Source organism: Bidens hawaiensis, unplaced genomic scaffold (genome assembly GCF_021521415.1).
Source record: "Bidens hawaiensis isolate Kalapana, Puna unplaced genomic scaffold, B.hawaiensis_p1.1 tig00003469_1, whole genome shotgun sequence".
NCBI lineage: Eukaryota > Viridiplantae > Streptophyta > Magnoliopsida > Asterales > Asteraceae > Bidens > Bidens hawaiensis.
In genome coordinates, this window is record NW_027491193.1 from 672,257 (window position 1) to 740,484 (window position 68,228).

A 68,228-nucleotide genomic window follows, 5' to 3' on the forward strand; every position below is an offset into this window, starting at 1 on the left:
CGGTTTTCTAACTTGGAATAACAGGTATGTTTTCATTATCTTCCAACAAAACAGTTAGTAACATATATGTGAATAGAATAAACATACAAACAAGCGTACCCAGTAGTATCCCAGTATGGTCTAGGGCGGGTACTTAATTACTCCTTACCAGTTGCACACTCCTAAGACTACATCTTGTGGATTAGCTATCCAAAGGGTTCACTTTGGTTGATGCATCTTATTTTACAACCAATGAGACTCTTAAGGGAAAATTGGCCACATCAATGAAGAAACCGTAGATAGCTATTACATGCCTAATGGCCTTAATCATTTTTTCTGCTCCTCGTTTTTCATTTGTTACAGGATTCCAGAAGGTAATATTCCCGATCATAAAATTATAAATTCGGATAGAGAAGAATGAGGATCGACCAATTTCAAGGAACTTGAACCAACTCTATACTTAAAATGAACACTTGGATACTTCAAAAAGATTGTTCATGGATTGTAATAAGAATTTATTTGCATGAATTTTTATTTTAAATACTGATTTATTGGTGTCTATTCATATGAAAATAAATTACTACCCTTGTAAAAACTATGAAAAAGCTTTCTTTTTATTGATTTGAAAACTTCAAATACATGAATCAAATATCAATCACAATGATTTGTAGAGCAAAACCCTTACATTTTAAAGATTGTTGCAGATATTTAGATCCACAACTATAAGCAAGAAGAGATTGTAGACAACTCTAGCCAATTTGTTAAGAGATGGTCACACCGAACAAATAGCGATTGCTAGATTGTAATTACAAGAAAACCCTATCACCCTAGCAGCCCATGAGAGACTTTAACAAAAACAAAAAAAACAGTTATAGCGTAAACTTAAAAAAAACAGCATTTTAAATTTAAATGAGAATGAACTGACTTGCTAAAACTGAAATCTTCTTCCATTTCAATTCCCAAATAAATCTAACATATGTTGGGTCAATTGTTGTTTGGCCCAAGTGTAAGGCCCAACCCAATAATTAGGTTTTAATATATCTGGTAATGTCTTGGCTAACAAGTTAGGGTTAGTCTATATAAACCGAGTTATGGTTAGACATTAGATGTGGTGAGTTTGGTGTAACCGAGTTAGGGTTCATCAAGAGTCAAACCGAGTTAGGGTTTGAGGTATTGTAATCAGTTTTTTGAGTGAGATTTTCTTATTAATATAAACGAGAGTTATTCGTTTAATATTCGTGTGTTGATTATCGATACGGGACTTGAATTGGTATCAGAGCCAAGTTCAAGAAATCGATAATCGGTAGGCGGAGAACGGTAGCTTGAGGAGAAGCTATCAGTCGACACATATCGGAACCGAGTTGGGTTTCCGAATCGGTGTCTACGGGCGACTGCAGGTCAGGGGACTTGTAGGCTGTGACGGTGTCTTACCTATCACGTGGCCACTATAGGAACAAGAAGGCATCCGTCGATTGGGTTTTGTTGCAAGAAATCAGATTTGAGTGTGTCCAATTCTGATTTTTGTTGTTGGCGTAAAAGAGACAAGACAAAAGTGAAAGAAAAAATCAATATAGGATTTGGATCTTTTGCACAGATTAAGAAAAAGGAAGAATCTAATTTGAACAAAATTGATGATTTTGATCCAAGTTTATTTATGATAAAAGGTGACCAGAAAGCGATTTTTCTGAATGAAGATGGTGTGATTCCAAAGCGTTTCGAAACCGAGCCAATGGAGAAAAATGTTTGGTATCTCGACAACGGAGCATCAAATCACATGACGGTAATAAAGCGTATTTTTATGAGTTGAATGAATGTGTTACGGGAAAGGTGAAGTTCGGAGATGAATCTTGTATTGATATTTGGGGGTCGGTATTAATTGAAGGAAAAACGGGGGAGCAACGTTTGTTGACTGATGTCTACTACATCCCGAGCTTACAGTGCAATATCATAAGTCTTGGTCAAGCAACGGAAGGTGGATGCGAGATTAACATGAAGCATAATTTGCTAACCATTAAAGATGATACAGGTAAGCTTTTGATGAAGGTGACAAGGACCAAGAATCGATTGTACAAGATCAGTCTCAAGATAACAAGTCCCGGTAAACGAGCTATCATTGGAATGAAGAATTTTGCAGGTAGGGATCTTCAAAGAATTGGACTGAAAGAAGACAAGCCGGTTACGAGTCAGATTCCAATAAAAGATCCAAGTTCCAAAATTCAAAGTCCAAAGAAGAGTGTTCAAGAAACTAGCGTGTGGTCAAGAAAGTGATTCAAGCCCAAGGGAAGGCGTCTAATGATCAAACGAAGCAAGTGTGTCTTCTAGCCAAGTGGAGCCGAAAGGACATTGCAAGAGATCATGAAAAGCCTCGGGAGAATCAAGAAAATATTGACAAGCGTGAAGTTGAAGACCTGCCAATTTCGAGTAGGAAATTAGGGGGTGAGTCGGGTGACTCGGGTACAACAATTGCGAGGGTGATTGTTGGGTCAATTGTTGTTTGGCCCAAGTGTAAGGCCCAACCCAATAATTAGGTTTTAATTTATCTGGTAATGTCTTGGCTAATAAGTTAGGGTTAGTGTATATAAACCGAGTTATGGTTAGACATTAGATGTGGTGAGTTTGGTGTAACCGAGTTAGGGTTCATCAAGAGTCAAACCGAGTTAGGGTTTGAGGTATTGTAATCAGTTTTTTGAGTGAGATTTTTTTATTAATATAAACGAGAGTTATTCGTTTAATATTCATGTGTTGATTATCGATACGGGACTTGAACATACGCATAACCTTTTACACAAAAAAGTTGTGTTGTGTTATATTCAACCCTTAATTCTTAAAAGCGTTAGCAAGTATTTTCCTTCTCTCTTTCAAAGTACAAAGGTATATCAAAAGGTTTTGTAATGTCATGAAAGACACGATTAACAACTATTTGAGAAGCTGCAATGTTATCAAGAAATGTTTTAACCGGAAGTGATGGGTTAGCCATATTCATATTTGGAAACTCAACCACACCCAATGGTCGATCAAGAAACAATGTTTTGGTTCTTGCTTTTTCTAAGAAACAAGTCGACTGAATAAAGCAGACAAATAAGCAAGGAAACAAACAAACTAGCTGAAAGTATCAGATTGAGAAACCTTATCACCTATGTTTCGAATAATCATCGTAACTTATCTGGGCTGTCTTAGTTGACTACGTATGATAATTATGAAGATTGTCAAACAGTCGATCATTCTCATTCCTCCAATAGCTAGGTGTAAATATACAAGGTATAACAATTAATTAGGAGATAATAAAAGGAAATGCAATCAATACAAATCCAAAGAATTAATAAATACAAAATATATTACAAATACTTATTAGATGACTTGTTTGTTGTAAGTAATTTCCGGTCATAGTTGGTTGTGTTTCCTAATTATGTTATGTGATCTAATTGTATTGTAATTATAATAGGTAATATCTAGGCTAGCAAGTTAGGTTAGTCTATATAAACCAATATATGGTTTGACATTATAGATTGTGTGGTGTGAGGTGTAACCGAGTTAGGGTTCATCTAGAGACACACATCAGATTTAACCGAGTTTGGGTTCATCTAGAGACACAAATCAGATGTAACCGAGTTTGGCTTCATCTAGATGCAACTGAGATATGGTTCATCAAGAGTCAAACCGAGTTAGGTTTGATAGTTTGTAATCAGTTTTTTAAGTTAGATTTTCTGATTAATAAACAAGAGTTATTTGTTTAGTTCGTGTTTGATTATTGATCCGGGACTTGATTGTTGTGGGACATCTTTTCATAATGGTGGTTCCTTTTTTCCCCTTCTCGCCCATGCTATAGTGGCGACATGTTATCGGCACATATTGTGGCTGGGCAAAACACCAGAACCATCCTATGCCGAGGATATGTCGTCGGGAAACCTCGTACTATATCAATGACGTTCTATCTTCACAATAGCCCTCATCGTTATAGGGGGTGTTTGGGTGAGCTTCTAAAACTTACTTATTTGCTTGTTTGATTGTTGAAAAGTAAAAAGTGCTTGGCAAAGCTCTTCCAAAAGTTTCCAATTGAAGCTTTTCAAAAGTGGCTTTCGCTTTTCAAAAAGGAAATAAGCAAATCTAAAAGCTCATCCAAACACCCCATAAATGTGATTTCGTGTAGTGCGTTGAGAATGCCTTGAATGTTATTGTATGACTTGACGACACACATTGCGCCTTAATATCATTCTTGAAGACAAGGACGCTTTCAAGTAGTGGTCCACAAAAAACTGGTTTCTCGAACCGGAAGGGGTTGTGAATAACCGAAGGTTCCTAATCGGTTTTGGGTTCTAAAATCCTGATTTGGCACGATTGTTTTCTTTAGGTTAAAAATAAAAATTGGAACCGGTTCCTGCCGTTGGAATAAAAAATACGATTTAGCCGTTGGGAATTGCCATAAGACTAGTAAAAAAATACCCTTTTTTTCCTTTTTTTTAATACAATTTAATCCCTGCTAGTATAAGTAAGTATTGGATGTGTTGGGTTGATTACACCACTTCTCGAGTTCTAAAAAAACGCACAAGATTCAAAAACCACTTACAAATTCTCTACTCTCAAAACCTTTCGGATGACCTTCTCAAGTGTTTAAACTAATAATGTTGGTGTTGGTGTTGGTGCATCCTCAAGTCGGCCAACCGTTTTTAAGATTCATCCAACAAATAGAAATCGTGTAGTTTGGGTGTTTTTTTTTTGACAAGTGTGAAATGTGGAATGGGTATTTTTAGGTTTGATTCAAGAATTATAATTCTTTTTTAAAACTGTACTTGAACTCCACTTGAAAAAATGTAACTTACAAAAGCGTTGTAAGGTGGTGAAAACCAATTTCGGCCAGTGATTAAGCGCAAGTTGCAAATAGGGTAGACGTTTGAAATTTTACGTCAAAATGGTTCGTGAGAGGATGGCACAAACCGACCGGTATAGTGGAACCATATTTTATTCACGATTAAAGAGGAGGGGGGGGGGGGGTCCCAATTCCCCATGCTTGCCGTCATGGCCCATGATTCACTAACCATTCAAGCTTATACAATAACTTCAAATGTTTTTTTTTTCTGAGTGGTAGTGCTTTATCTATACGAAGAACGAGGCTCACTCCAACACAACATCCTTGGAATCATGCATTTGTTTAAAGGGCCACTTGGATGCAGTGGAACGTATACAATTGAAGGATATCTCAAAATTGAAAAGTAACTAAACAAGGAAGAAGTAGCAAAGGGAAATGTGTTACTATTACCCAATGAAAAACAAATGTATGATGAATCCATAAAATCAAGTAGTACCGAACCAAAACCCGAAGAAGTAGTTGATGCCGTAATCAAGAACAAATAAGAAACATTTAATGAAGAAGTTGAAGCACAACCTAAAAAATTAACATTTAAACGAACAAATACGACGTCTTGGCGATTATGTATATAAAACAAATAATGTTGAAAGTTATTTATGTTCATTTTTTAAGCAATTATGTTAAGATTTATTAAAAATACCAAAAGAAAACAAAGCAAACAAGTACTTTTAGTTACATTTGATTTTTCAAGATTTATTTTTTGGTTATTATTTAATCTTTTAAAAACTATTTATAATTTAATTTTCTGGGTAATAAGCTAACCGGTTCTAATGGTTCTGGGTTTTCAACGTTGAAAGCTGGGTTATTAACCCGAACCGGTTATGGGCCAAACAGTTTTGACCGTGTTGATCAATAACTTGTTCGTCACTGAGAGCACAAACCCCAAGGCAAGAAAATTATACGGATAATAGTGCTTACATAAAATTATTTGTGTCTATAATCAATAATATTTTTCACAAGAAAAAAAATAGTAATTTTGTGTACATGATTTAGGGAAGGGCGACAAACTAAAGTTTAAGACCAAATGGAAAATATTAAATAAAGTATCATAAACATAAATAACATAAACAAAAACAAAATAAAAAACTCCTATCTATATTCTATCAACGTATAGAGATTAAAAGATATAGTTATTACATATACTTGGAGAGATGCGCAGGTATATTTGAGGAGCTCTTGCCATCAGAATGATTATTCTCGTTCTTCGCCTGTCCTCCATTATCGTCCGATGCGAGTTTAGCGTCATGTTGGGCAGCTTTTTCGACCGCCTTATTAACATGATTATTCATTGAAGCTTCGGCTTCTCGTGCTAGCCTTATCTCATGCGCTACCTCAGCTCTTGATTTTGCGAGATCTTTCTCGGCCTGAAATTAACAACATTTAACACTTAAATCAGGCGGTAGAAGTGACTGATATGCGTTATTTTGCTAAACACTCATACTATTTGTAATATGAATAGACTGGAATTCATGTGGATATATTACATGATTATGTTTTGTGTATATACATACATACATGTATACTCCCATATACACACACACACAAATGTTATATCATTATATGCGCATGTGAATGCCAACTAAATGCATATTTGCACATTGTTCATACTTTTAAAAAACAAATTCACAAGAGATAAAGATATATCAAAGAAAAAGTACCGGCCAGGAAGACAAATAAACCAATATTAATCAATTTCTCTTTTAATTGACAAAATGCGTACATTTGCTTAGCGCTTCTCAAGTTTCTCAACATCGACATAATATTGATTATGAAATAAACACGTTCCAATTAACATATTCTAGAGATTTTATTGTCAATATACAAACGAATGAAAAGGTTTACATTTAACGGTGCGCAAAAGGTAACTCATCAAAACATTGGTGACATTACATGATTGAGTTGGTTTATACCTTCTCCTCTTGTTTAGCTTCAGACCTGGCCTTACTGGTCTCATTTAAATCGGTTATTTTATCCTTGATGGCCTGCATATTTATCAACTTTTTTTGTTTTATGAAGAAAATGTTCATAGAGGTTGGCGGATGAATGCGCACAAATATATACAAAATCTTTCCGAGATAAAAGATTTTGGTTTCCTATTAATTTAATGGCTTACAATGGTGACAACTGTTTGGAATTACATACATATAGTGTTTTCATATTGACCACATAATTATGTGACAATTATAGAATGCCGTATCTGGCACCCTAGAATGATATACTGAAACAAATATTTTCTGAAGATACCATTAAAATATATTTAGTGCCCTGATATCATACCCCATCATGTATTACTAAACACAGCATCTATACGAGTTGTATAGATGTATATGGATATTTTTTCAATTATCAGATTTCATATTGTTTTTACAATTATCTTCTTTGATAAAAGTAAACAACAGAGTAACTGCCTTTCGATTCAATCGACTTTGATACATTATTACATTTTTCTGACACAACTCTAAAGCTAGTGGGAATATAATACAAAATAAGGCCACTTTTAGTGTTTAATATCAATTAAAGCATGGTTTATACTTAATATGTTAATGATAATGACAATGACATAAAGTTTAGTTTACGTTGTATTTTGTCAAAGAAAGTAGAAGTCTAATCGAAACATCAAACATAATATTTTTTCATATCCAGTTCTTTTTCTTATATATATTTTGTAAGATGATTTGGACTTCGGGGTTGTTTGGTAGCCAATGGTTACTGGACTTCGGTTACATCTTAACTGTTAAGAGGTTATGAACCATTAAGAGGTAGTCTGGATGCTATTGGGCTTAAATGCTACTGAGATTCGGGTTGTGCATAGTGTTCTTATTGATCTGTCTGGAGCATTGTACTGGGCCAGCTTTGGAATGGGCTAGTGTTAGAATGGGCCGTTGGATGTAAGAATTGAAGAGAAGACTCAAGGAGTCAAGGTCCATGGCTCCATGTCATCCGATATTTTGCATAAAAATCATCAAGTTTACGAGATTATTATTTTCGGTCAATCGGCCTAATACTTTGTTTCACCCTCTTCCCAAATAGGTTTCTTCCCTGGTCATGAGATTTCAGTTTTGTGAGAGTTCTTGAGTGAATAAATCGTCATGCATGTTAAGTGTATTTATCATTTATGTATTAGTGACTGGTTTTTGTACTTAAAAACAGAATTATGGTTTTTCGACATCAACGGGTTATTGTGCACGGATCGATGAACTCTTTTAAAAAACCGCATTAGCTTTAGGGCAAGAAACTCATTGAACAAAAGTATATTATATGAAGCTTATATAGTTCCTATAGATACCGCAAAAATTGTAAATTCAAAAAATCATGAGCTGATGACAAGACCCGAAGTTACTTAGAAACCCCCTTGTAACATAACCTCCAAGAAGCTTGGTTTTTTCGTAAACCATGTTTACATATAAAAGAAAACACCATTAAGACTCACTAGTAATAGGGGAAGGTTAACGTACAAATAAAATTAACGTGTTAAACTTGAAAATCAAGTTGAGTTATTTGATTGTCACGTTTAGCACGTTAATTTCATTTGTATTTGATCCAAACCATATATTAAAAGACATATTGTAGTACCTTACAATAAGTAACTATTCATAAAACAATAAATATATTAAGTGGGTGTTTGGGATTGCTTATTTTCACCAACTTATAACTTATAAACTTTTTGAAAAGTAATAAGGTGTTTGGGATTGCTTATATTGTGAGAGGAAAAGTTTCATTAGTTACAATATTATAACTTATTAACTTAATGAAAAGTGATAAGGAGGTAAAATAAGGAATCCCAAACACCCCCTAATTATTTACTTCTTTGCATGTCACTTACTTTTTTTTTCTATAACTAACTTTTGATTTTTTCATACAAATTATAATATACTATGATTTCTTAAATTCTGAATATACCATCGTGAACGCTTATTTTTATTTACTTCTTAATATAAGTTTCGTTCAAAACCGACCTAAGTCAAATATTATATAATTTTAACTTTTTTCGCAACTTAATGTTACTCTTAATTTGAATACAAACGGCAATGTTTCTACCTACGATTTGATATAAATTTGATTCAATATCGAGCTCATGCAATGCACGACCAAAACACGCGTGTCAAATATAATATATTTGTGTTTCTCCACAACAACTTAGTTTTGTACAAAGACAACCTTATTTCTACGTATGTTTCGATATAGATTTATTAAAATCAAGCCACTATGATGAGTGGACAAACTTTTATCATCTTTACTTTTTATCAACGTTCTCATTACGACGCGTGGACTAATGTGTATCAACGCTCCCACCGCAACAAATTAATGAGATCATTTACTAGTTTTCTTTGTCGGATTACTTACACACTAATATATCTACATCATTACCCATTATAAGACTTCAAATTTCATCACTCAGACACTTATTTTGGGATAAAGGGTAGCACTTAATTTAACAAAGTGCCTTTGATATTCTTATAATGTATTTATAAATACTTTCATTTACTCAAATAAACAAGTTTCTTTGTTATTTTGATTGATTTGCATTCTCAAGTTTGTGTTAATGATATAATGTTTTTATTTCTCTTCTTTATGAAGGAACTTGCAAGAATCAGTCCATATACATTTAACAAGTTAAAGGACTTTAATACATTTTCACACTTGACAAGTTAAATAAAAATGCTTATGCCTCATTATATACTTTTGACTCCACTTGACTAAATTGGTAGCAAAAACCTATAGCAAATTTCTGTTGCTAAGCTTTTGATGAAATCGGTAGTCGAATTCGTAGCTGAAACTCTATAGCAAATAACTATGCAGTTAAAACATCCGTAGCTAAAAGAAAAATGTAATAAAGTTATGTAGCTCAAAGTCAGTAGCTAAAATGGGTACCAAGCGTATTTGTAGCAAAATCCATAGCTAACAAGGCTAAAAGTGCAACGTTCCTTTTTGTAGCTTGGGTGTTTTATATCGTAACAAATGCCTGTTTTTAAAAAATAGTGTCACCCAGGTTAAGTGGCTCTACTTTATCAACTGCATATTTTTTTATATTTTCTTAAATGATATAATATATTTATATTAAACTAATCAGTTTGAATAGATAGATTGAATTTGGACAGAATAAATGATAACTGGGTTGGTCAAAACCACCATTTTTCTTATTTACTAAAGACTAGATCTACTTTTATATATTAGAAAAGTACAGGCATTGGTAAGTCAAAGGAAGTAAAGGATGAGCTAGGGTTGTAACTTGATAAAAATTACAACATCAAAGGGCGGTTTGATTGATCTCGAAGGGGTGGTTTGGAGGAGATCTAATACTCAAGGGTTAAGTTTGTTTAATTAGTTTTATTTTATTGTTTAAAATAAAGATAATGTTTAATTTGAAATTTGAGTCGGTAGATGTGTTTGAAAAGGATTAGGACTTGGGGTATTATATAAACCCATTTAGTTGTTTCTTTGTTTTATGTATGTAATCTTTCTGTCCTTTTCTTCTTAATAAGAAAGAGTAGAACAAAGTTGTTCAACGATCGGTGTGTTTTGGTTCTTGATGTTGCTTGTCAATTTAACATAACTTGCCATCATCATTTATAACAAATGATTTTATTTGTTAGTATTTCATATCTGTTTGAGCTTCGTTTAACCTATTGACAAATAATCCCACTAATTTCACAACCGATTTTTTTCTTTTTTTTTCGAAATGTAACTTTTAGGGGTTTTTAAGCGGTGATTTTTTTTTCCGAAAACGGAGAGGATTTACACCATTCTACCCAATCTAGCGATTTCCAATTAAATTTGTTTTTCAACCACAAAAACCCAGGGACTTGATGTCTTCAATGATATTACGGATGTTAACTTCTTTCTAAACATATAATTATTAATAATGAAAATAATAACCAGGTTTCTTATCATGATCATATGAATGCATATGATCTTTATACCATTTTCAGTCATAATTCAGCTGCCCTTGCAGCTGGGATCTATGGCTTCTCACAATCATTTTAGGGTCTGTGGAAAGTTTTCTTTCCATTTATTTTTATCAAAGTAGTTTACCTATTATTTTATGTACCAACTCTTCATTTTTTGCAGGATCTAACAGAAGTAAATTGACACCCTATATACACATAGAATTTTTCTTGCATCCACTAGAATTACTAGTTCATTTCTATCTTGTTAATTGGAAATATTTATCTCTAGAAGATCATGCTGGTTTAGTCACTTAGCAAATAGTAAATCAATGTTTTTGCACGCTAAATTACTCGGTGACTGTCATCGGAGAATATTTATATCACTTGTTGTAATTGTATATATGGCAGGATCATAGTAAGCTAAAAACGTTGTTACGAACATCATACACACATAATTGTATTGTTTAAACATAATGTGGCAATGCATAGCACAACTAAATCACTATCTTAATTGGTTAATTATTAATTTAGTTGTAGAATACAAGATCAAGTACTTCCCTAACAATTGTGAGATGATTACTTAATTCCTTCTACACTATATGGTAAACAATAATTTCTACACTGTAATCCAACAAAGAAAATACCATGGAAATTTGAGTTCTTTGGATTTCTAGGTGGTTTGGAGAATGACTGATTTTCTAGGCATTCTCTGAAGGTTGGTTGTACAAATAGGTGGTTTGCTACCAAAGATATGGTGAAGTCATGTAAAAGACAACATTGAAGAGTTGGACGTTCGTTGGTGTGAGAACCAAACCGAACGAGTTCGCTATTGGGATGCATACTTGTAAGTTATGTGACAAGGCAGACTTGCTTTGTATAATGTAGGAGTTCGCTCGTATTAACAAGCAAACTCAAAATCTTTGTCAGCTTTGATTTACATGAGTTGGTTGCTTTATGAACTACGATTTGTAAAATTCGTTTTAGAAACAGTTATTCTTCAAACCAAAAATTAAGTTCCAAAGGTAAATGAAAAACAAAAACTAGTTTATGTAACAACAAACTATAACATATTAGACCAGATATGTATTTGTATTCTAGCACAGTGGGTAAGAAACGTGAACATCATTTGTAACCCTGATTACAACAATCTAATACAATACACAATATTTCTTGGTTTGATTTAATTGACAGCTGGCACTGGACTCAATTTAAACCTTTATATGTTGTTAGTTGATGGGAAACTAGAAGATATCTTTCTCTGATTAACACGATGAAAAGACCGAAAGCAAAAATATTAACAGTTTCTTTAAGTTCAAATATTAACTACGGAAAGTAACACACATAATTACTGCACTAAAAGCACAGAACTGGGTAATTGTGATGGAGCTAGTGATTCTTTAAATCTTTTGAATAGACATATTATTACTCTTGTAATAATTACTAAGTTCCAGAGAGGACCATCTAAGTCCTAACTAACATTGATTTTAGTAACGTTGTCCTGGTCATTAACCAAAGAATAAATCTCTTATTTTTTAAATAAATAAAATAATTAGAAGATCTAGGCGAACATGAGATTGCAAGAAAATACATAGAGAAAAACTGTTTAATTTATGCATTGAATATAGTGTCCAACTTGAGCTTTACATATAGTAATTACAATAATAAAATGTAATCACATGATGCTAATTAAAATTATAACACTAATATAACTAGTAAATGACACACTTTTTCCACAAATTAGATTTGCTTCTCATGAAAATAAGCAAATTAAGATTGGTTATGTTAGCTACATAACTAATAAACGATAACGATAACGATAATGATAACGTTGGACCAACATACAATAACATCATCTAATTTCATCCAAATTCAAATCCTTAAATAGCTAATAATAAATACATTGTACATGATTAATTAACTACTAATTATCTGACCTCACCTCTTCCTTTGTGAAGCATACTTTAACTCGTTCAGTCAGAACGGCCCCGGCTCGCCATGTTTCCGGACCAACCACCACCATCCACGGGTAACTGAACATTAGCCATGTTAACCGGCAAGTTAAAAAAAGGTAAACCCGGTCCGGAAACTGGTGAGCCGCATTCCCATCAGCACCGCCAGCAGCCGCCTCTTCTTGATCATCCAGTGGCAGCCTCTCATAGGCCACATTTGTGAAAGAGGCTGCTATCACAATCACTGGCCCACAAGCAATCAAAGCCCCTACAACATTACCACCTATAACCTGCCCCTGCCCGCCCGCCAGATAAATAGTTAAACTAGTAGCCCCCGGCGGTGCGGGCGGGGGCAGGAACGAGCCAGACAACGAAAGTATTTCGAACCGCCCGTGAAGTGTTAGCACAGATCCAGCTGCTGCTGGCTGTCTAACACTCACGTTGTTCACGGTGCCGCTACCGCTAACTATGCATATCCCACGTTGGCGTTTTCGGGCGTAATTCGCTATCGACTCGAACACATCGCAGCCGTTGCTGATTTCAAGGATGTGGGCGCGGAGAGTGTTCGCGCTTTCCCTAGTAATTATTACTGGTGGTTTTGGTTTGTTTTTAGAGCCTGGAGGACGGCCGCGTGGGCGACGGCATGATGTCAGGCCATCGCTCACTCCTTCTGAACCAGGAGTGTGTTGGTTATTGTCGTCTTGTGAGTCAGGTGGGATTTGAAGGTGGAGGTCAGGACGGTTTTGTAGGGTTTGAAGGGAGAAATGGGAAGTGGAGCTTAAGTCTAAATTGTTTAACATTCAACCATACCGCTAAAATTGCTTGCTTTAAAAAAAATAATAATATTATTAATATTGATATAGATATAGATCAAGAGGAAAAATTAGAGAAACAAGAAGAAAGAGATGAATGGAGAATAATAAAGTAAGATGGTAATGGAGGAAATATGTGTTTAAAAAAGTTATAGAGAGAGAGACATGTTGTATTTTATGATATCTAGAGAGAGAGAGAGAGAGAGTGAAAATGAGAGAACAAATGGAAATCTAAGGGGTAAGCTAATGAGTGGAGAAAAGGAAAGAAAGGAAGTACTTTTTGTGATGAATAGAGATGGAATAGTAACATCAACACCTGACCCAATTTTTGTTTTTAGGGTTCAAACATATTTCTTAGTAAATGGGGATTAAATTATCTTCATCCATAAAGGTAAATACCTATATTTTTCTATTATTATTGATTCTCACTTTTAGTTTATCTACATAAATGAATTATAATTTATATAAATGGAAGCATGTATAAGAATATATGTTTTAAAAACAAAAATATTGTACAATTAACTCACTCAGCTTTCATGTTTTATTTAAATTATAAGTTTTAACGTGTTTTAGCGTTATTCTTTTTCATTTCGTAGAATAATAACAAAGTTTTAAAACTTTTCTAGTTAAGTCACTAAAGTTTTGAAAATATTCTAAATAAATCACTAAGTTTTCATGTTTGTTTCAAATTATAGGTTTTAACATGTTTCTTTAATATTTGTCTTTTGTTTCAATTAGGAAACTTTTTTTTTCTTTTTTTTTTCTTTTTTTTATGTTGATATGGACTACTAACTTGGATTTTAAGTATTTTTTTAACTTTTTAATATAATAGAAAATAATAGAAAACTCGACCCCCGCATCTTCTCCATTTTATTTTTACACAAAAACATTCCGACGATGGCTCGATTTAAAGGTTTAGTGACTCAATTTGGACTCAAAAAACTTAATTGAACTAGTTTTAAAACTTGGTTACTATTTTGTGACATTTTCTTAGAAGTTGAGTTATTTTACAAAGGGTCACAAAAATGATACTGGTGAGAAAGCTTTGTTGCTATCCATTTAATTTTATAGTGCACATTTTGCGTTGTTTGATTTTCTATCTCACATGAACTTATAAAACAAAGAAAAATAAAAAAAACCAAAATCCTAAACACCCCCCCCCCTCGGGAAACAACAAAACAAAGAAACTAAACGTAAAAGCTAAACCCGAAAACATAGTCCTAAAAGCTAAACCCGCATTTATCGTTATGAGGGGGGGATTTATGTTTTTCTTTTATTTTTTTAGCTTTTAAGTTATGATTTTTTTTATTATTTTTTTGTTATTATATTTGATTTTTCTAAGGTGATTTCAACCATCTAAAGCGCCAAATTCTTGTCGCCTTTCTCAATTTTGTCACCTTTATATTTCAACCTTTTACTAATTCCCAAAATATAAAATATTTGTTGTGAAACAAACCTAATAGCCAAATATGTGAGAAAGAGATGTAGGAAGAAAGATGGAGATTTCATTAATATGGTGCCTCTTACAATAAGAATGATATGTATATATAGGAAAAATATAACTTGGAGAATAAGCATAATCTATATTAGGTATTGATAACCATAATAATATATATTTATAACACTCCCCCTTGATTATTAACTCAATGCGCTTGGATATGCTGCCTCATTAAAAACCTTGCTAGGAAAACCCAGTGGGACAAAACCATAGCTAAGGGTAAAAGAGTGCAGCGCGTATTGTCTCCCCCTGATTTATATATCCTTTAAAATGGTAAATATCGATCTTATGTGAAAGTTACCCAAAACTTTTGTAGTCAATCATTTGCGTCTTCGTCCCTTGACATTTGAATCTTTAAGTTGAATAATGTTGTATGATCTTCAAGTGAAAACTTCTTTTGCTTCATCTAGTAAACACTATGATTCTGTTGTGTTTCTCTGCATCAACAAGACTAACCAAACTTGTTTTGATGGGTTAGTAAATTATAAACACATACCTTTACATACCTGAAATATATGTTTTAACCCATTCCAATTTGTCTCCTAGCAGGGCACAAGCCGATAAATATAAATAAAGAAAATAATAATCATATATAGCTAACAATACGACATAATGCACATATGCATTTAATTATTGTATTTTCGAACCAATAATATTCATATTCAGATAGGAAATTATATAGAGTCATTGTGTGACATCCTTTAACATGCTAAAAGAATTAAATTTGTCCATGGTAAAATGTCTCAACATTTCATAAATCTTTGGTGGATTTATAAACATATAAATATATAATTACAGATATACTCGAACTATAAGTCGAGTAATAATCACACCTTGTCAAGGTCTTTCGAAAACAATTATCTCTTTAAAAGCTCATAATTTTCTCTCGGTGATATATCGTCATTGTAAACTGTGATTATAATGAACTTTTAAGAGTGAAATTTTGATAAAAATATGGCTAATTATACCCAACTTATCTCCATCTTTATCAAAATTTCTCTTGATTTGTGCCAAGCTCAATTCAAATAGTTTAGTTCATACGTAATAAGCATAAATCCATGCATTTACCAATTCATCATGGACTTCTTTTCTACTTGACAAATTATGCATACGCATTCACTTTATCAGGATATTTGCTGCATAAACTTGCTCATTAGCACATCACTTTGTATCACATATCAAAATCCATATTGTACAGTTTCTTTGTTTATTGAGATATTGTACTCATAACGTGTATTCTCTTCTATGTGTATGCTTATTGATGCACAAAATCAATTAATCTTTCAAGCATTCAATTACCTTAGAAAACTTTTCAGGAGTTCCATTTATGTTCAACATATTCAATAATCGTAAAGTATCAAATATGACTCTATACACAACAATCATTATGTTCTCGAGAACTTACTTTACATGATTTGATAATTCAAATCCTTCATAGATTTTCTTGTAAACTCTCAGTATCAACTGAATAACAATATTTATTGGCGCATATCAATTCTCTCTTTATATTACCAGACTTTTTAGTTATCGGAAAGTCATTGCTTCCACCATTGGAGAATGTGTCTCCTCAATCCTCATAATTAATCATGGGTCTTTGCAAAAATATTTGTGCCATCAATTTTGCTTTATATCACATGATGAATTTTCATAACTCATATACAAGACCCGTTTTTATCTAACACATTTTGCAACTTTAGTTGTACGGACTGCTGGTCCAACAAACTTTTCGTTATTTAGAGAATTCAACTCTGCCCTGTTTGCGTTTTTTCCACTTTGGCCAATCATTTTTTATAGGCAGATTTAGATCTTGATCCTCATCATCATTTCAAGCGCTGATTATATTATATAAATAAAATTATAACGACGTCGACTTTATTTCGATTCCATATATCTTTGTAGACATGATACAATATAATTTATTGAGAGCTCTTTGTTTTCAGGTACCTAAGGTTCTTCAAGAACCATCATGTTTAATCTCTTTCAAGAGACCTTTTACTGCACCTCGACTTGACCATCTTTATTACTTGCTCCAATTCTTGAGGAAATTTAAACTTTGGAACCGATCAATCTACCACGCTACAAGCGTGCATTAGAATTATTATCAATTTGCGTTTGTCCTTCCGGGACATTTATTAATTGGAACATTAGCAGTTCATATAGGTGTCTTAGCTAGACACTCTCTTTTGGTCAGTGAATCGTCTGATAATTTATTCGTTGATCTTTATTCATGAATTATCTTTTGAACTTTTAGTTCATATAATTTAGTTTGAGGATCAATGATAATTCATTCCAACTAAATTTGTTTTCCAACTGTTTTAAATCTCCCTCTAATGTTGGGAATGTTGATTCACTAAAGTGAAAACTAATGAGCCATAAGCAAATATCTCATTAATGGCTCTAAGTATTTAATCATATATAATATTTAATACCGACATATATTCCCAACTTCCTTTGTGTTCTCATCTTTTTGTCTTGTGGTGGATTAATTTCAGTATATAACACATACGAAAAATTAGATGAGAAATATTTGGTTACTGACAAAAAACCAATTGCAATGGGGAGGAAGTATCATAACTTGTTGGCTTGATGTGAATTATTTTAAAGACAATAAAATCATATGTACTCAAATACAAACATGAACCTTTGCTTTCATGATGATTGCCTTTGCAACGAATTATAGACGTTGAGTAATCGTCTTTAACAATACAATTTATGCAAGAACATAATCTGTTATGAAGTTCAACACTTATTCCAATGACCATTATTAACTTCGGAATCAAATTCATTATTATAATCGAATGTAAATATACCAATATGGAATAATATGCTTGCTATCTTATTAGCTAAGCAATAGATCATGCAAACATGAAGTTGCTATCTTTATAACCATTTAGACGATGCATCGATTTTGAAAATACTAAATGGTATCATATTCGATTCCATAATATTTAGGGATTCACACCCTATTCTATTTAATAAATAGGTAATTTTCATTGAGAGCAAACTTTGCATGTTTAATCATCATGAAGAATCTCATGGTTTTTCAATATATTTCACATCATTGACTCGGTGTGGTCTAACCGGTCATGCCATTAGATAATCATGATTCATAAACTTCAGGTTTATGATCGTATATGTATCATGCTTCTTTAGTACAAGATTGTAAATATGAGTGAACATTGTATTATCGTTTCAAACGATCATGTAATTTCACTTTTGTATTTCTAGATTTTGTTCTCATATATGATCAATCTCTTTGCCACATGTGGTGGTCGATCTCATTATTAATATAATCATTATTACAAATTTTCTATTATGTCCATGATCGCAACAATCAGTGCGTATTCACATTCACTTCGGGGAATGATATCAAACCAAACACTTTTCATGGTTTATTCATAATTTTCTCGGATATAGATACAAAATCACTTCAAACATTTAATACGCTTTAATGATATGCTACTTCAGAAGCATACTTGAGGTTTGACTAATGAAAAATTGTCGTTTCCGATTTTTCCTCATAATTAATCTTCTCTTAATCATCTTTTCATATAACAAGTATTGAGAAGTAACTACATGAATGAGTCATATAAGATTTATCGTGCTAATATTTTATAACCTTTGATAATGAGATCTTAGAGAGAATGACACTTCAGGTGCCATATATAAGCACATCTCTTTCATGAGAGTATAATAAAATACAACTTTGGTTAGTTGTTTGATTGTATACTATCTATATTAATAAGATATAGAATACAAAGCATTCACAAAGCTAAATAATAAATAAATGACTTTATAACATGATATCATATAAAATGAGTTATAATATAACTCTACAATATAAGAGTTTTCAACACTTACAACCAAATACATATAATTTGTGTGTCAACCACCTATATAACAATATAACAAACAACAAATATATCTTATATGCGAGAATTTTCATTGTAGATTATCATCACAAAATATATCCATATAGTTCCAACTTGTCACCTTTTTTTTATAACAAATGGTATAAATTCAAATTCTATTGAAAAGAAATCTATTTCTTGAGCTAAGGCTCAAATGAGATTCAATAGCAAAATTTGTTGAAAACTAGCTGTCATAATGCAAAACCTTAAAAATCATTCATGTTTATATAAATATTAAATACTTTTTAATGATTTTAAAATCAACTAATTATCAAGAAAACGTTCTCGTCACTTTTTGAAAGGAATAGATCTTTATAGACAAACCAATGAGATCTAATAAAATTTTGTGTAACAGTTATTTTTTAATATTATTCTTCAATAATAAACATATTGAATCAGTAGTTTAGTATATCACAATATTACTTCTCTAAGATAAAAACCAAAAACAAACAAATGTGTACCATCATTTTTCTTTTCATAATGTATAGTCAAAGAAAACAAATTTACTTAAAAATTTGTTACGCATATAAATATATTTATCAATACAAATATGAAACAATTTAAACAATATGATTATTTATTAACAGTAGTTGTTTGAAAACAAATCATACTAGTTATAATAAAAGAATTTAATATTTGTGTAAATATTTCATCAATTCGAGAAATGTGTTTTAGTCTAATTATTTTTTATTGAAATTATAAGTTAAATGCTTAAACGTGAGGTTGGAATTTATATAAATTATCATATTTATAAAGGATATTCAAACAATCACCCATGTCCATATCAAACACCTGTTTGAGTTTATCTCACCCATTGGAAAATCAATAACCGAAACAATTTAAACAAAGAGCAACTCACAAATTCTCAATAAAAAAATTAGATAAATTATAATACTAGATCAATCTTAGTTCATAATTCAGTTATTAGAATAATAAATATAAATCTTGACTTAACCAAGATTGCATAAATTATAATACGAATTAGTTAATCGAAGAGATTTAATAAAAAGAACAGGATGAGTCTCAAACAAAACCAAAATTGTATTACTTATAATATGGTTCATACTTAAGAGAATAGAAAACAATAATATAAGCTACTTGCCTTATGATTTGCGATCCAACTCCAAAAACAATTCGTGCTGATAACGTGTTGTTAAACAAACCTAATAGCCAAACATGTGAGAAAGAGATGTAAGGAGAAAGATGGAGATTTCATTAATATGGTGTCTCTTACGATAAGATACAATGATATGTGTATACAGGAAAAGATAACTTGGAGAATAAGCCTAATCTATATTAGGTATTGATAACCATAATAATATATATTTATAACAATATTTTGTTATTTACTCAATTACTATACATTTATGATATTTTAAAGTTAAAATAAATGTGTTATAGAACTGGTGAAATACTTTAGAGAGGATTGAAAAAAAAAAAGAAGAGTATTTTATTTAGGTCCATAATCTCATTATTGGAATAATACTTAGAATGTGATATTCTATCAAATTCAAATATAGTGAGAGGTAACAGAAGTAGTATTTTTATGATATGTAAAGAGAGAAACATTGAATATATGAAGAACAAAAAAGAACATTAAGGGATGAGCAAATGAGGGGAGAAAAGGGAAGTACTTTTGCAATGAACATGGATGGAATAGTACTAATCTTTTGTTTTTAGGGTTCAAACTGATCACTTCTACAATCCCGTATTATTTTAAGAGATTTATATTCGCATTTAAGATATTCAATAAGCAAATAATTTAAAATGTAAGATTTTGAATTATATGAAACAAAAAAGAATTTTTTTTTTATATTTATTACTAAAATTTTAATATTGATGACTAAGATAACCTTTCTTTGGTAAAAAGAGAAATAAATTATTTGCTTGTAAATATTACCAGTATAATTATTAAATAATGCATATGTGACTTTGTGAGCTCCATGAATAAAAGCTTCACAAGAAGTCGAAAATGTTCAAAATTAATTTAAAAAACATTGTATGATTCTTAAGGTGATGTGTTTGATGTGAATAAATTGGACTGAACTTGTTTCATTTAAAACGATCATAGAACCTTTTAACGGTATATAAGCTAGAGTTTCCTTGGTCAAAAGGGTGTGTCATTGACATCTTTACTCACACATATACGTAAGCAATATTGGACAAAATGTAACGTATTATTAACATAGTGTACGTGCAGTGTGCACTTTGTACAAATTCGACAATGCAGTATACACTTGCTCATTACTATGTCAAATATTGTGCATACCAAATGTGCTAACCTTTTTTAGTTAATTAATCCAGTTTTCAATAAACTATATAACATTGTGCAAGATAATTCAATCTGAAAAATAAATTATAACTAAAGATTTTATCATAGGCTAATATATAAAGTCTCATTATAAACACGACACTTTTGTTTTTTTATTTTTTTTAACAGCAACTCTTTTAATTAACTATATACACCAATTAATGGCTGCATTTTTATGTATTCATGGGTATGAATTTGTATTATAGTTTAATTTATGAATAAAAAATGTAAGGGATTGTGTCCTTCACTTACCCATATGGTATACGTTTCCATGTTCTTGTAGTATCTATTTGTAATGAAGATGGCCCCATTAGAGCATTATTAACTCATTCTCTAAAGTTGTTAAACCCATATAATTTAGGGTAAATTTTAAAAAAACCATCAAAATCACCTCTTCAATCCATTCCCTATTATATGGATGAGTTATATGGCAACTAAAGTAAATCCCTAAATATAGGGACTCATTTTTTATCCATACCATATAATATATCACATATCTCCCAATCACCATTTACTATATAATAAGACAAAAGAGAAAAAAATAATAAATAATTAATTTATGGATATGAATAGAGAATAAAATGTGAAAGAATTTTAAACAATGATAAATAAATTTATAGAATGGTGTTTTTTAGCTAAATTATAGGGAAAATATATGGAATGAGATGTGAATGAGATGTGAATGCTCTTGTCTCTTTATTTTAAGTTGCTTTAGGGAATTTTTATTTTTTATTTGGAGGGGAGTAGGTTGTTAATAAAACGTAAAGTGACATCTATTTTAAAAGAGACCTTTTTTTTATTGTCCATGTTTTAGCTTCTTGATAAATTAATATGTGAATGTCGCCATTGTTATAATCTCTCTCTCTCTCTCTCTCAATATTGACATACACACATACATATATATACATATATGATATATGTATGTATATATACACACATGAAATGATCAAATAAATTAAAATACTAAAAAATTTCATGAAAATCAGTTGTAAACAATATTTTTTTTTCATTCTTTATATATGTTAGATGAAAATCCGAGACACAACCTAGTCACATCAACATGGCCTTTTCACAAGTGGGGAGAGTGCATTGTAGGACCGTTACTCGAAAGTAATTAGGCAATGTTAATTAAGTTTCCTGTTGACAACTTTACAAAGTGGCTAGAGGTAAAGCCCTTTGCCTATACTAACAATGGGCTACAGGATTGCAGAAAATCCATTTAGTAACTGGTGCTCAGAAGTTTACATTATGCGAATTAAAATCAGTTACTTACCCGCAATCTAACGGATATGTAAGCAAATGAACATAAGCATTTTAATGGATCAAAATGGCAAAGACTAGCTAGAGAGGCTACTAAACGATTTGTTGGTCATCTAAACAATAGAACAGACCGGCCATAACATAACACCTAACAACTTAGTCTATAGACCAAAAGCGGTTATACCGATCAAAATCCAAGTTGCAACGCATCCCATAAGTATTTTGTGTAAGGTTTCATGCATGGTTTCTAAAATTCAAATAAAACAGAATAATCTTTTTACGAACTGTTCTTGACTGAGTCAAGAATGCCCCTCAAGAGTTAATATGCAAATACGGTAAAACTCAAACACGCAAACATACGATAGCTTAAGGACTTATACCTTTGGGGTTGAAGAAGATGTACCAAACCCCTAAACTGTATTGGTACGAACCTAACTGATACTGACCGCATTTGCCCCGCTTTAATCATAAGTTGTATGTGTGTCATTACTGTTTCAGGCGTTCATATATTTATTCTTTTGATTTAGTGTTGGTGTCATGAAGAACTTAAAAGGTACCGATCGTGTCACGCCGCCTCCCCAACGTGGCAGGTTTTGTTAGTAGTTTTCTTATAATTAAGGAACAACTTTTTAAATTGATACGAGTCCTAAAAATGCTATGTATTATTGTATTAATGTATAAACTAGGTTAGAGCCCGTGCTTACCATATGTAAAAAATATAATAAAAATAAAAATTATTATATGTAATACGGAAATTCAATTGTTTCATATAATATTTTTTAATGACAATGGTGTATTTGTTGTTCAATAAAAAGTAAATTTTTTTCTATTTGACTTAATTAAACAATTATGAAACCATGTTAATTTATTAAAAAAATAATTAATAAATACAATCCATGTAGATTCTGTTTAGATAACTAATACTTAACCTTAATAAAGGGTGTTTAGGATTTCTTATTTTACCTTCTTATACCTTATTTAAGGCATAAGGTATAAGTAGCAAATTGTAACTTATACCTTATAAACTCACAAAACCTAACTTTCTCAAACAACTTATAACTTATAATTCATAAGTTATAAGCTATAAGAAGCTAAAATAAAGAATCCCGAACACCCCATAAGAAAATTTATAATGTTGAAAACATGTAATGAAAGGTTAATGACTTTTAAAAGAAGAAGAACGCATTGACTAAAGTAAACCCATGCTTGAAAACTTGATTGTTGTAATAGTTGTTTCTTATGTTCAAATCACAGTAACTAAATGGACTTGATTTAAAAATAGAATACTAGATGTAAAAAGTTTGGAAATTAAGTTTATAAAATCACTTTACATGGCGGTTGGTCACTTGTCATTGGTATATATGTTTAAGCAGGTCTTAGGCTAAGTGAAGTGGGCGAAATTGAGGGGCGAAATGGGGCGAATTTGGTCCCCTCCCTCCCCCCCCCCCCCCCCCCCGGCGATTTTGGGGCGAAATGGGGCGGAGGCGGGAGGGTTTTGTCGCCTGAAGAAGGAAAAGAATATTATTATTTTATTAATATGTGTGTGTATGTATATATATATATTATTTGTAGCCCCTACATCATTACACCTCAAAACAAATTTCCACCCCTTGTTGACTGGACGTCGCGTTTCGCAATTCGTAGCCCATTTAGTACGCATACCCTTATCAGGTATTAGGTAGAAGATGAAAGTCAGGTCTGCAAAGTAATCAGAACACCAATTAGAAAAGAAGAGATTTAGAGATGAACTGTAAATTGATCTGACCCACCATTTCCAATTCTTTATTTTTTTACACTAGCTTGCTAGCTAGCTAGGTTCTAGGTTGAAACAAGAGAAGACAAGAGGCCGGAAGGAAGCCCCCACATATTTAGGGCAACAGCCAATGAAGAGATGACAGACAAGGCCTGACTAGATTAACACACACACAACAAAGAATACCAGAAATCAATGAGACACTCAAGTTACGCCAATCGAGTGATCTATATTAGCCTACAAGATCTCGGGTCGCCCTTAAATTCACGTTCTCATCAAATTTACCAAACAACTTCGCCAACCTCTTTTCGTTTATGAAGGTAAATGTGTTTAGGCCAACGCACTTTCAAATTAAATAGTCATGTTTTGTTACAGTATTGCTTAATTAGACTTACGCTGAATTCAGAGTTTGGCTTGGACGTTCTTTAGAAAAACCATACTACTCGCTGTCACTTGGCAGTCGTTGTTCCACCACAAAAAGCGAAACTTTCTGACGTAATACACGTGGAGACGAAAACATGGATGGACTCAGGATTTGAACTGGCACACAAGGTATAGATCAAATCATTCATTGTTATGATCCACCAAAAATAAAACAAGTATGGATCAAACTTATACCACAAGTGGTGGATTATCAACTTGGCCTACCTAGCCATCAAAATATTTTTTTCTTTAACAACAATTTTTTCATCAAAATTAATACAATAAAGTGTATGCGTACCCATAACTTAATGTTCTAGTGTTATGGTGTCCTATTTGACAAAAGTGAGTTGATGAGTTCAAATCATTACAAAAGATTTGAAGAATTTTAGATGAACAAATTCATATTCAAAACAAATGTATACAATCAAACAAATATAAATATACACACACATATATAGAGACATGTTCGAAAGGGATCTCAAAAATAATGAAGAACTGGGAACATCATTCTCATCTCTTAAATGAATGATCAAGATTTAGATCCCTACTTTTTTTAGCTCACTTTTTATACGGCTACACCTACTTTCTTACATAGACCACTTCATAAACTAGGAGTGTTTATCGATTTGGTTTTCAATTTACTTGAGTTAAAAGAAAACATTAGGGTATAATTAGCTAAACTGATTTTATGTCTCTTAGTTTCTCTCTTTATAATTAAGTCATTGTATGGATAAACTGGACTAAATAACCCGATGAACCTTAACCCAGGGTGTCTCAAAAGGTTGTGTTCAATCATACATCATAGTTTTTAAAATTTGAATAGACAGTATTTTACAACGGAAAACATACATAAATACCATAGCCAAAGGTGACAAATCCATACACCAATAGTGTAAATTTCCTCAATTAATTTCACCGATTGAAGGAGTTTTGATGGTCAATTTGATCCCGACCCGTTTAATGGCAATAAAGTCACTTTTTTATGATAATTCATTTATTTTATCTTATGGTCAAAACTAGCTTTCGGGCCAGAAGAAATTTTCGTTGGGCATGAGATTTTGAATGTACATGTCAGATGCTGACTCCAGAAAATGTTTGTGTTTCTTGTTCTTATGAATTAGTTTGATAAATTCATTGAGCTCACTTAAAACTTAACTAAAACCTTGAAAGACATTAAAATCACTTCTCAGATGTTTATTTATCATATATTTATATATGTGTACGGAGAAGGCAAGTTCAATACAAAATGAATTTTAAATAGAGAATTATATTAAAAAGACGTTTAAGATATGTAGTTATTTAAATTTAGTATCTAAGACTAACCTCATACTTTACTCACTCTCATTGTCCCTCTAGCTAAATAACAATACATTATTATATTGTTATCATAATTATTATTAACCAAAAAGTTTGTAGTGTACACCTTATTTTATTTTGTCCACTTGTTAAAGGTCGACTCAACATTTTAGTAGGCCTACCCAGAAACAAGAATTCATAACTTTTTTCAAACTTTATTGTTAAAAAGCAAAATAGCTAACATGAATATGTTTATCTTTTCAAATAATTTAAGAATTAAATTTGTCATTTACTATATTTTTTTTTTGTTAAACTTTAATCTAAACTAGAGGCTCTATTTAAATAAGGGGTTAAAGTTATAGTCTGAGTTTACTCCTAAAGTCGTCAGCCTGCCACTCTTTTTTTTTCTCCATCCAAATACTTTTAACTTGTTTTAAATAAATATAATAATGAATGCATCCTTAATTTAATAGAAAACAGAAGTCTTTATCTATGAACGCAATTAACTTAATAAATAATTGCAATTGGTTGTATCATCAATCAAGGCATCAAACTTTCTACGGGAACAAGATTAACATTTAATTGTCCTTTAAATTATCCTCAAATCCGATGGTCCCATTTAATAGGTACCTATCAAATAATTTATATTAAATATTGTAATAAAACAATATTAGTGTGTTGAAGCAAGGAATTATTCTTTTTTTAACAGATAATTTGGATAACTAGCGGGCCAATAACCTATTTGTTCATCTCTATTTCTCGAGTATTGGAGGCAACCTCTAAGAGAGGATGAGACACCAGTGTGTGTATGGTGCATGACTTTCAAACCATATGGCAACACTGTCGCCACCCTATTAGGGTATGATACATGGCTTCATTCAATGACAAAAGGGTTGCCAAATAAAATTGATTTATTTGTGACATTTATTGTAATTGGAGGACTATAAAACAAATAAGAAGTTCTAGAGTACTTGAGGGTAGATGTTGTTAGTGATTTTGTGGTTTGTTAGTGATTGGGTAGAAATGAGGTGGCAATACAGGATTAGGTGATATATGGATAGCACCCATGAGTGTCCCTCCCCCTTAAGAAAAAACTCATCATAGGTGAAAAAACTTCATAGCCCAACTTAAATTCCCTTATTTTTTTTTTATCATGTGATACTTGAACCAAAAATCTCTTCTTTTTAAATTAAAGTTTTTGGATGTCTCATTTCAACCACTTGACATAAACATCATTGACGAAACAATGATTATCGGTCATCTCTTTATTTATTGTTTATTTAATAATCTTAAACGATTAAATGTTACCATTTATAAGAATTAAATAATTGATCTCTTATTTTACATCCCACAAAAGTAGGAATAACATGGGCCATCTATGAAAAAAAATAAGACTAAAATTCTATACCATCAAACTTTATGCCATAAAAACATTTTTATCAACTGTAATTATATCAAAACAAATGGTATGGCCCCCTATTATATTAAAAGAATGGCTTTTTAATTATTTTATTAAAAGTAAGTTAGAGACTCGACCCTATCCACTAACTTTTATGGAACTACATTAAATAGAATCCAATTCAACAAGTTCCAATACCTAATATAAGGTTAGATGATGAGACTGCTCTAGGGATTTTTTAAATAAATATACTCTAGGATTACATAAAAAAGCATATGCGCATTCAATATTAAGTACTTTATATTTATGTAAATGGATTTTTTAGATAGTACAGGGCACTCATATAAGTATGGTGTATGGTTTTTAAATCACATAACAATATTACCTTATCTTATGTGGGTAACTAAGGGGTATACACTAATATATAGCTCCCACTGATCCTATGCGACAGTCACTTGGCAACCCATTCCTTACTGGCCTCACGCAAACACCGCCCTACCTATATATGGTCACGCGTGACCAGACCTTACTGAGCAAGTGAGCATGGTCACTCGCGTCAGTGAAAAATTAATGCGGGCCTCATATGACCGTTGCCAGCGGCTAAATAAAAATAAAATTTATTGTATTTTAAATACCATTTAAACCATTCCAACCAATCTCAAACCATTTCAACCATTCTCCAACTATTTCTACATATTATAACCAAAACCATATCAAAATGAATGATTCTTCTTCGTTCGACAATACGAATTTTTTTTCTACATGCAATGGAGTTTACGATCAAACATATTTTATTTGGTGACGACAAAACATCGCCTCGTCTCACAAGAAAAGCTCGGTTGAATCGAGATCGTAAAGGTGCACACGACCGTTTGGTAGCCGACTACTTTCCCGAAACGCAACTTACACATGCGAAGGTTTTATGAGGGGCTTCCGAATGAGTAAACTGTCCATTTCAAAAAATAGTTGACGATATAGTGAGAACGGATCCATGGTTTGAGTTACCTTCGGATGTGAGAGGGAGAAGAGGTTTTACTCCACTACAAAAGTGCAATGCAGCGATCCGGCATATGGCATACGACACAGTTCATGATGCTTTGGACGAGTATCTTCAAATGTCTGAAAGAACGGTACTCGATAGTGTTTACCAAAAATATTATTAAGTGATATAGCAAAAAATATTTACGTAGCCCTACTTGGAGTGATATTCAAAAATTATATGAATGCCATGAAACAAAATATGGATTTCCCGGGATGCTTGATATATTGATTGTACGCACTGGGAGTAGGCAACTGCACAAATGCTTGGTGTAGTCAATACGTGCGAGGTGATCATGCACACTCGACTATATCCTTGCAAGCAGTTGATTCACAAGATTTATGGATTGGTCATGTCTTATTTGGTGTTTGCGGTATAAATAATGATTTAACGGTCCTCCATCAGTCGGGGTTTTACAAAAACATACTTGAATGTACGATGCCGGATTCAAGTTTTTTATGTTTCAGGAATCGAATACAAGCACAGGTATTATCTTGGTGACGGGATATATTCGTCGTGGTCCATGTTTGTGAAGTCCTTCACGCACCCATAAGATCAAAAATGAAAGAAATTTAAGGGAGCTTAAGAGGCGGCAAGAAAAGCTATTGAAAGATATTTCGGTGTCATAAAAAAAAGTGGCACGTAGTGGCCAACCCGACACGAGCATGGACGCCAAAAAAATATAGACGGGTGATGTATGAAATATGCATATTTCATAACATGATTATTGAAGACGAGGGGCATGCGATTTGCGAGTACAATGAGGATGAAGACGTCTAATATCAACAGGTTGACGAAACACAAATAGAATATAATCGATTGGCTTTGGAAAATCAAGATACACATGACGCGTTACGTTCGGACTTGGTCGAACATATATGGTCTCTTCAGAACGATGAAAACTAGATATTTTTTTAGTTTTAAGTTTAGTTGATAATGTTATTTGTAATGTTTTAAGTATACATTTAATTATTAATGTTTGAATATTATATAAACTAAAAAAATGAAGGATGGTCTAGAATGATGGAGAGTGAGGTATTTCCTTGGTTGAAGGGTGTTGAAGGATGATGTTGAATAATAGGGAAAGCTGACGCGACGAATGAGAGAAATGGTGTTGAGGGGTGTATACCTCTTAGCCTAAGGTGTATGGCTTCATTTCATGGCAAATGTTTGCCACGCATAATTGATTCATTGTTGATCATTGAAGATTTAAAATGAATTAATAAAGTTTTAGGGTGCTTGTGGGTAGGTGATGCATGTTATTTTATGGTTTGTGGGTAATTGATGGTAGAAATGAGGTGGTAATGTATGATTAACCGAGCATTGATAATACCCATGAGTACCCATTCCCTCTTATATATTATAAAGTAATTGTGAGTAGATGAGTGAAAACATTAATGTTTATCAGTAAATTTAGTAAGACATTGCTCATGCTATATAATATTTATAATATATTTTTAAAGTGGCTGTGAGCTTATGAGTAACATGTATGTTGCACCCGGACATATTCCGTTTAAAGCCGGGGTGTTACACATTTTTAGCCCATACTCTTTAAATTTGATTGTTTTGATTTTGTTCCTGTGATACATGTACAATGGAGGAGGTGCAATGTGTCAATGTACGATTAATGGGGGTGCACGATCAACACGGGATGTCTGACTACAACACAATGACGCAAACGGTATGAATGGTTAGGGTTTTTAAAGAAAGCGTGAAATGACGTAAATGCCCCTATTCCGTTAATAATTTAACAGAATAAAATTTGTCTTTAGCAGATTTAGGGATGATTTTTAGGATTGCTTATTTTATTTTATCTCCTTATCATTTACAACTTTGTAACTTATTACTTATCAAATTACCATAAATTATAAAATCCTCCCCAATTTGTTTGTTAAAAATAAAAATAAAAATAAAAATAAAAATGTGGTGTTGCGTATCACACGAATTCTACAAATCTGCTTCCAAAAGCCCTGACAAAATCGCAGTGATTCAGGCAGAAGATGACACGCGCTTCACATATTCACAGATTCTACAAGCCGTTGACTCCCTCAGTCATCGTCTACGCTTCATCCTTGACGGTATGAGGAGGTTTTATTAATGTTTTAGGCTTGATAGGTTGATGTTTATGTTTACTTTTAATTTTAATAAATTAATATTAACCCAGTTATGTTTATTCATCTATGTTCACTTACACGAACCACCGTTTGTTTATACTTTTTAACAAACGGGCAACAAACACAAAAAAAAAACATAGACATAGGTTGTTTAATTGCTCGTGTTTGATCGTTTGTGATGCTACATGCAAACGAACGAACACGAACATGTCCTGTTCTCGTTCGTTCGGTTTGTTTACAAGATTGCCAAAGTTACGTTTTTTTTCAGGATCTATTTATGCTCGTGAACCGTTTGCTTGTAATTATTGAAAAACGAGCCTGAACGAATAAGGGCACGTGCATTTTCTTAACGAACGAGAAAACCCCCTTCGTTTGATTGCTCGTGTTTGATTGTTTGTTCTGTTAAAGGTAAACAAACGAACACGAACATGTCCAACTCTCGCTCGCTCGGTTCATTTACAAGAAAGATTGCATCTTTTTCAGGATCTACGTATAGTTATGTTCGTGGACCGTTCGCTTATACTTGTTAACAAATGAGCCTAAATGAATGCGAACACGGATATTTTCTTTATGAACTAGAAAACCCCCTTAGTTTAATTGTTTATGTTCGTTTGTTTGTTCTGCTAAAGTTAAACGAATGAACACGGACATGCCCTATTCGCATTTGTTCGGTGAAGCGTTCGATTATACTTTATAACAAATGTGGACCGTTTGTTTGTTATGTTAAAGTTACGTTTGTGAACCGTTCGTTTATACCTTATAACAAATGTGCCTAAATGAATCACGGTCATTTTCATTACGAACTAGAAAACCCCGTTCTTTTAATTGTTCGTGTTCAATCGTTTGTTCTGTTAAAGCTAAACAAATGAACACGAACATGTCCTATACACGTTCGTTCGTTAGGTTCAGTTACAAGATTATCAAAGTTTCGCTTGTTTCAGGACTTCGCTCTACTGACGAGTCGGCAAATGCTCCAAGAATTGTGGGGATATATATGATTCCTTCTGTGGAGTATATAATATCTGTTCTTTCGGTTTTGAGATGTGGGGAGGCGTTTATGCCACTCGACTCTTCATGGCCCAAAGAAAGAATAGAATCCGTTGTTTCTTCTTCAACTGCCAATCTTATTATTTGTGATTCTATATTGTCTGATGGAAATAACAATGGCCACATCAGCAAAAATCATTGGCTCATTGATAGAGGTGGTTGTTCTGTTTTCGTATATTCCATGGAAGACAACGATAACAAACATTTTGGTCACTCTTCTTTACTTTGGCCGTGTGGAAATAAGAGCCCGAGATCATTTTGTTACTTAATGTACACGTCTGGATCGACTGGTAAACCAAAAGGTGTTTGTGGTACCGAACAAGGTAAGCAATATGTTCACTCGTTTCATTAAAAGCAATTTAGATTATGACCGTTCTACCCTTATTTTTCCAAAACATTAAAATTTCATATTTGTTCATTTTAACTTTATATATAAGTATCATTTCAGAATTTCAAAATAGTTTAAGAAACTTTTAAGAACTCTTATTAACCGATCATATTCTATATATGTAAATTGGTTACTGCGTATTTTTCTATTGCACATTTATGTAACTTGGTTACTACGCATATGTAAACTTTTGATTACATATAATAAGTGATAAGACTACCTAAAACTAAAACTACCCTCAGATAATTTTAAATATAAAATATAAATATATATAAAACAATCGGACTCCAAATTTTTATAAACGAATCTCAAAATATTGGTTTAAAAGTAGTATATATGAGAGGGGTAGAATTGTCATAAACTAAAAACATTTAAAAGGGTATATATAACAGTTTATGTTTGGATGGGATATATATGCATGATATTGGTTTAAAAGTAGTATATATGAGAGGGGTAGAATTGTCATAAACTAAAAACATTTAAAAGGGTATATATAACAGTTTATGTTTGGATGGGATATATATGCATGATATTTTTATAGGTTTGTAGCTAAGTTTATATATCTTAACATGAAACCGCTATTACAGAAGGGTATAATTTATCATATGTTGCTTTTTCTTAAAAATCTTTTTAGGTCTTGTGAACCGGTTTTTATGGATGCAAGACATGTATCCTTTATGTGGTGAGGAAACTTTGCTGTTCAAAACATCCATAGGCTTTATTGATCATCTGCAAGAAATTCTTGGAGCTTTACTTACAAGTTGTACTTTAGTTATTCCTTCTTTCAATGTGCTAAAACAAAATGTACTTTCAATAGTCGATTATTTACAGGTAAGCTTGTTTTGTTAATCAATTTCTATCTGTGTAGGATTTATTAAATAAGTAAATTTTGAAAAGAAAATCTCAGCAAATAGTTACATGAAGATGTTGCAATATAAATTCTCCTGTTTAGAAATGTGCATCTACTCATACTGATAAATCTCTTTTATCGATAAACACTAAACAAAAAATGATAACCCAGGGGTGTTAATTGTGTCGTGTTTGCGGGTCCAACTCGACACAACCCCTAAAATCATGTCAGACACGTGAACCCGTACACAACCCAAGTTTTTATTGTTTTTACATATTAATAATTTAAATTTACATTTTTACATAATAATAATAATAATAATAATAATAATAATAATAATAATCATAATAAAGAAATTTATATAAAACAATTACATTTTAAGTATGAAATCTTATGTCAATTTTCTGGTTATTTTTAACTTTGGTGTAAGATAACCAATCAATTTAATTTATAATGTAATAAATATTTACACAAAAATAATAAGTGGTTTGAATGGGTCAACCAGTGAACCTGCCCGGTTGAACCAAACACGACCCGCTTATTTAACGGGTTTGCAGGTTTAAACTGAAACTGGCATGAACCTGTTTTTACCAGACCTAAGCCCGCGAATTTCGTGTTGGGTTTGTGTCGTGATTTTAGTTGGTGTCAGAAATTGACATCCCTGATTTCTTTTATTAGAAACCATCTTTATGAAAAAAAAACAAAGTTTGAATATCGTACTGATACTTGGAGCTCTATTTTTTAGCATGTTTTGTGCTTGAAGAAGCTGGTTTTAGTATATTAAGTTTCATATTTTTTAAATTATTGGCAGGATTACTCTATTAATAGGCTTGTTGCTGTACCCTCGCTAATGAGGATACTTCTTCCAACTCTTCAAGGTTCACATTTTTTGTCAGTTCAGAGTTCGTTAAAGCTGTTAATACTAAGTGGAGAAATCTTGCATTTATCTTTATGGAAGTCTCTTACAAAACTATTGCCTCATACTGATATCTTGAATCTCTATGGTAGTACAGAGGTGAGTAGAAGATTCGGGATTTTATATAGGGTGTGCAAACGAGCCGAGCCGAGCTCGACTAGTCTCGTTTAACTTACACAGAACTCGAGCTCGGTCCGTTTAACTTACATAGAGTTCGAGCTCGGCTCGTTTCGATCTCATTTGCTAGTATTTTTTGCTCATTTAAGCTCCGCCGATCTAGCCTTTTCTTGACTAAAATACCCTTTAGATTAAAAAATTAGATAACTATATTTCACTATAAATGATTATATTTTACTATTAGATAACTTAATTTATGTTATTAAATATATTTTTTGACTATAATGATTTATTTAAATTCTAATATTTTTAAATTTCAATGTAAGGTTTCAGGTGATTGTACATATTTTGACTGCAAAAAACTATCATCAATTTTGAAAAGTGAGTCACTCAGTAGTGTTCCAATAGGAATACCTATTCCTAACTGTGAGGTTATACTTGTTGGAGAAAACACACCTGATATTGGAGAACTATATGTTTCTGGACTTTGTATTGCAGCCGGATACTTAAATCATGACATCATGCCTCTCAACACTGTAAAGAAGCTTCTAGAATCTTCCTTTTGCCATTCTATTAACGACAATTAAACTCGTCATTACTTTAAAACAGGTGACTTTGCTAAACAGCTTCCCGGTGGCGACTTAGTTTTTATCGGGAGAAACGATCGTACTGTTAAAGTAAATGGTAACCGAATCGCGTTAGAGGAGGTTGAAAATACAATAAAAACACATGAAGATGTGGATGATGCTGCTTTAATATTTAAACATGGTGAAGGTGAAGTTGAACATCTTGAAGCGTTTATAGCTATGAAATCGGCTCATGGTTTTGATGATAACTGGAGTTCGTGTTTTCGTGGTTGGCTGGTTGATAGGCTTCCACTGCCAATGATTCCTAATCGGCTTGTTTTCGTTGATTCTTTACCGATGACTGCGTCTCAGAAGGTGGATTACAAATTATTGGCCAGTTCAACGTGCTCCGTGTCGGATAACGTTACGGAAAGTGAGCAAACTCCTAATGGAAATCTACTGCAAACGATAAAAGAGGTTTTAGTCTATATACTTTCAACAACTTAAATCGAACCGAGCGAAGATGAACAAAGCATGTTCGTGTTTGATCGTTTAACTTTAACCGACTAACGATCGAACACGAACAATTAAACGAATGGGGTTTTCTTGTTTGTGTTCATTCGTAAAGAAAATGAACCTGTTCGTGTTCATTCATTAAAAGTAGGAAAATTTACGAACGGACACAACTGAACATAGATGAACGAACGTAACTGAGCTAAAACCAATTGTTATATGTGAACAATTAAAAGTAAATATGAACAACAGTGTGTCGGGCCTAAAGTTTTATTAAAACTAGATTAAATAGTAATGAGCCTAAAAAAATTAATTGAATATACTAACAAACATAAACGTACAAACTTAAACAAAGGTATTCTGACGAACACAAATGAACAAGCATAAATGAACAAACACGAACATGGAACGAGACAAGTGCTCATGTTTGTTTGTGTATTAAATATGCATGCATATGGCACTACAAATTTGATGCTTTGGCTGTTGAAAATATCAACAACAATGATGATTTTTTCACAATGGGCGGTGATTCAATTTCTGCAGCTCACACTTGTCATAAATTAGGCATCAATATGAAATTGCTGTATACTTTTCCCACTCCTTTAAAGCTAGTTACCGCTCTCATGGATCCTAGAACTAAGGTTCCAGCTAGATTACATACGGAAGTGGCTGTAGGGGGGCAAAAGGTACTCATCTGAAAACAAATAAGCCACATGGCAGGTTACTTGGTGAGCCTGATGCTGAGAATCACTATCCTCACAAGGTTATTAAACGAGATGGAGATTTGAATGTCTCGTTTGCAATTAGTCGCGGCAACAAAATAATGTCCTGGGAGAATTATGACATCAGCAAATTATTTCAAGAAACAAGGGTTGGCGAACCGAAAGGTTCTATAACAAAACTATGGAAGGTTCATATGGAGTCTTGTGTTGATGCATCACCGCTCGTTGTAGTGAGAGATGATGACATGTTTGTGTACATTGGATCTCATTCACGCAAATTTGTTTGCATTAAAGCCTCAAGGCAAGTATCTTTAATTTTTTAATTTGTTGCATTATATAACAATTTATATCTTATTAACTAATGTTAATGACGCTAAGTGCAGTGGTTTTGTCCAGTGGGAGGTACAATTAGAAGGAAGAATAGAGTGCTCGGCTGCAATAGTCGGAGACTTTTCTATGGTTGACTTTTACTTCAGCAAGCATCACATATATATGCGCATACATATACATATATGTATATATGTGTACGTAAAAGGAGGTTTTGCCTAGAAAGTGTAAAAAGGAAACTAACACATGGTGTGATAATTTTTAGGCATGGTGTTAAACGCACACCGTGTGAAGATAAAATCTGACACCATATTCACAAAAAAATAATAATAATAGTAACCTTTTTACACTTTTTTTAGGCAATGTTTTCTTTTTAGCATAACTCAACACGCATATTCATTTAGTATGCATAATATTTATTTTGGGTACCGGTTACTTTTTAGGTTGTAGTTGGATGTTACAAGGGTATAATATATTTTCTGAATTCTTTGGATGGAAGTATTGGGTGGACTTTTCAGACAGGCGGTGAGGTGAAGTCACAGCCAGTGGTCGATAAGCAAAGGAATTTAGTCTGGTAACTTTCACTTTCTGCAAAAACACATATATATATGTTTATATGTGTATATTTCATTTGATAATGTTGTACATAACAATACACAGGTGTGGATCTTATGATCATACTCTGTACGCCCTTGATTATCGAAACTACTGCTGTGTTTATAAGCTAGATTGTGGTGGAAGTATATACAGGTCACCTGCAATCAATGAAGTGAGTTTGTTTATAAGATAATGTGTTCATGTCCGTTCGTTTGTTAATTAAACAAACTTGTTGCCGAACAGTTAACAGGAGGCCTAATTGTATACATTGACCATTGTTTCTTTGTTGATTATATAGGTTGATGAAAGGCTCTATTTTGCATCCACCAATGGTTGTTTGACAGCACTATCCTTAAAAGTATAAACACCTTTTAAATTTAATTGTCTTTTTAAATGTTTATTATGCTACTTTTTACAGTTTAGTTATCTTAATCATGCAGGCTGTGCCATTTAGTGTCTTATGGATGCAAGACCTAGGAGCACCCGTCTTCGGTTCTCTCTCCGTTAATTATAATAACGGCAACGGTATCTACATTTTTTAACCATTAACTATGATAGATACCGTTAACTTTTTAATTAATTTAAAAATCCACAAATTATAACTACTTTTGCAGTCATTTGTTGCTTGGTGAATGGACATATTGTAGCTGTTGATGTGAATGGATCCATCCTTTGGAGGGCAAGTTTCTTCCTCTAGTTTAATGACAATAATTTTATAACGAAAATATCATATTTACTCAAAAGAAAATTCCTAAATTCAGATATTTTTTTTTCCAATTTTATATCTTTTATACCCTTGCTTTAAAACTTGCATTAGGATGTGAGATTTTGCGGTGTGAGCGTAGAGTGAAGGGTATAATGATCATATTATGTTTTGTACGTAACGGAAAGCGTTAGATTGAAAATCTGAGTATTTTGAATGGTTTATTAATTTCATATTTTTGGTTAGGTAATTAAAACTATGTTTTCATAAAATTTAAACTTTTGTTTCGGTTTTGGTCTTGCCTGTAATCAAATCTGAACCGAATCTGGGGATTTTTCATTTTTATTTTTGAATTTTAAGTAATTTATAAGACTTTATAAAGTTGTGTTACTCAAATATTTTAGCCTAAATGAATAATTATTTAGTTATAGATTTACAAAGGGGCCCAAATTCAATTTCCAGGTCAACTTTTTTTAACCCTAAAAATTTAAAGCCCAAATGGTAAAGCCGAAAAAGCCGGAACGTTTTTTAGAAACTCAAAAGATGTATTGTCGGTTTTTGGTTCGGTAAAATAGGTTTTAATATCTTTCCTGTCGGTAAACTATATATTTTCATATGCGCTTACTTTTAAGGTAAAAATTTCAGGGAATAACTGAAGGCCCCATCTTTGCGGGACCATGCTTATCTCGTGTTCTATATAACCAGGTTAACGTTCATCTCTATTATATATAGGTTAGCATCCAAGAGAAACCCACAAATTTACGAGAAAAACAAGAAAACTACTACAAATCATTTTTTTTTTCATTTATGTTAATTGTAAGTTTAGAAATGTAACAGAAAAAAAAAAAGAAAAATATTTAGCTCATGGAGCTACGTTACATATATGTAGCTACAAAGTTATATACATGTATCTCATATGAGGTACATATATGTGTAGCGCGTACAAGATATATATATTTTTAAATTTTTTTTATGTATCTAACCTTATAATAAGAAGAAATGAGAAATAGTTTTAAAAAATGGACCCTGGTTAGTGTTTTCATATCTTTTTAGTTTTCTCATTATCCATAATATAAATATATAAAATGGACGGGAGAATATTTATATTATTTTCTGTGATAGGTGGTCATATGTTCCCGAGATGGAGGAGTGTATTCATTTGGTTTGGATACGGGAAATCTAGTGTGGAAACATGATTTGTGGGATCCGATTAGTTCATCTGCGTATATAGACGAAAACTTGCGGTTGATTTGTGTTTGTACCGCTTCTGGTAATGTAGTTGTTTCGACAATCGAAGGGGAAGAGTTTGATAGGGTAGACATGAAAGGCGATATATTCTCTTCCCCAGTGATGATTGGTGGCAGGATTTTTGTTGGTTGTAGGGATGATTATTTGCATTGTCTTGGTGTACAAATAGACCCCATTACATGATTATTAAGATTTAAAGACAGTCACACTAATAATCAATTGTAGTTTTCATTCTTTATGTTCAAAAAGCACTCCAATCATCCTTTACGTTTCAGTTTTGTAACATGTTTCATTTCTAGGATAAGTTTTGGCTATTTACTCGTGAGGGCAAAATAGTAAATTAACCATTCCTTTAATTAAAACGAGGAACCACCAATAGGATTATAGGACTAACATTCTTCTTCAAACAATGTGTATTTCCTCTCGCATTGTTCCGTATAAGCTCGAGTTCAATCATATATGCACTTAATAAATGCCTCGAGTTCAATCATATATGCACTTAATAAATGCCTTGCTTGTTTCGCCAAGTAAGTAGACCCCTTTAGCTTAAGAAGTTTGCTAAGGGCTGACACTTTGGCTGAAGTAATTGCTGAGCATTGAGGTAGGTTTCATACGCAAGCACTAAGAAGCAAGGATCAATCAATTGTCAAGATAGTTGTGGGCTAAAATCGTTGCACAAGTTTCATTCTATGGTAGTGTCGGCAGTTCCATTGCTTCGGCTCAAGGCGTCAAGAAGGATTCCCATGATATAGTCCGAAAGACTAATTCAGTCTTGTGACCTTGTCCATTTGGCATGCTTATAGGCAGACAAGTCTTTCTTTTTAATTTATGTAGGTTTTAAAACTACAAGCAGGTGAAAACTACCGTTGCATTCCTTCGTCGGTGTAATTTTTCTCGTTTATTGGGAATCGCATTACCCATATTTACCTACCACTATTGGGCTGAATCGGGTCTCTCCCGTTGGTGGATTGCCCATCTAATGAGTTAGCATTGATACTAGTCAAGTCATGAAGGAAAAAAAAACAATACATGTAAAGTTGGACTTGCTACTAAATAAAGAAGATTATTGGTTGTTGGTTTGATATTACGAGAGAGAGAGAGAGAGAGAGAGCACAATACCCTTTAGACTAAAATATCCATACATATAGGCTTCAAGAGTTCGTAAGATAAACGCAAAGTTGAAAATAAAATGCACCGGTCAGTTATGATATATATCTATATCTTTTATTATTATTATTATTATTATTATTATTATTATTATTATTATTATTATTATTTTATCAAATTCTTCTTACAATTTCAATGTGTATAAATCATTACGTTTTCAATTATACTCTTTAATGGATTAGTTTTTGTCTAATGAGGTTTCAAGAGAGAATTGTTTTTGAGCAATAATTCACATGGTAAATAGTTTTTAAATCACCTACTTGATAAATAGGTTAGGTTTTTTCTTGTCCCTATATTTTTGGAAAAAGAAAAAGAGAGAAAAAAGAACACCACCAACTTAGTCACTAAATAATTATATTTCTATAAGTTTTTTCATTAATGTCAGTTCATTTTATAGCATTCACATCAGGTTCTTTAAAAATTTTATGAGAGAAATCTCTAAAAAATTTTAGAGAATAGTGAGTGGTTCTGAGTAGAAAAGAGAGAAAATTTAAAGAGATGTGTAAATTTTCAGTAAATTTGGAAGAACACGATTCATTCTCTATTTATTTTTTAATATATTTAAAAGTGGTTGTGAGTGGAGGAGAGAGAAAAGATCATGATAAATATGTAAAAAAGTATTATTTAATTGTATATAAAAGAGGAAATGTAGTGTTTTTTAATGTAATTATAGAGGTAGAGATAAAGAATGTGATGTGAATGCTCTTAACAATCATAAAAACTCATTTGCAAAGATTTAAACTAACCACCTAAAATTTATGTCATTCACCTAGAACAATTATAAAAACTCGTAAAAACTCTAAACAAGAATGAAACAATGAAACACATATACTTTTTATCTTAGAAACAAATTATATGTGATTTTATTGACACAATATTGAAGCCTCATTAACATTGAAGTGTCGTTACTATCTCATGATTCTACTGCTATCTTGCCAACACGTTCGGTTTTGAAAGGATGTCACATTTTTTTTAAACACCCAAATTCCACTTTTACATTGCATTTGCAATTATTTAAACCCAGAATCTCCTATTTGTGAGGACACCATACCTGACACCACTAGACCAATAAGTTACATGCTTTGACATCCTTTTGACTTTTCAGGTCAACTAGGTCAACCGTCACAAATTTTGTTTTAAATTTATAACTACCAACATCAACCGTCACAAATTTAAAGTGACACAAAAGAGTCAAATCAGTTTTAACTAATTAACAACCAACCGTTCAAAGTACCATGACAAAACATTCCATCCAATACACGAGAGCACCCGAACCGAGTTTTAACATTTATTCCTTGAGCAGAAGAAGAAACAACCTTTGATCAACCTTAAACTTACCCATCTTCACGGGTGCACCCTTCATTAGCAGTTGAAGTCCTCCAAACGATATGTATACAGCCCTTTTGATTCACAAAAGTTAGTTATATATCACAAATTATGAAATCGAAAAATAAACATATATGCAAATGAAAGTAAACAGATACATACACTTCAACATCACCACTCTGGTTCTTATCATCTGAGATCTTGTATAATAGCCCGTGCATCACGTACTCAAATCTATCGGCGAGTGATTTCTTGCTTCCCTGTAAGCAGACGTGTTATCACATATTCCAATTCTAACGAATTCTACAAACTAAACAGATTAGGATAGAACTTTGATTCCTTTTAATGGAAACCGCTACAAGTAGCATTAAACAAAAACTTACTTCTGAACCGGCCATAGTTACATTTAGAATACACCGAGTTTACTAATATATGTTACTGTTAAAGCCAAAGAGGGTTGAAATGCTGATGTGTTTGGTAAATAAAACGATCATGTTTGGTTTGTTATAAATTTAACAGAATTCGTTCCAACTCCCTTTATTATCTAACTGTTATCATTGAACTCCAACGAACTAAACACCCCCCCAATAAATGAAAACCGTAAAATAAAATATCATGTTGTAAATATTAACTCACCTCCGAACCGGCTACAACAGCCGATCCATCCTCGTTCAAAGTTTGAGACAAAACCATCCGATATTTCTCTCCCGCGCGCATAGGGTACAACTGTGAGTTCACATCCAGCACAATGTGCATATCCGATTCCTCCCCTTTTGCTTGAACACGCGAAACTGACGACATTTTATGTCATTATTATTTTTTCACAATAATAATATAATGAACCAAAAATCAAACTTTTTTTTTACCTTTGTCATACTTTTTACCATCAGCATCCACCCCAATAACCTTAATGGTATCATCAAAGTGAGGATTCACCATCCTTGCTGCAATTTGGCCCAAATAAAAAGAACTAATCAAGCCACTCGTGATGCGATAGATAAAAAGCTCGAAACGAGCCTGGCCTTTTATAAACCCATTTAGTTATCGCGCACGAGCTCGAGCCTTAACGAGCCTTGTGTATAAAATGGCCAAATCCATGGCAAACTATTATAAAAAAAAACAAATGAAAAATAAAATACGAGGCACTTACCCTTACCCGGGACATTTACGGATTTACCCAAGGTAGTATAAGGCCTTGTGTATCTTTAAGTTTTAGCTCTTTTGGACAAACGGGCTCGAGCTGAGCTTAGGCTTGTTTAAGAGTTTTCTCGAAATATATCAAGGTAATTAAAATGCGTATAAATTTAACTTAATAAATAATAAACAATAAACAAGAACCAAGTTCAAACTTTAGAAAAAGAGCCCGAAACGAGCCAAGCCTCAAACAAAGCTCGAGCCTTGTGTTTGGACAAACGGGTTTCTCGAAATATATAAAGATAATTAAAATGTGTATAAATTAATAAATAATAAACGAGAGGCAATCTCTATCTTTAGGGGAAACACTCGAAAGGAACCGAGCTCGAACTCTGTTTACATATTATATATAAAAAGTGAAAAATGCAAAACCTAAAACCCTAAATCAGCAAAGAAAGAAGCAATTAATTCATAATAACAAATTTAAAGCAAAAATCGAAACAAACTGCAGATAAATTTAAAGGGGTTCAGTGCAATTTAACAAATAACAAAACTAAAACCCTGAATTAGGTTTTATTGAAATCAAGAATTTGTGAAAGAGAGTTGAAGATACAAACCTTTAGAGATGACTTGAACTCGCGTGCTGCAACCCTAAATTAAGAGCTCATTTAAATAAAAACATGTGAACGAATCAACCCCTCATGTTTAAACTCGATTGCGGTTTTGGTTTTTTAAAAACGGACTGTATCCGTTATCTTTTGTTATGATAATCGATGTTGTTTGTCTAAAGGGTTAAATTACAAACAAATTTAAACGTCAGAAGAAAAAAAATTAATTTACTCCCATATATATATTTACATAAATTTGTTATAACTACAATTTATAGAGTTTAAACCCTCAAGTGAATGTTATGTCAATACACATACATACACTATTATAACAATGAAACTAATCGGTTTTCATATATGTATAAGAGCCGCCTCAGTAGGGGTTTCTTCTATCTACATGGTTGGATTCAAACGACTACTGGAGAACGTAGAGCTCATTTTTATAACTTACCACTATCACTCTTTATTGCCTCACTAGGCTTGATAATGATCATAAAACTCTTTCTATCTAATTGTGGCTCGGTAATATATATAAATTATATGTAACTCTTGACACGGTTAAGCAACCACAACATACATTGAAGTATTTACGACCTTACTTGAACACGATCGGTTTTATAGGCTCGTATCACTGTATTTTTGATTTCTAAGAAGACAGAAATCCATGTCTTATTGACAAGTCATGACCATAGAACCAAGGCGTGACTGACATAGCTTGTGGTCTAGCCATGGCTCACTAAAGAATCGTTTCCGGCTTAATTGATGGGATCTGAGCTTCTAGCACAATTCCATGGTTAAAATAGATTTAAGTGTGAGAAAGGATATTCATACCTATCTCTTACTAATATATATATATATATATATATATATATATATATATATATATGCAAATTCTGATCCTTTTATATATAACACAAACCGAACTACATCTGGATAATGAGTAAGCGAGCAACAAGCTGCGCCGCCATCCCCTTTTGAATCGCCTTTTAGTACTAGGTAAAATTGAAGAAAATTTTATTTTAATACAATAAAAAATCAACTTTAGTACTAGGTAAAATTTCCATAAATTTCAATAAACTCGAAGTTATCAATTTTATATTCTCATAGTTAATAATAATAATAACTATTCAACTATTATTAGATTAGAAATTTTAAATATTGTCCGTACTTCTTTAGTTGCGGTAGCATTCTATTGGATGTTAGTAAACAGTCAAGTGGAGTTGTTGCAATTGTTTTGTCCATTATTATCCATAATTACTTTTGGGAAATTTATTTTCTATAAAATATCCAACCTTAATACTCTCACTTTGATGGAATGCCCATGGTTATAGTGTATAATAGAAAGTAACTAGTGTTTTACTCGAAACGTTGCGCCGGACAGGTTGTTAAAACACGAGCAGTTGTAAAATCCAAGCGTCAAGTTAACGCGAATTCGGTTGGTTTCGGTTACATGAGTTATAGAATCAAAACTAATACCAAAATATTCGACGTTTATTTGGTCCGTAAACATGGGCGGTGGTAAAACCCAAGCGTTGTCGGTCCTGGGCATTGAGGCGGTAAGTTGACACGAATTCAGTCGGTTTCGGATATGTTTGTTACGATAAATGAGCAAAAAAACTGGAAAAATATAAAAATGAGTTAAGTGTCATTTTAGTACATGTGGTTTAGCCAACTACACAAATTTAGTGCCTATTCTTTATTTTGTGCAAATGGCTACCTCAGTTTCAAAAAACTTGCATTTTTAGTACTTTTTTTCTAACCACGGTACATGTGGTTTGGCCAACTACACAAATTTAGTGCCTATTCTTTATTTTGTGCAAATGGCTACCTCAGTTTCAAAAAACTTGCATTTTTAGTACTTTTTTTCTAACCACGTCTATTTTTTCCGTTAAGTCAAGGATAATTTGGTAACTTCGTTATTTTCTTTGTTTTTTTCTTTATTTTTAAACGATTATATCTTGTAAACCCTAAATCCCCAATTCATAACATCAAAATCCAAATCCTTAACTCTATAAACGAGTTGCTCGGAAATTCCATATTTTTTTGTTTTGAATTGAAGTGGTGAAGAAATAGGCTGCGTAGTATTAGATTGAGAGTGCTTTGAGTTGGATTTGGTTTTGAGTTGGATTGAAATTGTTGTTGTATATTTATATTGTTTTTTTTAATTAATTCCCCAACCCCAACAATCACCCCCTCCCCCAACGTTCAAATTTCTTGGATTAATACACGTGATGGTCATCACGGCCGGATCCCGGTGGTGTTTGGGGAATCATAACGCGTGATGGGGTGGCCATCACGGACCACCCCGTCTCCCCCCTAATACTTCATATACGTGACAGAATTCAAGTGCATAACAAACTAATACTTCATGCAATAAAATATGTACATCTTATGAATGGTATGAATATGTGATTATGACACACTTTGCCAATTAGTATATACATAATTGGTTTAATATATGTAAATTCATGTAAGTATAACATAAATCTATTAAAAAAAAATGAAGAAAGAAAATTGGTTTAATATATGTAAATCCATTTAAGAAAGGTATTTATCATAGAAAGAACCTTAATTTGTAGTTGGACTTTTAATTGTAACCTTTTCAGAAAGGTTTTAATATACGATTTATATATTATTTTACCTATTTAAAGAAAAGTCCCATCATTCGATTATTCTTTTAATAACAAAAAACAGGTTCAAATGAAATGACTAAATGTCTTAAACCATTTTAAAATATGAAAATCACCTACTATTGTTGGATATACGTAAAGTATAAAAAACTAAATGGTAACATTTTCTAATTAAAAACACACATTGGATTAGAACTTGATTAGGAAGTAAGTTTAATTAAATATATCGGATTTGTCATACAAAAGGGGGTTGTGGCGCAACTTGTTGTCTGCCTATCTGTCTTCTCTATTGTAATTGGATCTTTTTGTGAAATTATCAATGAGAGATTTCATGTTTTATTAAGAAAAATAGGTTTTAATTATAATAATGTATTCATTATACACGATATTTACATGAATTATGAAAAATACCACATTACTCTTTCCGTTAAGCAAATATGATTGTATTAAAATGATTCCTTTATAAAAAAATAAATAAAAATTCTTAAAATTTATCACCTTTTTTCTTTGAGAGTGAATACGAGGTTCAAAACCTAATACAAAATTAGAATTTCTTTTAAAATGAGTAAATGAGTGTGTAGCCATTTAAAGAAAAAAAACTTACTTTCCTTATAAAAGGGCCAAAGTTGGGACCTAATTCCCTTTTCATAATAATTCTTGTCACAAAAGCGAACATCCATAAACCCCTTTTTTTATCAATTGTCGTTCACATTTGTCTCCTCTGCCCACATGCCTAACCAACCTTTAAAGTACAACCCATAAACCCTTTTTCAAGGGATCATTTTATGTTAATGTTAACTAATTTAAATTTATTTATATTACTTTTATATTCATCAAATGCTATAAGTTCTTATAAAATTTATTAAATTATTAAAGTTAAAGAAAGAATCCAACAAATTTTATACCAATAAGGTGACGGTCTACTGAAAAAGACATCTTTAAACACTCTGGATTTAAATGAGAAGGTCTTGGGTTTAGGTTAAAAAAAAAAGTAAACTTAACACATTATATTTCAAATCCTACTGTTATTACAAAAATAAACTTTAGGATATAAATATGTCTCACTTAGTCACCTAGACCAGATACCTCCAATTCTCACAACCAATGCATGTTTACAAAACAAAGTCAAAATGTTATGTTCTTTGAAAAAGTCAACAGACACCAACGACGGTCAAACCATCGTAGAGGACCCCCCACTCCTACCCGGTTTGCCCAACCACCTCGCCCAACTCATCCTTTCCACCATCCACCCTTCTCTCCTCTCCGCCGTCTGCCGCCGGTGGCGCCACCTCATCTACACCCCTCAATTCCCTCCCTTTTTATCCCTTTACGCCTTAGTTGCAAATACCAGTAGTAGTAATAGCAATAGTAGTAGTAGTAATAATGGCAGGTCATGCCTGTTGAAGAGGTATGTACCCGCCTCAACACCGAGCGAGGCGGGTCAACCCACAAGATATAGACAAGAGGCTTGAAATGTCACAAAGCCAAAACCTATGCGCATGGCGCATATCACATATGCTCAGGCATCATATGCCCAGGCACCACACATGCTCAGGCATCATATGCCCAGGCACACATATGCTCGCGCATCACATATGCTCACGCATATCACATCAGCGCGTGGCGCATATCACATGCTCGTGCATATCACATCTGCGCATGAAACATCTGCGCGTGGGAATAAAGAGAAGACCTCGCGCATCCTCAGGATTGGCGCATATCACACATGCATATAATCAACCTCGTCCTTATCCAAATCAGGATTAGGGCAACCTTGATTGTGCACGTCAGACAACCTTCCAGAAGGTATCTTTTTAAGGAATAAGAATATGCTGATGTTGACAGCTGCCAAATGAAAGGTGGACAACTCAGCATAACCCATGTGCTACCACGTGATTATAACCTATGAGAAAGCACCAGGTGTCCCAGAGGACACGTGGCGCAGAGCAATTGGAGGAGGCCAACAAGGCTGAGCCCAATCAGTGGAAACCCTAGCACTATAAATACAGCATCAACTCCACAAGGAGAGACACTCAATCATTCACAGTTACAGACAGTAACACATTCATATCACATTCAATCATATTCAATCACATTCAATCACAGACAGTTACATCCAGTAACACAATCACACAGAGTATTCAGCTATTAAGCAATACACTCCAAATTCCTTACTCTCACATATTATTATCTTCTCCACAAATACTTATTCTCACACCGGAGGGTTACCCCAAAGAGGACCCCTCTGTCCCTTTCTGAGGGGTAAGTTGACGGTGTTGTTCATTTTGTAGGTGGAAGAACCCAGATCCAAGAAAACCATCGGTGAAATAGTATAATCACACCCGAGGAAAGTAGATCGTCTACCAGTGATTCGATCCACGTTTCTTCATTGGCGCCATCCGTGGGACAACGGCAATCAGATCTCATCAGATCTATATATAAAAAAAAAATCACCATGGTTTCTGGCGTTCATAACGTTGATCAAGTTCTGGAGGATATTGAACGTGAGGATGTTAATGAGGGACAGCAGTTTCTGAGGGGGCCGCGTGATTCTACGCGCACCACCAGTAACCGTCCCTTCATCACAACTCCTCACGGCCAAACTGAAACTCCTCCAGACGATCTCACGTTACAAAATCTTGCCGGCGCAAAACAAAAAGGACCAATGGGTCCAGAAGATGAAACAAATGATCCTAAAGAATGGCTCATAAACGAGCAGCGGCGTCTAATGGACAAGTATAATGAGATGGTCAAGCAGAAAAAGCTAGCCGACTTAACACAAAGGCAAGCGCTTGATAAGCAAACTGTTCATGGAACAAAAAGGCCGCGCGCGCCGGAAGAAGGACATTCTGTTCACACTGCACATACTGAGTTCAGTGATGAAGAAGTACACAGCATGAGGAAGACGCGAGATACTCATGCAGGAGGCTCACAGCTCCGCGCGCCTGTGAACATGGCGCCTGGAGCCAGAGCCGATCTGGATCTGCACATGCCGTACAGCCCACCAGTTAGAGGGCAAGTGGAAGTAACCACACCATATAGACCAGCCATCTTGGTGAAACATTCAAAGTTCACTGAGCGCATCGCGAAGGCTCCCATCCAGCACAAAACCAAGATGCCAAGTGGTTTGGGTAAATATGACGGCACAACAGATCCAGACGATTTCTTGCAAGGTTTTTACAACACGGGAAACCTAGAGAGCTGGACGATGCCAACATGGTGTCACATGTTTGCTCGCTGCCTCACGGGCGCGGCGCGTGTCTGGTTCGAGAACTTGCCGACTGGGCAAATTGATGGGTTCGAGGAACTATTGGAAAAGTTCCAAGCCCACTTCGTACAGCAGCGCAGACACACGCGCGATCCTGATGACATCATGCACTGCGTGCGCATGAATGATGAAACGATTGAAGACTACATCACTCGTTTCAATCAGGAGTCTCTGGCAATCGGAGGTATAACTGAGCAACTCCTGCGCGTGGCCTTTATACAAGGCGCGCGCAGTGATCAACTCTGCCGGGCTCTAGTAAGCAGAGATGGCATGCCCACCACGTGGGCCAAGTTAATGGAAGCATCGCGAGTTTTCGCGAGGAACGAAAAACAAATTGCCCAAGATAGGGCAAGAGAAAGAGCGCATCAAGCTGAGTCACCGCGCAGCAAAGAAAAGAGGGGCAAGCAGAACTCTGTATGGTCCAGGTTGCAACCAACCAGTTTTTCTTCCGCAGAAAAGCAGGCGCAACCAAGCTCACCCCAGCCCCAAAAAGATGTTCGTAATCGCGGGGAGGGTGACAGGAGAGAGGGCGGCAGAGATTCTAACAGACCTCTGCCAAGAATATGGACTCCCCTCACTAAAACGCCTTCACAGGTGTTGAACACTGAGAATGTCCAATTCAAAAGCCCCAAGCCACTACACTACAAGGGACCATCAGACAGTGGCAAGTACTGTGAGTTTCACAAGTCCACAGGACACAACACTGATGCATGCCACCACTTGAAGGATGCAATTGAAAAGGACGTGAAATCAGGCAAGCTGGCTCAACTGGTAAAAAACTCAAGACCAGAAAATGAACAACCAGAAGGAGCCTCTGCCAGCAAAAAGTACAAAAGAATCTGTGTAGCCGAGGGAGGAAGGCAAGGGCAAACATCAAGAAAGAGAAGATCGCAAATACAAGGAGATTGGCGCGAGCAACAAGTAATCTTCCCAAGAATCAGGGGAGGCCCTTCCATCAGCAGTCCTCTTGTTATCACTACACACATTGCTCATTACGAGGTGTCAAAAGTCCTGGTGGACACTGGCAGCGAATCAGACATCATGTATGAGCAATGTTTCAGAAAACTTGATCCGGCAGACCAAGCAAGGCTTGAGATTGTGAATGCACCAATCTCTGGTGTTTCAAATGAAATCATTCATCCCCTAGGTCAAATACAATTTGAGCTAACTATGGGGGATGAGAAACACAAGCGAGCCGAAGTTGTTAACTTCTTGGTCTTGCCCACCACTTCTTGCCACAATATGATCTTGGGTAGGGAAACGATTGCCCAATTCAACGCCATACCGTCGCCAGCGCACGGCGCGATGGGGTTCCCAACACCAACAGGTGTAACTTTTGTATACCGAGATCATTTGTGCGCAGTGACAAGTACTCCGCGGGAGGGGAGAATGAAATTCCAATGGCAGAAAACGCGCCAGAGGAATGGATTCTCAACCCGAAATTCCCGGAGCAAAAAATCACAATTGGCGCTACGATATCAGACGATACGAGGTTGAGAATAAAAAGGTTGCTCACAGCATATATGTCGGTCTTCGCGTGGCAACACTCTGATATGACTGGGGTTCCGCGAGACCTGGCACAACATTCTCTCAACACGTTCAAGTCTGTAGAGCCAATTGCTCAAAAGAAGAGAGTCATGGGGGATGAAAAGGCGATGGCCATGAATGAGCAGGTTGAGGATCTACTGCGCGCAAACATCATCCGCCCTATACGATACCAGACGTGGGTATCCAATCCTATGATGGTAAAGAAAAGTAACGGGTCGTGGAGGATGTGCGTTGACTTCAAAGACCTCAACAAAGCGTGCCCAAAGGATTGTTACCCCCTCCCAAACATCGACGCAAAGGTGGACTCCGTGGCGCCATTCAAGCTAAAATGTTTCCTGGATGCCTACAAAGGCTATCACCAGATTCAAATGGCACCACAAGATGAGGACAAGACCGCATTTAGAACCGACAAGGGTGTTTTTTGCTACACAAAAATGCCCTTTGGTTTGAAGAATGCGGGCGCCACCTACCAAAGACTTATGGATGCCGTTTTCAGCGAGCAAATCGGAAGGAACCTAGAAGTCTATGTGGATGATTTGGTGATCAAGAGCAGGGAGGAAAAGCAAATGCTCAAAGACATCGAAGAAACCCTTGGGCGCCTAAAGGAAGTTAACATGAAGCTCAATCCGAGCAAATGTACTTTCGGCGTACTAGAAGGAAAATTTCTAGGTGTAATGGTCACCAAGGATGGTTTCAAGGTGAACCCTGAGAAGGTGGAGGCCATCCTTGACATGCCCTCGCCATCCACCATGAAAGAAGTTCAGAAGCTGAATGGTAGATTGGTTTCAATCAACAGGTTCCTAGCGAACCATGCAAGCAAATCTACCCCATTTGTCAATACATTGAGAAACTGCTTAAAGAAAAGTCAGTTCAAATGGACTCCTGAGGCCGAGCAGGCTTTCACTGAGATTAAAGAATGTTTGATAAATCTGCCCGCGCTCACAGCTCCTCTTCCTGGTGAAACTTTGACATTATACCTATCAGCAGGAGAGCGCGCCATCGGCGCAGTATTATTGGTGGATCGCAAGGGAATCCAAACGCCAATATACTATGTGAGTCGGGTGCTGACAGATCCTGAGACGCGCTACTCCATCATGGAAAAGTTAGTTTTATCACTAACACACGCGTCGCGCAAGCTTCATAGATATTTCAATGGTCATCCCATTGAAGTTCTGACTGGTTACAACATCCAGCAAGTCTTGCGGCGCCCCGCGCTCTCAGGAAGGCTGACAAAGTGGGCGCTGGAATTAGGAGAGCACACGATCTCCTATAAGCCCCGTCCAGCAATAAAGGGACAAGTCTTGGCTGATTTCATCGCAGAAGTCCCCGAAGGAAGAGTTGAAGAGTCTCAGCGCGAGGTAGACCCTCCGCGAGCCAATGATGAAGAAAATGTTTGGAGATTGTTCACTGACGGAGCTTCAAACAATGAAGGTTCCGGCGCAGGTCTCAAACTGGTGGATCCAGAGAATCATGAATATACTTACGCCATCAGGTTGGACTTCAAGAGCACCAACAATGAGGCTGAGTATGAAGCCCTGCTGGCTGGCCTGCGCATCGCGCACAAATTCGGGGTTAAAAAGCTAGAGGCCCATGTTGATTCATACTTGGTAGCAGCACAGGTCAATGGCCTTTATGATGCCAAGGAGAACACCATGCCTCTATATCTAGAGCAGGCGAAAAAGCTCATCGAGCAATTTGACTGCTTCAGAATCATTCATATTCCGCGCAGTGAAAACAAATCTTCAGACGCACTGAGTAAGATGGCATCAACCAGTTTTGATCACTTTGGCAAAGATGTCAGGGTAGAAGTAATGAGCAACCCGTCGGTGGTAGCGAAGTCTGTCCTGGTAACTCATACAACCCCTTCATCATGGATAACTCCAATAATGGAATTCTTGAAGGAGGGAAAGGTACCAGATGATCGCGCGCAAGCGAGGAAGATAAGACACAAGGCGCAGAACTATGAACTGCTTGATGGTACATTATATCGACGCTCTTATCTTGGGTCGCTCATGAAATGCCTAGATGCTGAGGAAGCAAGCTATGTGACCAGAGAGATACACGAAGGAATCTGTGGAATTCATGCTGGCCCGCACATGGTGGTTGCCAAGGCAATGAGCGCAGGCTACTATTGGCCAGGCATGTACTTGGACGCTTTAAAAGAGATCCAAAAATGCAAAGCATGTCAGAGCTATGCGCCAAACACCATGCGGCCAAAGAACAATTTGATTCCAGTGACCTCCGCATGGCCTTTCCACAAATGGGCAATCGACATTGTGGGTCCCCTACCGCAAGCGCCTGGGCGAGTAAAATTTTTGGTAGTGGCAGTAGACTATTTCACAAAATGGGTTGAAGCCAAGCCACTAGCAAAAATCACAGCCGAAGTGATGAAACAGTTTATCTGGAGCCACATCATATGCCGTTTTGGCTTGCCCATGGAAATTGTGAGCGATAATGGCAAGCAATTCACTGACAAGAAGATATCAAGCTGGCTCAGGGAATTGCGCATCAACCAAATTTTCACTTCTGTTTATCACCCTCAGGGGAATGGACAAGTGGAACGCGCGAACCAAAGTTTGTTAAATGGGCTGAAGAAAAGGTTGGAGGGAGAATCCCATTCTTGGGTCGAAGAGCTACCTAATGTCCTGTGGGCACACAGGACATTAAGCAAAACCAGCAATGGCGAATCCCCGTTCAGCCTAACCTATGGAACAGAGGCAATGATTCCAGCAGAAGTTGGATGCCCATCCCATAGAGTGCTCATGATGAGCAAGATTGATAACGAGCGCGAAAGAAGGTTGGATCTCAACTTACTTGAAGGGCGCCGAGAGGCGGCTATCATCAGTGAAGCCAAATACAAGAAAAAACTGGAAAAATATTACAACCAGCGCGTGAAAGAATGCCACTTCAAGAAAAATGATTTTGTCCTTCGAAACAATGAAGCTAGCCGCGCGATACCCTCGGGAAAAATGTCCCCCAATTGGGAGGGACCTTATCAAGTCTTGGAAGAATTGGGAAAAGGCGCATACGCCTTAAAAGATTTGAATGGAAAGAAGATCCCGCGCGCATGGAACGCGGCGCAGCTTAGAAAATGTTTCATGTAAAAATATCAAGTTTGTAATCAAGGCTTTTTAAGCCATTATGAATAATGATACGCGCTATCTTCTCTTAATGTGGATTCTATTTTGCATACATGTTTCACACTTCCCTTTATTAGTTTTGAGCAATATGAAAACATTGTATTGACATCAAAACGAAATAAAAACGAAGTAAAACATACATGCGCGAGCCTCAAGCTCAAACGCGTTAACGAGTCTTAACTCTAAAACGTCAGGGCCTTAGCCCAATTCTATCACCTTTTGCATACATGTTTCACACTTCCCTTTATTGATTTTGAGCAATATGATAACATTGTATTGACATCAAAACGAAATAAAACGAAGTAAAACATACATGCGCGAGCTTCAAGCTCAAACGCGTTAAAGAGTCTTAACTCTAAAACGTCAGGGCCTTAGCCCAATAATATGAGCCTTAGCTCAGGGCCTTAGCCCAATAATGTGAGCCTTAGCTCAAATCACTCACAACATCCATCCTACATACTGCGCAGACTGACCATAAATACCTAACCACAACTAAGGCAAAGCGAATGCCAAAAAATAGTTGTTAAGGTCTCGGGTCGAGGTCGCGCATGAAATTGTAATGGATATCTGAGTAACACATATTGACACGTAAAGGCTAAAAAACTCATAATTCCATGCGCGATAACGTCGCGCAAAAGAGGAATAATGAAAACGCCAAGACACGTGTCAACATAATCAAGATATGGCAAAATCACTTACAATATGACAATGGTTAAGTATAATAAATTCATTACAACCTTGTTCTTATTCCAACGTGCAAGCATATCTTATATTCAACAAACAACATTCAATATAAAGAGATCAATGGGGAATGCGCAAGATGCGAAGAAGGGAAAAACAAAATTTCATTCCAAAGCGTTGAAATTTACAAGTTTACAAGATGAGATACAAACTACAAATAAAAAAAAAAAAAAAAAAAAAAAAAAACATGAAGGGCTTCTCAAGTCTCCACGTTGACATCAGCCTCTTCATCATCCTCATCCTCGCCCTCAGCATCTGGCGCAGCCTGCTCCTCATCGTCTCCAAACTGACCATAGTCAAGTTGTTCATCTTGAATGGAGTCTTCGAGCACGACAGTGTCAGGAGCAGATCCTTTGGCCACGCCAGAGCCGCTAGCAACGCCAGCATTCGCCGCGCCATCATCGCCGCCGCCAGCACCTTCGCACTCGTCAAGTAATTTCTTTAGCGCGACGAGATCGGGCTGGTCAGCAAGCGCGGATATCTGCAAATCATAAGCAAAAATATGAGTACAAAAAGACTTAGAAAATAAGTCAAGATAATCTCATTAAGGCTAAAATACCTGCGCAAGGATGGGAATGGGAGTATTCATATATTTCTCCCCCATCGCGGCCATTTCCGCGCAGGCCGCGTCGCTCTGATAAGGGTACTCGGATGGGTTCTTCTTCAACATGCCATATTCGTAACCATCCGTGAACCCTTCAGCTCGGCCCACCAAGCGCGCGGCAGCGTTGCAATCCATCACCAGGGCCTGAAACTCGCCTGAGTATTTCATCGCGTAAGCGCAACGAGTCATGCCCTGTGAGATCAGCCATTGGCGATCCTGCGCGAGGCCAGCAACAGACGTCTCGAGGGCAGGAACCTGAGAGTTTAATAACTCAACAGTTTCTTTAGTCTTTTTTAGCTCCTCTTTGTCGGACGCTGCTGCCGCCAAGATTTCTTCTTTTTCAGCCCGCGCAGCATCAAGTGCTTCCTGGCTAGACGCTGCCGTCGCCAAGGCTTCATCTTTATCGGCCTGCGCGGCCGCAAGCTCCCTCTTCAGGCGCGCAACCTCACTCTCCAGTGATGATTTTTCAGTGATAGACTGGACAAGAGCTTGGTCACGCGCATCCGCCTCCAGCTCCAAGTCGCGCGCTCTGCGCGCGTACTTGGCCGCGTCCGCGTCCGCCGCATGCAGCTTCTCCCGCGCCGCCTGAAGCTCATGCCCGCGCTTCACGAAGGCGCTGTTGGCACTGGCTCGGTTCTCACTGAGCTCTGCTTGGAGCTTCTCAGCTCTTTCGCGAGCATCAGAAAGATGCCAAGCAGACACCTTAGCCTCTTGCTTGGCTTCCGCAAGAGCATCACGTACTTTAACGTAATCAGCGCGAAGCTCTTGGGAGGCAGCAATGAAGGCCGACCCAGCAAACATATGATCGTTGAGCAGGTCGTAGCGAGCGCGGTCCTCCTGGAACCTCCTTTCAGATGGAGGCACAGCATGAGCCCAGAATTCCGCACACACACCCATGGACTGAAAGGTGTTGTCTTCAGTAATATTCCATCTCGGGCGGTAAGTGTGATCGGCTTCCTGCAAAAACAAAGAAATTATCTAAGTCATCAAAACATTAAGATGGAAGTCCGCGCAGCGGAGCAAAAAAGAACCTATACCTGCGGGGATGAAGCAGAAAAGTCAGCGCCAGCCCCACGAGAAGGCTCCGCCGCGAAACCTCGTGGCGCTGCAGGGCTGGCGCGGGCGCCTGCGGAGTCTTCAACTTCAAACTCCTCACCCTCCTCTGAAATAGGTCTCTTCTCGAGAGACCTAGAATCAAAATCGGTCTCGCAGGGAGGGCTGTGCGCAGGAGGAGGTGAGGGAGGTCTCGACGCCGCCAAGTCGGCGCGCAAAACGGCCTCCTGCTCCTTAGTAATGCCGATGAGGGGAGATTCATCGCTTGCAGGAGCAGGAGCAGAGCCAGCGGCGCTGGCGCTGGCGCCAGGAGTGCCGCTAGAAGCTTGTACGCCTGCTACGGCTTCTATGAAAATATCAACAACAAGAAATGGTTAATGACTTGATCTAAAAGAAAGTCAGAAAATAAGAGCGCAATACGTACCTTGGCGCAACTCCGTTCGCGCAGCAAACATCGCCATGAAGTCCATTCTACCATTCTTTGAGGGTAAAACGGGGGACTTCGAAGCGACTTCCGGCGCAGCCTCGGCATCTTGTTGCGCTGTCGCCGGCTCTACAAACATTTGAGTGAGCAAAGATTCATTAGTAATTCTATCAGAATCGCGCTCACAGAATCATAAAAGATAAGCAAAGGATAACCAAAATATACCTGTTGAAGGCGCAACACCACTTCCCTTTTCCGCCGCGAGAAGGGAGGAGGTAGCGCCACCATATCTCAAGTGGACAGGAGGTCTGCCCACTTTGTGAGGCAGGGAAGCCAAGGAAACCCTGGTGGTAAACTCCTGGGTTTTCCCAAATCCCCCCGCCTTAGTAAGAGGATCCTGAACAACAGGGGCATCATCCTTCTTCTGCTTCTTACTGGCCCCTGCGCCAGTTTTCCCCTTAGCTTTACGCTTTAGTTGAGGCGGCTCCTCCTCCTCCTCCTCTTCCGCGAGCTCCAGCTCGTAGTTTTCGAGCGCATCTACAATACATGCAACAAAAGTGTTAGCAAAATTTGGTATTATAAAGGAAAAAGGCATACGTACAAAGGCTTACCAGGCGCATCGCTATCGAAGACAAATCCCAGATCAACAGGGATGAACATGTCATCAAAGCGATCAGGGAAACCAACCTCCCCAGCGCCAAGCGCGACGGATCCACCCTCCATGTGCTCATCATAGGCGGCATGGATATACTCCTTGGTGACTGCACAAAACAAGTCAAATGATATCAGCAAAAAGAATTATATTCGCGCAGAAGTAAAGCGATGAGAATAACTTACACAACCCGTCGACTTGGATAACGGGCTCGAGCGCGCTGTCCGCCCACCTCTTGCTCATACCAACCCCCACCAGCGCCTCCTCACAAATGTTCTTGGCGGGGGATGGTTCAGCGGTCAGATTATTAACCCAGGCGCCAGTTGGGTTCTTGAGGACACCCACATCCGCAGGCGCAGAAGAAATCGCGCGCATGGTCATGCGGATGGGGATCACACCAGCCCTTATGTAAAAGAACCTCTCAGACCAGTCATGAAGGCTCTTGAATGAAACAGTGGAGCACTTCACGTTCTGACTGCGAGGAACGAAGGAGAACCAAGAATCTTGGATCTTGGGCTTATAAAAAAATTGAAAGCGCCGAGGGGTGGGCTCCTCGCGCTGGGATTTGCACATGAACTCAAAGTGAGTCATGCACACAAGTCCAAACGGATGGACTTGGGATATATGAATCCCATAAAACTGAAGCAGTGCACCCACAAACCTTGTCATCGGGAGACGAAGGTTGCAGTGGGTGAAAAAATGGCTATAAAGGGATATATAGCCGGTAGGCGGGTCCGCCGCCGTTTGCCCGGCCCCAGGCAACATGCAGCCAAACAGGGGGGGAAAACCCTGAGAGGCAATAAGGCTGTCAAGATCAGCCTGCCTCAATTTGCAGGGGATTTCATTCCACCTCTTCACAGCCTTGGTCCTCCCTACCTCCTCCGATGAGACCTCAGCAGCCTTCTTCCCCTTGCCGGTCTTCTTCAATGTAGACATTACTAACGATTTTCTACGGCAATGTATGGGGGAGATTGTGTTGTCTGAGCTATCAGACATACAACGGTGACAAACAACAAACGATGCTTCTGAACAACAGATATTTGGGAAGCAGAAAAAAGATAATCAGAAGACAAAGAAAGAAAAGCTCAGAATAAACAAGATGAAGGATAAAAAAACTCTAAGGGCTGGCTTTTATAGGCCCAGGAGAGAGAAATTTGGGTGCTGAACGGACTTCACGAGCCCCCACTCGCAGGTCTAAGCCAATGCGAGCGCGACACGTGTCCCTGACACTGTGTGAGGGGACATGAAAGGAAACTATACGGCTGCTGCCAGAGTTCACGCGCCCCCACTCGCAGGTGTAAACCAACGCGAGCGCGACACGTGTCCCTGACACTGTGTGAGGGGACACGAAAATAAACTTTACAGCTGCTGCCAGAGTTCACGCGCCACCACTCGCAGGAACTGACCAACGCGAGCGCGACACGTGTCCCTGACAGCATGTGAGGGGACACGAAAGGCAACTGTAGCACCTCGAGCACACGAAAGGTCTGACACGTCTCCATCACTGACCCACGTCAGCAACAACCAACCACGTACAGAGACGATTCGTTTGCAACCAAAAGGATAGAATTTCGCGCAACGATGAATAATAAGAAGAAAAGGACAAACCCCTACTAAAAGAGCAAACTGTTTAGTCTAACATCTGTCTTACCTCGCTCGCGCGAGACAAGACACACATTAGACTGGGGGGCTTGAAGAGGTATGTACCCGCCTCAACACCGAGCGAGGCGGGTCAACCCACAAGATATAGACAAGAGGCTTGAAATGTCACAAAGCCAAAACCTATGCGCATGGCGCATATCACATATGCTCAGGCATCATATGCCCAGGCACCACACATGCTCAGGCATCATATGCCCAGGCACACATATGCTCGCGCATCACATATGCTCACGCATATCACATCAGCGCGTGGCGCATATCACATGCTCGTGCATATCACATCTGCGCATGAAACATCTGCGCGTGGGAATAAAGAGAAGACCTCGCGCATCCTCAGATTGGCGCATATCACACATGCATATAATCAACCTCGTCCTTATCCAAATCAGGATTAGGGCAACCTTGATTGTGCACGTCAGACAACCTTCCAGAAGGTATCTTTTTAAGGAATAAGAATATGCTGATGTTGACAGCTGCCAAATGAAAGGTGGACAACTCAGCATAACCCATGTGCTACCACGTGATTATAACCTATGAGAAAGCACCAGGTGTCCCAGAGGACACGTGGCGCAGAGCAATTGGAGGAGGCCAACAAGGCTGAGCCCAATCAGTGGAAACCCTAGCACTATAAATACAGCATCAACTCCACAAGGAGAGACACTCAATCATTCACAGTTACAGACAGTAACACATTCATATCACATTCAATCATATTCAATCACATTCAATCACAGACAGTTACATCCAGTAACACAATCACACAGAGTATTCAGCTATTAAGCAATACACTCCAAATTCCTTACTCTCACATATTATTATCTTCTCCACAAATACTTATTCTCACACCGGAGGGTTACCCCAAAGAGGACCCCTCTGTCCCTTTCTGAGGGGTAAGTTGACGGTGTTGTTCATTTTGTAGGTGGAAGAACCCAGATCCAAGAAAACCATCGGTGAAATAGTATAATCACACCCGAGGAAAGTAGATCGTCTACCAGTGAGTCGATCCACGTTTCTTCACCTGTCAGACTCTGTCAGTTTTCACACCTTTGATCCAATATCTTCCAAGTGGACTATTTTGCCGCCTCCGGTTACTGACCCGCCCCTTCATCTCCTCCACCGCCACCCGTCCTTCATATCTAGAAACCTCACCATACAATCTTTAACCGTCGCTGGCTGCCTTGTGCTCATTGCAGCCACCAGCCACAACCTTTTGCCCGCGTTATCCCACCCGCTGGTTTTTGACCCGTTGACCGGTCAATGGTGTCTTGGTCCTCCACTGACTAATCCACGCGATGGTGTGCTGCTGGGTCTTACCGAGACACGGTGTATGTGGCTAGCGGCGTTGGTGCACACTACCGCGGTGAGGTAGCAAGGATGGTCGAGAAATGGGATGTGAAGAGATCAAAAAATTGTGATAAATTATCGGATTGTAAGCATTTTTCCTTAATGCATTTATACATGAAAAGATAAAAAAAAACACTGCTAGAAAACTGGACCTTTATGACTGTTTGTAGAATTTGTGACTATTCTTTTCTTTCACAAATTCTAGTCATAAATGTCCAGTTTTCTGGCTCTGAAAAATATGTAAAAACTTATTTACTATCGTAAGTTTTGTGACTAGCGTTAAAAATATTGTTGAAGACACTGTCATAAAAATTACGGTCGTAAATACCCAGTTTTCTGACAATGAAATTAATTTATTGTAGTGAGAGACGAGTGGCGGTGGGAGGAGGTGGTGGGGCTAAAAGACGGAAGATTCAGTCGAGAGGCGGTGGAGACGGTCGGGTATAAAGGAAAGATTTGCATGGTGAACGTGAAGGGTAATAATATAGGAAAAGAAGGTGTAGTTTACCATGTTGAGAGAAACCAGTGGGAGAAAATGTCTCCGGGGATGGTTTCGGGGTGGAACGGGGCGGTGGGCGTGGCGGAGGAGGAGGAGGAGGTGATGTATGTGGTGGATGAAGACAAGGGTGGTGTGAGCAAGTATGATGATGTAATGGATTGTTGGCAAGAGGTGGTTCAAGGGTCAGAGCTTTTAAAAGGGGCCGAGCACATGGCGGTTGGCGGTGGGAAAATATGTGTCGTTGCGGGCGGTGGTGGGAGGATCACGGTGGTGGATGTGGTGGCGCATCCGGTAAGGATGTGGGTGGTGGATCCACCCAGCCCGGGAAGTGAAGTTGTTTCCCTTCATATTTTGAGAAGACCATGTAATAGATTATGAAATGTTTAAGATCATATTAATTTTTTAATTAGATTAGATTAAAAGAATAAGTGTATATAGTTTATCTTAATATTCTAATAAGTCTCGTCCGGCCTTAGATTTTATTTTTATTTTTTTAGTTATATTTTATTTCTTACTTTACGTCTAATGCTGTTTTTGGTTCTTTTAATGCATTATTTAAATTTATTTATAACGTTGATTTATTTTATATTTTTTTATAGTTATTATCTTATCTTAAGGGTTACACATTGACTATATAAAGTTGATAGTCACATTAGTATTGAAAGTCACGATTAGTATAAATTACAAATTGATGTGATTTTAGTTTTAGAAAATAAAATAAGAAACCAATAAAAACATTTAGTGTGGTTTCAATCAGTATGAGCGGAGCCGGTAAGTTTTATACGTATCGAGTCTCTTTTTCGTACGCTTTCGTCTGGGCTCACTACTTCCGCTCGGTCAATCATGCTTAATTGGAAGAGCAAAGCAATATTTCTTTCCATCTTTTCATGTACCTTTCCTACTGAAGATATGGCACTAGAAATGATGAAACATGGTGATGCTAATTGGTTGGTCCCCTTCTATAAAACTATAAGGCTATTTGTAGTGGAGGGGCTACAAAATGAGACAAATTGCGTCATGTGACAAAGAGTGGGTTTTTGTTTTAGAGTGTAATGGTGTTGTAACCTAATATATATATATATATACACACTTATATATATCACACACACCTAATGATATAATAATAATATTTCCCACAAGCAAGCCGGCGACAAAAACATCTCGCCCAACCCAATTTCGCCCCTTTTGTCACCCCGGGGGGCGGTGTTCTCGCCCAATTTCGCCCTAATTTGTAGTTCACTACACATGGCCTAAGAATCTCTCCACATTAATATCTCTAAGATCACGTGTAGCGACTAGTGAAAGAGTTATGGGTAAAGTTATGACTCATGACTCATGACTCTTCCTTGCACTACCCCCTCAAAGTTATGAGTTTTAAAGTTATGTACATAACTTTGAAGGGAGGCGTTTTGTGAGAGAGAGGAGGGGAGGAGGAGGTAATGATTGCATGAGAGTTATGGACTTTTTACCACTACACCACTTTTTACAAAACTTTCTAATGATTACGGAATAGTCACGATTCGTAAAACGCCTAAATATTGAAAGTTTTAACTACACATAATTTAACAATCATATGAATGATAATAGAAGAAGAAAATAAGATTAAAAATAAGGATTTTGATAAAAATAGGCGTTTCTTCATCATAAACGTCCATATATGAAAAATTAGTTTTACGAAAAAAGATTTAGAGTATGTTTGAGATTGAGTGTGGAAATTGCTTATTGCCTTATCGGCTTTTCTAAAACGCCAAAATTTGTGGCTTTTAGAAAACTTGTTTTTTAACCCTTTAAAAAACTAAAATAAAAGAAATTTTTGTGATTGTCAAACACCATTTAAATTATTGGCTTTTTGAAAAGCTAATAAGCCAATAAGGTGTTTTTAAAGTTAATCCTAAACATGCTCTTAAAGTAGTGCATGGTTGCTTATTTGAGACCGTGGTCTATTAAATTAAAAAAAAAAACATTATTATTTTTATAGCGTCATTTGTTTGCTAAAACTATATTTCGACTGTTTAACTAAAAGAAGTGGTTTCCATCGGGTGCGATTTTAAATGTGGCACACGTTTTTTACTCATTTTTCATGGCCAAACTATATTATCTTGGTTTATCAAAACACAAAGTTTTAGAAAGATAGAATTAACAACTATAAAAAAAACACAACATAGTAAAATTAAAGTCGTTTTTTTAATTCAGTTACATAATTGTATAGAATTCTTCCAACCCAATATAAATACACGAGAACAATTGAAAACGAAAACAATAATATCATAGTCGATGCTCTACAAGGGCGACTTTTTGTTGAACAAAAATATATTAAAAATATGATGGTTAGAAACAACTAACCAAGCATCAAACAATTACATCCTAAGCATATGGGATTTAACCACTCGGCCTATGTACCTTTAAATTATTGTTTCGACTAACTATCCAAAAAAAATAGAAATCGGTAATCGAGTTAAAAATAAGATTCGTCTTCAAATCGTTAGCCTTGAAAGTAGCCTCATTTTGAGTCTCCCATATCACCCACTAGCATGTGAAAATAATACATTCCACCGCTTATTTTTTTCTTATAAAAAGCTTAAGAGAAACAAGGGCGACTTATAGTTAGGATCAATGTTGTGAATGCAGGTTTACATGGCCGAGTACTCGCTACAAGGTACGTCGCCGATGCGAGTTTATTTAACTGTGCCTAGTTACTAAAAATCGATAAAAAGTGGTCAACCTCAGCTAGAATAACATCTAGCCGGTGAACTTGGGCTGATTTTGACTTGAAAAAGTGAAATATAATTCGTATTTCTATAATATTAAAAACCAAATATCATTTTTTTAATTAATGATTATTAATTTTTAGAAAAATTTATTATTTAAAAATGTATTTCTCTTATTTATATTGATATTTTGTTTTATTATAAATTAGTAAACTTATGATATTTGAAATATATATAATATTCACAAATTAATTGTCTTTACATTTATCATGTCCAAGTACTCCAAGTATACCCAACTCCCCAATCAGCCACCTAAGGTTCGCCTAACAACTTTTGCAACCTTGGTTAAAAGTAATAGAAATGGTTCATGCGGGAGTGTGAAGTTGCAGCATGGCAATTAGGACACTTTGCATATGTGCTCTAGTGCAACGGGATTTCGTACCGGCTCATGGGAGTTTGTCATCATGTCACTCCCTTTAAAACTTCTTCGTTTTGTTTCGCATGGTTAGCTGTAACCTGTTTCTCTTTTTTAGTCTTGCACTACACTGCATTTGGGGTCGTTTTTCTAGATCGATTTGTAATTTTATCTCATCCTGTCTAGTTTCTTACTAGCCGGGCTTATATTAATACAACTTTAGCCATTCAAAATATAAAAGAAATAGACCTCTATAACTAAAATATCAAAATTATCATGCCTTTTATCTATGCTGTAGTGCTAAATTGCTAAAATAAGAGTATTCACGGAATCACATCTCATTCTTTATATTTATCCATATAATTTAACTAAAAATAACTTTTAAACTTAATACACTAAACTTTTTTTTTCTTTTTATTATCTCAATAGTTATCAAATCATAATCAATAAGATGATTTTTAAAGTAAAACGTGGATCAAGTTTGCGCACGACAATTTGTGATCTTCCATAAAAAAGACGTATAACTTTACAAAATGAGTCAGTCTAAATAGACATCTTTCATCTTAACTACATGTATAGAGAAAAGTATATAACTAATTAGATATAATGTTTGATTTTTTTATATAAAAATACTATTTTTTTATTCTTTTGTAATGATAACGTTTTATTTTTATTCCAACATATACACTTTTTTAATTACTTGGCATCCTTTTAATATTTATTCTTTTTTTATTATTTTATTTTTCATCTCATTTATTTTGGAACGACTAATTCTCTTAAGGGTAGCTCAACTTAGGCGATTATAACGTGGTTGGAGAATATTTTGGATCGGAATGTTCAATCGCAGGTTGTGAAAGTGGTCGAATGACAAACTATCTTAAATCACAAACCTTTCTCATGCTACTTCAAACAATATTCATGTCGAAATTTCAAACATATCCATCATCTGACATTAAGTTGCTTGACCTCGAGTCGTAGTGTCTTTCAGCACCTTGCAATACGTTGCTAAATGTGTTTCCAAAGTCGAGTTTGATTCCGACTTCAAAACCGCACCACATTTCTTGCATTGAACTTTGTTCTGGCCACTTGGCATTTCACATCAATCAAATTGCATCAAATAGTTTTGTTCCTCGTTACAAGAATAACTTTCACAACGGTGTGTGAGAGCTAATAATTAAACAAACACATATAATATATACCTATTTATACTAACAAATGAGGGGCAAAAGCGTAAAATAATAAAAAAACAAGTGCGGTAAAAAAATCCGAAAACTGCTATAACTTAGCCATAAATTTCCATTGCAACAGACAAGCTCTCCAACATTTTATGCAACTTATCCAATTCAATATGAGACCTGTCATTATAAACAAACCGAAAAACCCTACCCTCTAACTCAATCCAACTACACGCGACATCTTTTTTAACCCCACGACGCGTTAACAAAGTTCTAACATGAGCTGCGTCGGCCCACATACCTCTTGCAGCAAAAATCTTTGAATGAAGCACACAAATCCCAGCGCTTAACTCGCGAGTACCCTCAAGCTTTTGTGCCACTAATTCACCCAACTCAAAATTCTCATAAACTCTACAACAACTTAATAATGTTTCCCATGTATATGATGGAAGCTCAACTGGCAATTGCTTAACCAACTCATATGCCTCTGTTAACATCCCATTTCTACCAAGAACATCAATCATACACGCATAATGCTCGGCTTTAGGGGCTATTTTCCACCTTTCTTCCATTGATTTGTAGCACTCCCAACTCTCTTTAACCATACCCGAATGAGCACAACTGGTTAATAATCCTAGAAAAGTCAAATCATCGGGTCGGTAACCAGATTCTGTCATCGAATAAAACAGTTTTAGGGCTTTTAAACCCGACCCGTGACACGCATGCGCCATAATCATCGCGTTCCATGAAACTGTGTCTTTTTTTATGGTGGTTACAAAGATTAAAGTAGCACTGTTATAAACCCGCATTTGGAATACATAGATATCAATGAACTAACAACCGTTGAATCGTTTACATACGCGCATTTGATTACACACGAGTGCATTGCTTTACCCAAGCCATGCAGAGCAAGTGACCCACAAACAGATATTAAACCAGTGAATGCTACATGATCTGGTTTGATTCGGTTATGCAGCATTTGGGAGTAAAGATTGAAAGCCTCATCACTCTGAATCCCACAAATCATTATGTTCCAAGTGGTTTGATCTTTAACCGGAATCCTCTTGAAAAAGACTCGAGCTTTTTACAACCTCGTTTTCTTGAACATACCCTTGAAGAATTGTGTTCCACGAAACTATATTGCGGTTTGGCATGTTCTTAAAAAGCTCAATAGCTTGTTCTAAACTATTATTTTTAACATACCCGCTCATGATCGTGTTCCAAGCAACCGCATCTCGTTTAGGCATTGCGTCGAACAGTCTCCGCGCATCTTCAATCTGATTGTTCTGCACGAAGCCTTGAATCATCACAGTCCACGCGATCACATCTTTTGTAGGCATTTCGTCAAACAACTTCCGCGCTATCACCATCTTCCCGTAATTAGTAAAACAACGTATGACGGTTGTCCATGAGGCCACGTCAAGCTCACACGCCGTAACAAACAACCTCCACAGCGACTTAACATCTCCCGTCTCAGCATAACCGGTCAGCATTGCATTGTTGATCAGCACGTCCTCAAACGGACACACACCAAACAACCTTTTTGCTTCCTCCACAAGCCCTGCACAAAAGCAGCCCTCAATAATAATAGCCCAGGATCTCGAATTCTTGGCGGGAATTTGGTCAAACAAGTTTCTTGCTTCATCGATTCGCATGTTCTTCGTGTACCCGGACAGCATAGCATTCCAGCAGACCACATTCTTATGATCAGTCATGGAATCAAACAGCGTTCTGGCGTCATCCAACCTCCCACACTTGGCGTAGCCGTCCAACATTGCGGTCCAGGAGACGACATTTCGGGTGGGCATTTCGTCGAACACCTTGCGGGCGGGTAAAACCAACCCGTTTTTGAGGTACCCAGAAATCACACAATTCCATGAGACAGTGTTCTTGATTGGCATCTCACGGAACAGACTGAGTGCGGATTTGATGTCACCATGTCTGAAGAATGTGGTGATTTGTGTGTTGCATTGGTATATATATATAGAATTGGGATTGGAACTGGAACTGGAACACAGAAGACGGAAATGAGAGTGAATTGTGGTAAATAGTGCATGCTTGGGTGGAGTAATCATATAAATATATATATATATATATATATATATATATATATATATATATATATATATATATATATATATATATATATATATATATATGTCTTTTGTATCAAAAACTTAACTTGGAAGTGTTAGATTAGATGTGGGTGTTAAAATGGGTGTATAGGTGGTTGACCCTATATTATTATATCCACAAGCAAATTTTACCGTTAATGCATCAACTTTATGATTGCAAATTTTAGTTATCAATAACTAGTATCTAGACCCCGCCGCGACGCAGCGGGGATATAAAGTTGGAAAAAGGATATACAGCTTTCTGTTATGGGAAGACAAAGTGAACCCTTTAAAACTTGTAGCTCTATTTAAAATGTCTGGTGTGTATTAATAATTCCTAATAATACTTTAGAAAGGCTAGTAATATTGTCTCGCCTAAAACTTGTAAACAAACTCCAAAATGGTCTTAAGCTTTGCCAAACAAAAAAACCCTATACCATACTTCTAGCATCATAAGGCTCTAGTCTACGTGCCAATGAATGGAATGTCAGGCTACATGAGTAAAATGTAAAGCTGTTTACATCGGTTCCAAATACAAACACAAAGAGACAGGTTCCTCCTACTACGACTCATACAAAAGGTTACTGAACTTTTAAAAGAGAAACAATTACAACAAATCATGATAAAATTACAAAGCCAAAAAAACAATACACCATTCAAGCCATTAACATTCAAATCGCCACTATAATGAGAATAATCTCATCACTCTGCCCGTAATTAAACACGGGCATTACCTAGCGTTTCCAAAATGAACCGTTCGGCAGCAGGTTAGTCGTGACACCCACACACAAATTGGTACTTGTTACTTTTGTATCATGCTGACTATCCATTATCCATTAAAATATACCTCAGTGTCCCTGTAGCCAAGCAAATCTTATTCTTTCATATGGAATTGAAACCCAAAAGTAAACTAAGATGTCTCCTTGTCACCTAACCCAAGCAACTGTCAACAATACAGATGAGGCCATGAGGGTATAGTAAATTATAAAGACCGTAAATGGTCGTGTAGACCACCTCTCAGATTTTGAGAGAACAGTTGAAGACAACTGCAGAAAAAAATGGCACGTTCAAAGAATCAATAAGCATTTCTTTTTACATATTAAATACAGTACAAGTATAACCATCAGTATACTATCCGCCTCATTCCAATTAACTCACCATTCTGTTTTCTCTAGTTCGATCTGAACTACTTCTGCAAACCCCTAAGGCGCACCCTCTGAATCAGTCCCACAGAAACCTGTTAACAACAAAAAGTGAGATACCAATCAGCTGACCTATATACCATTCAATGAGCTAAATTCTATAATCAATTGAAAGATTAACTGCACTCTAGATTTCACATATTGCTACACGAATAACCACTTTATAAATTTAATTATTTTCTTTAAGGCTGCAAAGATTGGTTGTATAGTTTCATGATGTACCAACTTCAACCAAACCATTAAACTAAATATTTAATATGAAGTTGAACTTACATGTTAATTAGTTTTTGCAAATTAAATAATGTAATTTAGGTTTTGTAAATT

At 35.9% G+C, this 68,228-nt stretch overlaps 2 protein-coding genes and 4 pseudogenes across 3 annotated transcripts in view; 3 read left to right on the plus strand and 3 right to left on the minus strand.

Moving 5' to 3' along the window:
• Positions 1–554, plus strand: part of LOC143623469 (putative disease resistance protein At4g27220) — a 5,843-nt gene extending 5,289 nt beyond the window's left edge. Inside the window, exon 3 of the mRNA XM_077094370.1 lies at positions 1–554. This exon is cut by the window's left edge and continues 642 nt beyond it. Coding sequence (XP_076950485.1) covers positions 1–21 — 21 coding nt within the window. The 3' untranslated portion in view covers positions 22–554.
• Positions 555–12,701: 12,147 nt separating this feature from the next.
• Positions 12,702–13,480, minus strand: LOC143623429 (AT-hook motif nuclear-localized protein 23 pseudogene; annotated as a pseudogene).
• Positions 13,481–30,292: 16,812 nt separating this feature from the next.
• On the plus strand, positions 30,293–38,691 carry LOC143623470 (putative acyl-activating enzyme 19; annotated as a pseudogene). Its single transcript, XR_013151904.1, has 15 exons — positions 30,293–30,460; positions 31,438–31,866; positions 32,566–32,762; positions 33,593–33,796; positions 34,141–34,857; positions 35,249–35,256; positions 35,363–35,916; positions 35,999–36,074; positions 36,386–36,516; positions 36,603–36,711; positions 36,838–36,897; positions 36,980–37,064; positions 37,154–37,218; positions 37,888–37,947; positions 38,365–38,691. The product of XR_013151904.1 is annotated as a putative acyl-activating enzyme 19 (transcript).
• A 2,088-nt stretch (positions 38,692–40,779) lies between these two features.
• On the minus strand, positions 40,780–42,787 carry LOC143623445 (DNA-directed RNA polymerases II and V subunit 8A-like). Its single transcript, XM_077094353.1, has 5 exons — positions 42,735–42,787; positions 41,850–41,927; positions 41,620–41,774; positions 41,146–41,243; positions 40,780–41,057 (listed from the first exon to the last, which is right to left on the minus strand). Exons 2-5 carry the CDS (start codon positions 41,920–41,922, stop codon positions 40,946–40,948), a joined length of 438 nt encoding a protein of 145 aa, XP_076950468.1. The 5' UTR covers positions 41,923–41,927; positions 42,735–42,787; the 3' UTR covers positions 40,780–40,945.
• A 17,034-nt stretch (positions 42,788–59,821) lies between these two features.
• Positions 59,822–60,718, plus strand: LOC143623430 (F-box/kelch-repeat protein SKIP25 pseudogene; annotated as a pseudogene).
• A 3,372-nt stretch (positions 60,719–64,090) lies between these two features.
• LOC143623431 (uncharacterized) lies at positions 64,091–66,663 on the minus strand (annotated as a pseudogene).
• Between the last annotated feature and the right edge of the window lie 1,565 nt (positions 66,664–68,228).

What these genes read in the sequence shown, in the direction of transcription:
- LOC143623445 (XM_077094353.1), bottom strand. Translation starts at nt 41,922, where the DNA reads ATGGTGAATCCTCACTTTGATGATACCATTAAGGTTATTGGGGTGGAT. An exon ending in TGGTAAAAAGTATGACAAAG is followed by an intron (nt 41,775 to 41,849) that starts GTAAAAAAAAAG and finishes AAATGTCGTCAG; the next exon opens with TTTCGCGTGTTCAAGCAAAA. An exon ending in CAGAGTGGTGATGTTGAAGT is followed by an intron (nt 41,058 to 41,145) that starts GTATGTATCTGT and finishes GTGAATCAAAAG; the next exon opens with GGCTGTATACATATCGTTTG.